This window comes from Vipera ursinii (assembly GCF_947247035.1).
Source record: "Vipera ursinii genome assembly, chromosome: 5".
In the NCBI taxonomy this organism is placed as follows: Eukaryota; Metazoa; Chordata; class Lepidosauria; order Squamata; family Viperidae; genus Vipera; species Vipera ursinii.
In genome coordinates this window covers 53,605,313-53,677,401 of record NC_139518.1, presented here as the reverse complement: position 1 = coordinate 53,677,401, position 72,089 = coordinate 53,605,313, and the positions used below count along the sequence as shown (strand labels likewise).

The window sequence follows — 72,089 nt, the reverse complement described above, 5'->3', positions numbered from 1 at the left end:
GCTATTGCCACAAAAGGCTCTAGGAAGGTGTACTAGAAACTGACCCAATACTCCTGATGGGTAATGTGCAAAAAGAGAAATAGTTGTAATCAGCCTGCTCAATATAACACATTCTTGGTAACTAAAACTGTATGTCATAAACACTAGATATTTTGTTTGATATAATAGTTCCCTCCTAAAGAATTGATAAATTATTCCAGTGCCATAGATCTGAATGAATGAAATGCATTGTTAAGACGTATCTAAAGGTCCGCTGAAGGAAAAAAAGTACTGTATGTCCCGTTTTTCTTGGTTGGCCAGTCAAGTCCAAATCGAACTGAAAATAAGAATATAAGAAATGAGACTACTGGGGTGATTTTGGAATTGTCTATAAATTGCCCAAGCACAGTGTTCTCAATTTTTTTCAGACTAGAAAGACACATGCTCTTTTAATCCAAATTTAACTAACCACTTCTAATTTACACACACATATGCAAGCATCTGTGCATGCCTGCAGGGGAACAAACATACTCATACACGTGTTTTATGCAGAAATCTGTAATTTTTAAAATAGTTTATTTATTTATTTAATAGATTTATATGATGGCCCAACTCATTCTCAGTGATACAGCTTACAACAATAAAAAACCAATATAAAAACAATAAAAAAAACCAGTAACCTCCACCCCACTCCCACTTTGGCTGAGAAATAGTTAAGGATCAGAATTTATAGGCATTGGTAATGTTTGTAATTATTTCCATTGACTGCTGTGTGTTTAGCACTGTTATAGATTTGTCCGTGTGAGTGGAAGTAAAGAGGGGTAACATAATCTGGAAAATTTTACAAGTTTACTCTTGTTTTACCTCCACTTCACATCAGAAGCTACCCTTGCAGTGGCGTAGCGTGGGGGGTGCAGGGGGGGCCGGCTGCACCGGGCGCAACATCTGGGGGGGCGCCCATTAAGCTCGCCGGAGGGGGACGATTCCGCTTCGCCGAGGGTCGGTGGTAGTGGGGGGACGGCAGCCGGTCAAGCCCGGCAACGCGTCCGATCCCGCCGCCGGCACCGGCACCTCTCCGTCTGCCGACGCCCCATTGGGATCAGGCCAAGGCGCGTTGGGACGGGGCAAAGAGAAGAGCAGCGCCGCTGCCGCCCTTTCCGTGCTGGATTCGCACCCGGGGCCAAAAAACAAAAACAAAAAACAAAGGCGCCAAGGAGGGCCTGCTCAGCGGCGCTTCGGAAGGCCCGAGTGGGCTCTGCCGCTTCGTCTCCGCGATCGCGTGCGAAGCCAAGCTGGGGATGGAGGCAGCCGGCAAAGGCTCGGCTTACGAGCCTCGCGGAAGATCAGCTACCCACTCGCGGGAGGGGCGGAGCGGGACACCGCAGTGTCCACGTGGCTCCGCGCCGTGGTTAATCCCCGCTGCACCTGCGGCTGCCATGGCGGGGGAAAAGGAACGGCAGGTTAAGTTTTCGAGGGACGAGTTACTCGCCTTTTTTTTATTTCCCTCCACCCCACCCCACCCCACCCCGCTCGCTTCTTTTTCCCCAGGGAATCTGAAGCTACTTTGCGCACATCAAAAGCCTTGAGTATTTGCGGCTGAACTCTGAAAATCGCTGACCCGAAGGCAGCCCTCTCAAAGCACCAATCCAAATGGAAGCGGGGGGGGCAGAGATTCATTCGCCCCGACCCACCTTTATTCAGGGAGGCGTGCATCACACGCCAATTTTTTTTATTTAGGGTTTTGATGAACACACGACAAGGGGAGCAATAGTCGTCCCTGGCATTCCTTTAAGCCAGTGGTGTAGCGTGGGGGGGTGCAGGGTGGGCCAGGCGCAACATCTGGAGGGGCGCATTAGATGCATTTTATTTTAATTACATCAGTATTTTCATAACAAACAATACATGTGCTTAGGGGGGTAAGGGTTTCTTTAACTAATCTAGTGGAAGAGACTCGAGTGTTAAAATCCACGGGTTAGGGGGCGCAAATTACTTGCCTTGCCCCGGGTGCTGACAACCCACGCTACGCCACTGTGCCCTTGGAAAAGCTGACAGAAGATAACTGATCTTCAGTTTCTATAAATTAATACCAGCTCTGGAACTAAAAGTCCTTCACTTTCCATTTTCCTCATGTTGGTATCCTTGACATTTATTACGGTAGTTCCAAACCAAGTAGCCCTCTCAAGATTGTTTTGGTGCCACACCATCTGTTCCATTTCTTCTGACTTTAATTTGGGGCCTGCAGAACTGCCTAAAACATTTTCAGTACAATATTGTAGGTCAAAGAAAATAGGTTTACATTACCAAAAGCAATTATCATGCATGGCTAAAGGGTAGCCAAATGGAAACATTGCAAATAGTTGGGAGCATGTAGAAAATCTGAATGCAGAAGAAGAACTCTTAATAAGATGGGCCATCATGCTGAGATTTTTTAAAAAGAAAAACAGGTTCATAAAGTGACAATAATTTTTAAACTCACATGTAAACTCAGTTCTTTTTGCATTGGAAAGTTTCCCTGCTGCTGTAAAAGGAATTATGAATCATCGCTGTTCCACAAATCAGCTTCAAAATCATTAGGTCAAATTTTGGTGACTAATCAACAATCTAATTTATTGCATTGTTTCAGTAAAACATCATTTTCTTAAAGCTTTATTTTTTGGGGAGGCAGAGGGATATAATTTCTCTGGATAAGCTAAGAAGGAATCAATCACATTATTAGTGAAATGTTGACCTTGAACATGTGTCAGTATATGCTTATAAAGGCAAATGCATTTAAAAAATGTGTATTGTCCTATTTTATATCACTGTGGCATTTACAATATTGTGTGGTGAAAAAAATATTTGTAAGGTTCAACAAATGTGTAGATAGTCCTTGACTTACGACCACAGTAGAGCCCAAGATTTCTGTTGTTAAATGAGACATTTCTTAAGTGACTTGGTCCCATTTTACAACCTTCCTTGCCACTGCAGTTGTTAAAGTAGCGACTCAGTTGTTAAGTGAATCTGGCTTCCCCATTGATTTGCTTGTCAGATGGTCGCAAAAGCTGATCACATGACCCCGGGACACTGCAACTGTCATAATATGAGTCAAATTTCCAAGCATCCAAATTTTGATCACATGACCATGGGCATGCTGCAATGACCATAAGTGTGAAAAATGGTCATGAGTTATTTTTTTCAGTGCTGTTGTAATTTTGAACGGTCACTAAATTAACTGTTGTAAATTGAGGATTACCTGTAATTGTAAGGTTCATTTGTTATCCTTCTTCACGTTACCATTAAGTCTGTATGTGTGTATACATATATAAATATCCCAGAAGGAAATGGCTACTAAATCCCATATTACACCCCTCCTGCGTGAGCTGGATTGGCTACCGGTTGCCCTCCGGGTGAAATTTAAGGTGCTGGTACTTACCTTTAAAGCCCTACATGGCTTAGGCCCGGGATACTTGCAGGACCATCTGCTGCCGGGAACGAATTCCCATCGCCCAGTACGCTCACACAGAGAAGGCCTCCTCAGGGTACCGTCAGCTAGGCAATGTCGGCTGGCGACCCCCAGGGGGAGGGCCTTCTCTGTGGGAGCGCCAGTCCTATGGAATCAGCTCCCCCCTGAACTTCGGATGGCCCAAAATCTCCAGTCCTTTCGCCGCGGCCTCAAAACACTCCTTTTCCACCTGGCTGACCTGGACTGACAGGCATTTTAATTATATTTACAATTTTTAATTTATTTTAAATTTTAAATTTTAATTTATTGCACAGATGATTTTAATTTTATTCTTATCTTAATTTCTGTACTTATTATATGTTTTGTTGTTAGCCGCCCTGAGTCCTTCGGGAGATAGGGCGGGATATAAATCCCATAAATAAATAAATAAATAAATAAATAAATAAATAAATAAATAAATAAATAAATAAATAAATAAATCCTGGAATTAGTTTAATTATTTTACATCCTATTTTACATCAAAAAGGGCCAGCACTGTAGTTAGTGAAAAGAGTATTAAGTAGAAAGCAAGACTATCTCATAAGATTTATGTCTTTATTTATTCTGCATCTGTACATGTAGCAAAGCAGGCTTCATTCTCTTACTACATCTACAGACATCTGTAGAATGTCAACCCACTACATTATCTAGAATATCCCATATCATATTAAGGAAGGGTGGACTGTGTAGTTATACTGTAATAATCCCATCGAACATTTCATGGATAAAATCACTAGGTAATAACTGATCTACCTCCAGTACAGGATACTTTAGAGCAGGGGTGTCAAACTCAATTTCATTGAGGGCCGCATCAGCATTGCGGTTGCCCTCAGGGGGCCAGGTGGGTATGGCCAGGGTGGGCGTGGCCTACTGGGTGGGCGTGGTCTACTGGGTGGGCGTGGCTAGAGTGTGTATGGCCTACTGGGTGGGAGTGGCCAGCTCTATATCGTTCCTATCAAGGGGGCCTATGGGGGCCTGGGCAGGAGTGGGACAGATCTGGGGGTCTCTGGCAGAAGGAGGGTCTCTGGGCCAGGGTCAAGGCAGTGGGGGCCGTTCCCCCACTGTTTCCAGGATGGCTTCGCGGGCCGCATGAAACCACTTTGCGGGCCGGATCTGGCCCCCGGGCCTTGTGTTTGACATGTCTGCTTTAGAGGATATGGAGCAATGGAGCTCATATCAATCTGCATTCAGGTCTGGAAAATATATAAGCCACATTGGTCATTCTAAAGGATAACCTGTGGAAAGACTTGGATGATGGAATCATGATTACCCTTAATTGTTAAGTGTCAACCACAATACCCCTCTATGAAGGTTAGGAATTGGAGGTGCTGTTCTGCTATGATTCTTACCTGAATGATGAGTCAGTAGTAGTCTCAGGAAGAGAGGATTGGTCCCTGGTCATTCCATTCTGGAATACTCAAAGGCTTTTTTTATTATTATTATTCTGGTTAGTTATTTTCATGTAGCCACTGGGACAGATTATTGACAGTTTGGGATGAGTTATCAGCCACATACAGATGATGCCCCTTATATATATCAGCTGGCCCACTGAAAATGCAGACATCTGTATGCCTACTTGGCAGTCTTGGTACGCTATATTATATTACTGCTGCAAGAAATATATTGATTACCAATATGCTTCCGAGTGTAATTCAAAATGTTTGTCACTACAAGAGCTTGGGCCTCAGCCCGTCATTGAAACATTCTGCCCACCCAGTCTAGATGACTAGGCCATGTTGAGAAATCCTTTTTATCAAAAAGTCCAACAGGAAGTGACTCGAAGTGAGTATTCGTTACGGGAGCTGCCCTCCTTTGGCATAGTTTGCGTCCAAGGCAAGGGGAGCTCCCATTCTCAATGTGTTCTGTAAAAACATGGAGAATGATTACTATGGAACTACTTACAAGGACACTACATTATTAATTTTGGATGACAGACGAAGCTTAATCAGAATTGACAGTGAGTATATCAACGTGGTGAGTATTTTCTGCCTTTTAGGATCAACCATCAACAGTTAAGGGACCAGCAGTCAAGAAATTTGCTGCAGACTAGCAGAAATGCCTTGAAAAAGGTATTCAAATGCCATGATGTGTCTATAACTGTAAAGATCAGAACTGTGCAAGCCACAATAATACTTCTGACACTCTATGGGAATGAATATTGGACTTGAAGAATCAAGTTAGGAAGAATACTAGTGCTTTTCAACTTTGGTGTTAGAGAAGACTCCTGAAAATACTATCCATAGCCAAGAAAACAAACAAATTGATCATTGAACAAATCAACCTGAGGCACAAATTATTCTACTTTGGACACAAAGTAGAAAACCCAGCTTTCTGGATATGGATATAATGCTGAAAAGGCGAAAAGAAAGAAAGAAAATGGATGACCAGCAGCATGGTGGATGGATTCAGTTATAGTGGTACCGAGTGCACCATTTGAGAACCTGAAAAAACAGCTTAGGGTAGACCATCATGGAGAAAATCTACGTGGTTGCTAGGGATAGAAAATGACTGCTTAATGTCCTAATTAATACCTCCTGAAATAAAGAACCTTAAAAAAAATCAGATGGAGACCATGCAGGAGAGTATTTTGTGTGTAAATTTTAGTACGCTTTTTCCTTTCCCGTACTTCAAGTGGCTAAGAATTCTTTTACTAGGTCTAGATACGGTCATGTTTAAGGCCTGTCAAAGAATTAAACTGCTCATATTTAGTTAGTCTGCAATAAATTGTTTGGGAATCAATAGCCTGAAACTGAAAAGTTAAATTGAAATTCACTGTACACAAATTTTTATTTTTATTTTATTTTAATTCCATTTATATCCCACCCTTCTCCGAAGACTCAGGGCGGCTTACAAGCTTAGCAGTAGCCTTCATTCTATGTATATGCCTGCTTATTAGGGCTTTCACACACACACCCAGCGGCATTATTACAAAGTCAGCTTAATTGCCCCCAACAATCTGGGTCCTCATTTTACCTACCTGGGAAGGATGGAAGGCTGAGTCAACCTTGAGCCTGGTGGGATGCGAACCTGCACTAATTGCAGGCAGCTGGTGTTACTTAAGGAGGCATTAGCCCACTGCTCCACCAAGGCTCTTTTAATCTATTAATCTATTAAATTAATCTATTATTAATGCCATTCATTTTATTTCTATTGTAATTGCATCTTAAAAGCTTGCTTCTTTAAACTGAGTGGCATAAATTGTCATTAAATAAATATATTTTACCAGACCCCAATTGTATTGCTTTCTTTTTATTGAATAGTGTGATATTATAATGGGAAGGCAAATTGGATAGATATAAAATGGGTATGATCTGGTGTGCTGCTACTACATATTTTAATAATAACTACAAATTGATCTTCTCCTGTAATTCTTTATCCAAAACATTTACTGCATACAGAATCCTTCTACAGAATGGACTGCTGTGATGATTTTCCCAGGTGTAGCTATGCTATTTTTTTATCAACAATTAATGGATCAAGAGCTGAGCACACACCAGCTTAAAGGGAACCTTGGTGGCTGAATGGCAGGGTCAGGTCATGAACATCATGATCTGACCCTGTCATGATATATTAGGCACTCTTAGAGCAAACCACAACTTTGCCTACTTAAATTTATGTAACATCATATTTTGAGCTGGAAGGTGTGGGGCAATGCTGCAGCCAATATTTAGAGCAATGTTTTTCAAGCTTGGCAACTTTAATATGCCTGGACTTCCAAGTCCCAGAATTCTCCATCCATCCATCCATCCATCCATCCATCCATCCATCCATCCATCCAGTAATACTAGTATGATCTGGTGTGCTGCTACTAAATATTTTAATAATAACTACAAATTGATCATCTCCTGTAATTCTTTATCCAAAACATTTACTGCATACAGAATCCTTCTAAAGAATGGACTGCTGCGATGATTTTCCCAGGTGTAGCTATGCTATTTTTTATCAACAATTAATGGATCAAGAGCTGAGCACACACCAGCTTAAAGGAAACCTTGGTGGCTGAATGGCAGGGTCAGGTCATGAACATCATGATCTGACCGTGTCATGATATATTAGGCACTCTTAGAGCAAACCACAACTTTGCCTACATAAATTTATGTAACATCATATTTTGAGCTGGAATGTGTGGGGCAATGCTGCAGCCAATATTTAGAGCAATGTTTTTCAAGCTTGGCAACTTTAATATGCCTGGACTTCCAAGTCCCAGAATTCTCCATCCATCCATCCATCCATCCATCCATCCATCCATCCATCCATCCAGTAATACTAGTATAATATGTATTGTATAAAATATGGCAGTTAGGCTGCTAATCAATGGTAGTGCATTATGATTAGTATGCCCATGTTAAGATTTGCATTGCTTGCTGATAGCTTATTGCATACAATTTAAAATGTTTATGTTGGCATCTTAGGGCCTGAGAAACATATCCCCTGCTACAAAACTAGCCCAGGTACTTGGATCATTAGGAAATGTTCTGTGGGAGATGTTCCTGCTGCCAGCTATGGTTTATTTTCAGGATATCTAATGCTATTTTGGCACCCAGTCTCCAGTATTAAGAAAATGATAAATATCTTTTTCCAAACTTTATCTTAATTGGCTTTAAGAATGGTTATTTTAATCTTGATTTGGATTGTATTGATTTTATTGTTTTCTCTCTTTTTTGTAATAAGCTTTTTATTGTTTTTTCCCCCTCTACATATATATGTTAATTTTTCAATCAGCGTGTGGTCTGGGTTCGTAAAACGCTAATACATAATCAAATCCTACTCTTTGGTTCTCTCCTCTAGCCATTTGTAAAATAAATTCCAGCTTTGGTAATATTCTGTTTCTTCTTTGTCTTTCAGTCTTATAGTTAATCTATCCATCTCAGCGCATTCCAATATTTTTTAAATTACTTCTTCCTCTGAAGGTATTAGTTCATTCTTCCAACATTGCGCATAGCTTATTCTTGCTGCTGTTGTAATATGTAGAACCAAATATAAGTTTTGCTTATTAATCTTTTCTGGTACTATACCTAATAAAAAATTCAGGATTAAATACTACATGTTCTCCTAATATTTTTTCTAACCAAGCATGTATTTTTTCCCAATAGGCCTTTACTTTGTCACATGTCCACCAAATATGATAATACGTACCTAAATTATGTTTACATTTCCAACATTTACCTGACACATTTTTAAACATTTTTGCTAATCTTGCTGGTGGCTGATTTTATTGTTTTCTTTTATATTTAGTTGGATTGCTATGAATCATCTTTAGTGCTTATATAAGATGGGCTGTACATTTAATATAAATAAATCTAATGGAAAATAAGAAACATTACAGGAAGCCTTGGCTATGAGTTACACATTTTAAAATGATTTGGTTTTCATACAGGAACAGATTTTAAACTAACCAGCCAAAAATAGTTATGCAAATTAAAAACTCATGAAATATTTTTGTTTGGTGAAGTGAGATAGAAATGAATAATGGGAAGAAATGAATAATCTTTATATTGCACTGGCATATAAAACACTAGCTCCAAGAACAGCATATCCCTGTCCATCAATTTAGCAAATTGATTCTATTTTGTACTGCCCTAGAAATTATAACTTATAAATAATATTCTGTATTTCATGCAGTTTCAAATTCTCTGCCTGTGAAATTCTCCTTGAGAATTTTTAGGTTCAGGACAAAGATATACATAACCAGCCACTTTGCATTGGAAACACTGTCCTTCAGAAAAAGGGCATGAAGATAAAATGATTAACAAATGACAACACTGGAAAAAAATACAGTTGCTTAAGTATAGTGAACATCACTCAAATCTATTATGATAGATCTGTCTTTTATGTTTACCTCGGTAAATAGTTACCACTGCCAGATTTACTTTTTTTCTTTTAAATTTGTTTTAGAGCTTTTTGAAATTTATTCTAAATGATATTGAAATACAAAGCACATGGATATTTCTCCACTGATTTCTAATTCCATATTACATCACTTCAGAGTGATGTATGCAGTCTGGTTGTTTTTCCTAAGGTCATCCAGTATTTGTGTGGGCATGCCACGATTTTAACCCATGATTTTAGAATTCCAAGGTATAGCTTGAAATTAAATGCATATCTTCAAAATGGAAGTACCTATCCATGATAACTGAATTAGGACTATAATCCTTTACATTTAGTAGACATTTCTGGTTAAGAATGCTTAACAGTGCAAGAATAAAAATTAATTGGATTGCACACTGATGCCAAATTTGCAATGTAAAGTTTAAAAGTGGAGATTTTGTTGCCACACATTTCTTGATATAACAGACTACGGTAGCATTGTCTGATACAAACTGGACAATTTGATATAGGAATAGGTCCTGCAAGATGCAAAGTGCTTCCCAAACTGGTAATAGCTCCAGTCTATTTATATGTTATGAATGCCTCCAATATGAATCAAGCAAAAGGACTAAGAGCAAAAGAATCAAAGATGCAGTTTCAATTCAAACCATGGGCACGTCAACAAGACTGAATGGCTGTACATACCGGCATGTCAGGATATTCAGATTATTCCATCTCTTAATATCGGGGGCGAGTTATTACCCCCCGTAGATAAGGCTCGCAATCTGGGTGTCCTCTTAGATTCACAGCTCTCCTTAGAAGATCATATAGGAGCTGTGACTAGAGGAGCCTTCGCCCAGGTTCGTCTGGTGCGCCAGCTGCGACCCTATCTGGACCGGGATGCCTTGCGTACAGTCACCCATGCACTTGTGACCTCTCGTCTTGACTACTGCAATGCTCTTTACATGGGGCTGCCCTTGAGAACCACTCGGAAACTTCAGCTGGTGCAGAGTGCAGCTGCACGAGTGCTTTTGGGGGTCTCCCGATACTCCCATATTACACCTCTGCTCCGTGAGCTGCACTGGCTTCCAGTTGCCTTCCGGGTGAAATTCAAGGTGCTAGTGATGACATACAAAGCCCTACATGGTATGGGTCTGGATTACCTACGGGAGCACCTACTACCAGCGTCAACATCCCTCCGTCCTGTGCGCTCCCACAGAGAGGGCCTCCTCAGGGTGCCACCGGTCAGAGAATGTCGGCTGGTGACCCCCAGGGGGAGAGCATTCTCGGTGGGTGTGCCAATCCTTTGGAACCGCTTACCAGCTGAAATCCAGATGGCCCCCGACCTTCGCTCCTTCTGGCGTGATCTAAAAACTTATCTATTCCAACAAGCCGGCCTGGCCTGATGGATTTGGGTTTTAAAATTTTCTCACTTTATTGCTTTATTGTATTCTTACTTTATTGCTCTGTACACCGCCCTGAGTCCTCCGGGAGAAGGGCGGTACATAAAACAACCAAAAAACAAACAAACAAACAAACAAATAAATAGTTAGGGGAAAAAACTGTGGAAGAAAAATAAAAGCAGCCTCTGGAGAGGTTTCCAGCAGTGATTTTTCAGCAGAAGAACCCACAGATATGCAGCGAGATAATGATGCAGAACTAAAGGATCTGAACATGTTGGATAAAGTGAAATGGAATAAACTTAAGAAAAAGGATAACTTCCACAGAAATTGAACAGTTCCAAGAACAAATGTTTGATCTGTGTGAAGGAATTCATGCCAGTGATTTTGCTATTCTTGGGGAAGGTCTCTTTAGAAAATTTAGAATGAGCTTTGTATACAACTCATATGTATAAACTACAGAAAGCATGATGATTATCTTTATTTACAAAGACAACAGGTTTTAAACAAACATATAAGAATAGAATGAAGATCTAAGTTTAGATAAAATACGTATTTGATAAAACACCACCAAAAATATGAAGTAACAGATAATAACAATAAGAACAACAACAATAATAAAGTTGGAAGGGTCTTGGAGGTTATCTAGTCCAGCCCCCTGCTCAGGCAGGAAACCTAATACCATTTCAAATGGCTGTCCAATCTCTTCTTAAAGACTTCCAGTGTTGGAGCATTCACCACTTCTGTAGGCAGGTTGTTCTACTGATTAATTGTTCTGTCAGGAAAATTCTCCTTAGTTCTAAGTTGCTTCTCTCCTTTATTAGTTTCCATTGGTTGCTTCTTGTCCTGCCTTCAGGTGCTTTGGAGAATAGCTTGACTCCCTCTTCTTTGTGGCAGCCCGAGATATTGGAACACTGCTATTACGTCACCCCTCGTCCTTCTCTTCATTAAATTAGACATACCCAATTCCAGCAACCGTTCCTTGTAAGTGTTAGCCTCCAGTCCCCTAATCAAAGGCAACTGAGCAAAATTTGATTACCGTATATACTTGAGTATAAGCCGAATTTTTCAGCCCACTTTTTGGGCTGAAAAATTCCACTTCGGCTTATACTCCAGTCAACAAAAAAAAACTTACCAAGGACTTGTGCGCGGCCGAGGCTTTGGTGCTTCCGGGATTGCGCGCACCTCTCCCAAGCCACCGCCATCCGGAGACCTGCCGAAGTTTGGGGAGGTTTGGGGAGGTGCGCGCGCACCTCCCCAAACCTCCCCAAACGTCAGCAGTTCTCCGGATCTCCGTGACCTGCCTGCCTGCTTCTTTCCGCAGCGGAAAGAAGCAGGCAGGCAGGTCACGGAGATCCGGAGACCTGCCGATGTTTGGGGAGGTGCCCAAACCTCCCCAAACGTCAGCAGGTCTCCGGATCTCCGTGACCTGCCTGCCTGCTTCTTTCCGCAGCGGAAAGAAGCAGGCAGGCAAGGCACGGAGATCCAGAGACCTGCCGACGTTTGGGGAGGTTTGGGGAGGAGATCCGGAGACCTGCCGACGTTTGGGGAGGTGCCCAAACCTCCCCAAACGTCAGCAGGTCTCCGGATCTCCGTGCCTTGCCTGCCTGCTTCTTTCCGCAGCGGAAAGAAGCAGGCAGGCAAGGCACGGAGATCCGGAGACCTGCCGACGTTTGGGGAGGTGCCCAAACCTCCCCAAACGTCAGCAGGTCTCCGGATCTCCTCCCCAAACCTCCCCAAACGTCGGCAGGTCTCCGGATCTCCGTGCCTTGCCTGCCTGCTTCTTTCCGCTGCGGAAAGAAGCAGGCAGGCAAGGCACGGAGATCCGGAGACCTGCCGACGTTTGGGGAGGTTTGGGGAGGTGCCCAAACCTCCCCAAACGTCAGCAGGTCTCCGGATCTCCGTGACCTGCCTGCCTGCTTCTTTCCGCTGCGGAAAGAAGCAGGCAGGCAGGGCACGGAGATCCGGAGACCTGCTGACGTTTGGGGAGGTTTGGGGAGGTGCGCGCGCACCTCCCCAAATCTCCCCAAACTTCGGCAGGTCTCCATACGGCGGCGGCTTGGGAGAGGTGCGCGCGATCCTGGAAGCACCGAAGCCTCGGCCGCGCGCAAGTCCTCGGTAAGCTCCGGGCGGTCACTTGCTTCGCGTCTCCTGAGGGAAGGGGGGGCGACTGGAGCGGGCGTGTTTCCTCGCCTGCTGGGCGCCGCGATTTGCCCGGGGAACGTGCGGGCCCCGAATGGCAGCGTAGAGCGAGGAAGCGGACAGCCAGGGCTTCCCCGAGAGCCGCGGCCACACAGGGTATTCCTGTGTATTCAGGCTTGCAAAATGGCGGATCGAGCCTCTGCTGGCGGCGGAGGCTTGCAGAACGGTGGATCGGCTTATACTCAAGTCATGAACTTTTTCCAGTTTTTGGGGGTGAAAATGGGGGTCTCGGCTTATACTCGAGTCGGCTTATACTCAAGTATATACGGTACCTTTTGGGAAGCTAGGAAAGAGCTGCTATTTAAAAGGGAGTATTTTCTTCTGAAATATCATGGTAAGTGCAGTAGAATGATCATGAAGTCTGTGAAATCTATGAACATGTTAACTGAATAATTATCCTATAAAAAAGAACATGCACTTTGATCTGCTTAGAGATTATTGTCAAAGATCCATTGCTATAGTTCCAGCAAGCCCTTTTTGAGGCCAAGTGGATATTTTGGGTCAAATCTATGTGCACTAATATGTAGTTATCCTGTAAGATCAAGGAAGCTACAGTTTCCAGTAAAGACTAAGACTAATGTAAACCAGAATTTGAGGTGCCCGAGATTCATGTAAGCCCTTGAGTCCAGTTACTAGATATGAGGAAAAAAAGGGAGATTATTCCTGGATTCACAACATCATAATGAGAATTGCCTGTAACAGTTTTATAAACTAGCCTATAATTTAGAAACAAATGATTCTGAAATATCTAAGAAAGTAGGCTAAGTTACTGAAAACATTGTGCATCCAGATTAAGTACACTAACCTAGTAGACAAAGACCATGTCTTACAAGTAAAAATAATTACCGGATCCAAATACTTATGTATCATTTATTCAGTTTTATAAAGTGAAGAATAGAAGAGAGAGCAAGTGACAAAATGTAGTTTCACCTTTGCTTTCTCATTATTTTGATGCACAATTTATTCACTTCTAATTCTGGCATAACAAAAACATTGAAAGAAACCACCTAAACTCTGTATACATAGTATTCATTAAAAAGCTTTGTCTTTGAATATGTGTTTAAAGTTTTCCTATCTTGGACCTGAGCCTATATTATCCTGTCTTGGAAAAGTTTCCAAGATAACATCATTAAACATTTAAAAGATTTCCAAGCTGCTTTGTCAGTGTCTAAATACAGATGTTATAACAATAATATATATATAGTGTGTTGACATCAAATATAAAATCTAACTTTAACTTTTAAAGGTTATCATGTAGTAACTTCCATTCTGCTCGACAGTCAGTGAAACATTTTAAAATGAATTCAAAGCATAGGTTAAATCAACATCTTTATCCTCAGTCTGGTGGGAATGGAGAAAGACTATTAATTTCCTTACCTAAAAGAGTGGAAGAGTGCAAAATAAGTTTTTTTTTAAAAAGTCAGTGATTGATAATGTATGAGTTCCTGGTTTTTATCCAAGGTGACATTAAAAATAATCTTAAAGAGCATTATTTGAAGAGATGCCATTGATTACTTGGATGTTATATTATACTGGAATTTTTCTTTTTAACTGTATAAAACATCTACATGTATGAGGGGAAAACACTGGAGAATATTGATGCTGGCATCAAAGTAAACTGTGTTTGAATCAACAATTTAAGATATGCTGATGATACAGTTCTACTTGCCAACAGCTCCTCATCAACAGAGTCACAGAAATATCTGAAAGATACGGCTTGAAGCTTAACACCTCAAAAACCAAGATCATCGTCATCAGCAAACAACCCATTAATTTACCACCAATAAATTCAGAAGGAATATTTTTTATTTTATTTATTTATTTTTATTTTAATTCCATTTATATCCCGCCCTTCTCCAAAGACTCAGGGCGGCTTACAAGCTTAGCAGTAGCCTTCATTCTATGTATATGCCTGCTTATTAGGGCTTTCACACACACACCCCAAGCGGCATTATTACAAAGTCAGCTTAATTGCCCCCAACAATCTGGGTCCTCATTTTACCTACCTCGGAAGGATGGAAGGCTGAGTCAACCTTGAGCCTGGTGGGATGCGAACCTGCACTAATTGCAGGCAGCTGGTGTTACTTAAGGAGGCATTAGCCCACTGCTCCACCAAGGCTCTTTTTGCTCCACCAAGGCTCCACCAAGAATACCATTAGAAAAAGTTGAAAGGATCACGCACCTCGGTTCTAACTTACATGAAAGCTGGGACATGACAATTGAAGTAAAGACAAGGATAGAGAAAGCTTGAACAGCTTTCTTCAAAATGAAAAAGGTCTTCTGCAGTCATGACATAAGCCTAAGATTGAAAATCAGGCTTGTCAGATGTTATACTTTTTCTGTCCTGCTCTATGGAGAAGGCCATCTGAAGAGACCAGAAGCATTTGAAATGTGGATTTACAGGCGGCTGTTGCGTATAAGCTGGGTTGACAAGATCAGAAATGAGGAGGTTATAAGCCACTTGGGAAAGCCAAGGGAAATCATCAAAACAATTAAAAAAACGAAAGTTAGAATATTTTGGACATGTGATGTGACACCCAGAAAAATACGGCATATTCCATTTAATCCTCCAGGGAAGGATTGAAGGCAAACGAGGTCCAGGCAGAAGAAAAACATCATGGCTTCAAAATCTAAGGCACTGATTTGGACAAAACTCAGCAGCACTTTTTTGTGTGGCTGCTGATAAAAACAGGATCGCCAACATAATCACCAACATCTGATAACAGATATGTCACAAGAAGAAGAGGGGAATAAATCTTTCAAAAAACAAAGAATAAGACCATGCCTATTTCTTTATCCCATGCACAAATGCACTTAAAAGTGTTCTTAAAATAGTTTGCATGATAGGGCAGATTGCTGGTGAAATATTAAATTCTAGATAATGTTGATGAGAATAGTATTTTTTTGGAAAGTGATCTGTTTTGTATCTTTTCCTTATGCTGATAAATATTATTTATACCATACCCCACATACCATACCACATACCACACCATACCCTACACCCCGAATACCATTCTCTCCTTCAAAACAAGTCTTGACAAGCAGTTTAAGGTTGTAGATAATTTAAAAAAAAACTAATTATTTCAGACTTTTAATTTTTCAGATTTTATTAAAAATGCTATATCAAATCACTTAGCTTTTGCATAGAAGTTGTATAAGTCATTAACAAATATATGTAGAATGAGCTGTTTAAATATCATTTATATTAAAAAAAAGTAATTTAGTTTCTGTTAAAAACTATTTTTCACCGCCTATTTTACTTTTCATTATTTTGCTTTTATTTGAAACAAAAGATTGATGTTTTATTTATAAAGTGTATAAGGCCATCTTTCTTATGCATAAAAATTCTATGTGACTCACAGTAATATTTAATACAACATAAATAAAACCAACCATTCCCCACACCACCATATAGTCGAAGCACAAGGCTGCAATATGTCACAAACCTACATTTGCTGGGCTCACTTCTATCCTAGCCCAAAGTCTGAATGAAGAGTAGGGGCAGGCTGTTCCAAAGGGTCAGGGCAGCTACTGGAAAAGCGTGTCTTAGAGGTCCACCAGAAGTAACATTTAAGGAAAGGGATCTAGACCGACCATGTTATCTGATCTGGCAGGATGGACAGAAACCTTGAGGTGGTCCTGCAGCCATTTAAGGCTGGAAAGTAGTAACCAACATTGAATTGCACCTAGAAAACAAGTAAAAGCTAGTACAGCTTGCACAGCAATGGTTGAACACAGGCAAACCTTGAAGCACACACTGCTGCATGCTGGACCAGTTGTAACTTTGGGGTTATCTTCAAGGCCAGGCCCATGTAGAGCACACTGCAGTAATCCAACAGATAGGTGATCAAGACATGAGTGACAGTGAGCAAGGCCTCCTGGTCCAGAAAACACGTGATGACAAATGTTTATATACTGTAACACAGGGAAAAAAATCAAACAAATACCAATTTCCAACATTAAGATTGTGCTCCGAAGATAGAAATTGATCTTTTCTATATTTAGCTTTGTTTTGTTTATTCACAGTGATCCCAATCCTTTAGTCTTTATTGCTTATACAATAAGTTAATGAGGAACTAAGATTTAGATACATGTTCATGATTTCTCACATTTCATTTATGCAAACATATATTTTTGCAAGTTTGCTTTAAGTTCAAACATGAAGTAACATATATAATAATACAAAAGTTCAGTTAGCTTTGTGACAAAAATTAGAAGTAAATAAGACTATACATGGTTTTCTGCTTTGCTGTGCTTAAAATTAAAATGTATACATGAGCTCAATTGGAGCTATGTTTTTTTGGTTTACATTTGCTATATGGAAAGGCTGGTTGAATGAGATTCCTTTCATCATGCAGGCATTACTGTCCTTACTACAGTAATAGAGGCACACATTGATTGACAATAAAGCTTCAGATGCCAGGCAGCTAGTGGGTAACTGAAATGGGATTATAGGCTGTTCAAATAAGTCTGCAATTGTCCCAGATCTATGTGGATCACAAAGTAACCATTCATTACCTAGAAAAGAAAAGGTGTTCTATTACAATTTGATGATTTTATCTATTGATAAAACATTATTATTATGGCTTGTACTCAGTGCTTTTTTTGTAAAAGAAAAAGGTGCCGGAACTCACACATGTCATACAACCCACCTTGCCTATCCTACAAGGTTCCATCCAAAAAAGGTGCCGGAACTCCGTTCTGAGCGTTCTATGACAAAAAAAGCCCTGCTTGTACTAAAATAACTATGGAAGAATTAGTAGAAGACTTTCACAGGGCAAAATCAGATTAATGCAAGAACTAAATCACAATATAGGAAATGCAAACTGAAGTATATAATTATCCAAGTGCTCTAAAGTTTTATAGAAAAGTATATGTAAATGAAAGAACTCAGTATTTATGTACAGGTCATGTTTTTTTACTTAACCCTTTTCTATTACCCTAGAAGGAGCCTCTTTGTGAATGAGATAAACATTTCACTAGTTTAACCAGCTCCATTATTTCCAGTTGAGTAAAGGATTATAGTGAAATGTAGGCCATATAAATTATTATAATAAAATGTGATTTAATAATTATGGGTGGCTCAGTGGGTTAGGACGCTGAGCTTGTCGATCAGAAGGTCGGCAGTTTGGCGGGTCGAATCCCGAGTGCCGCGTAACAGTGAGCGCCTGTTACTAGTCCCAGCTTCTGCCAACCTAGCAGTTCGAAAGCACGTAAAAATGCAAGTAGAAAAATAGGGACCACTATGGTGGGAAGGTAACAGCGTTCCATGCGCCTTTGGCGTCTAGTCATGCCGGCCACATGACCACAGAGACGTCCTCGGACAAGCGCTGGCTCTTCGGCTTTGAAACGGAGATGAGCACCGGCCCCTAGAGTTGGAAACGACTAGCACACATGTGCGGGGGAACCTTTACCTTTACCTTTATTTAATTTGAAATTGCTATTAGAAACTCAGGAATAGGTTTAAATAAAAACTCTGTAAAATAATAAGGATATATCTGCTCTACCATCTAAATCAATGTAGCATATATCCCCTATAAACAGAAACATGGACTCATTTACCTTCTGCAGTAAAAAACCAGGAGCTAGGTGCTTCTTCAGTCAGGTTAGTATTTGGAGGCAACTTGAGCATCAGCACAAACTGAAGTGCTTGGCCTGGACTTACAGTCAACGAAGGTAGCTGAAAATGTGGAGCCGATTTAGGGAGCTTTGGTAGTTCTGCTTGATCACTCATTTTAATACTCCCTCTATTTATAGAATCTACTGTGTCAACATGCTGAAGAGGAAGCTATCAAAGGAATAGAAAGCATGTAAATTTTTGAGATATAATTTCATATTCTAAAGCAGACATGTCAAACACAAGTCCCGGGGGCCAGATCTGGCCCGCGAAGTGGTTTCATGTGGCCCCCGAAGCCATCCTGGAAACAGTGAGGAAACGGCCCCCACTGCCTTGGCCCTGGCCCAGAGACCCTCCTCCTGCCAGGGACCCTCAGATCTGTCCCACTCCTGCCCAGGCCCCCATAGGCACCCTTGATGCAAACGATGTAGAGCTGGCCACGCCCACCCAGTAGGCCAGACACACTCCAGCCACGCCCACCCAGTAAGCCACGCCCACCCTGGCCATACCCACCCAGCCCTTGAGGGCAACCACAATGCTGATACGGCCCTCAATGAAATTGAGTTTGACACCTCTGTTCTAAAGTTTGAAAAAACAAATGTCATTTTCAGACTGATTGAGATGGATTTCCAGGGCAAGTATTGCAAACTCAATTACAGCAAAGACCAAGGAATTGATGCATAGGCTGGTTCCGTGGAACCTTTACAGATAAAGAAAGGAAGGGAGATCCCCCACAGGTGTTCCAAATGGCTGTTCCTCGTGAGGCAATGCAGGACAGTGGTGATGGTTGTGATCTGATCCTCCCCACTATGGTGATACATTTTAGACCCCTGTTGATAAGTCTCCAATTCCTGAAGGCCTTCTTGGTATGAATGATGAAAAAAAAAGCTTCCCCCCACTTTCCTCACATTTTTAAATGAATATATTTTGTGTTGAATAAAATTTACTGTATGTATGTATATTAGTTTATGCTGTTGTAATATAGAATTTTATTATGTACTCATTTATGTTTTTATTGTAAATTGCTTCAAGATGCTTTGGCACTGCAAGCCCTATTCAAATACATTTAAGTAAATTTCTTTTAAAAATTGATTTCAATACAAAACTCATTAAATTCAATGCTGGTTAGTCCAGATCACATGAACAGGAAATTGTGGTGTTATAAATATTAAGCTTATACAGAACGATAATGTACATCCAACTCCTTTTGAACAGGTGGGGCTGTTGCCTTTTATTGTCACTTGAATTAATTTGCTCAATTCTTGTAAAACAGAATTTAAATCAAGTATAAACACTCCTTTTTTGTGGGAAGGAGAACAAACTCCCTACATACACAGTGGTATTATATTCAAAACTGGATGCCTAATGTATCACGGGATGCAGAAGAAACTCCCTATTGAAAAGAAGTATGCCTGGAATTAGGCTGTTTATTTGTTCAGTAAGCATTATGATCATTCCCTCTACTTTTGCAAATTCAAATTTTAAATTGTCTGAATAACTGTATAGAAACATACAAAAGTAAAACAATTTGTGTTATTTATGGTTTATTACAATGAAAGGTTATTAATTTTTACAACTGCTCCTCTCCCAATATCACCAAGACATGGTATTTCTCTCAAGTTGTGAAAACTGTGGATTTCCAATTTAATAACTGAATGAATATATTTTGTCAATTAATTTTATATGATGAATTGTAAAAAATGTTTGATTAAAAAAAATTACTTGAGTTTATTGAGAAAGCAGCAGACATATCCTTTGACAAATACATTTCTTTAAGTAATTATACATTCCTTTAAGTAACTTTGCAATGTGTGTTAAGACAAAAGCAAGATCTGAAGACAAGTATAGAATTAATTGTACTTCTACTTTTGAAGTAAAAGGAACAGAATGGTTTGCTCACACTATGTTAAAATAACCTTTAAAATTATTTTTTACATACATACATGCACATACACTTTGCCCATGTATCTTTATAAACCAGGCATGTCAAATTCACGATGTCACATGATGTTGCACGACTTCTTGGGACTTTTTCCCCATTGCCGGCAATGAGGTGGGTGCGGTTTTGGCATGATGCCTCTGGCCCATGGGCCAACAGTTTGACATGCCTGATATAAAGTTTTCAACACATTCAAAGCTATAAAGGAAAATCTGATCCTGATTTATTTTCTTCAGGGTATAACACTAATCTGCCCAATCTGGCCTTCATTGTTGATGTTGCAGATATAGATACAAGATAGACAATACTTGATCAGTGGGAATCTTTGTAAGAAGGACCTGAGTGTCCTGGTAAACCACAGATTAAGCATCTGCCAAAACAGCCAGTACAATCTTGACCTATATCTCCAGAGGCATAAGTGTTAGATCATAGGAGTGATTGTTACACTCCATGTTGCACTGGTGAGACTGCACTAGAATATTATGTTCCATTTTGGGCTACCAAATTATAAGAAAGATGCTGACAAATTGGATAGTGTGAGCTAACAACTAAAAGAGGACGATAGGGTTGGAGTCCAAATACTATGAACAACTAGTCCAGACTGCAGTGCAATAGGCCCTCATAACATTTGTGCCTCACAAGCACTGGTTAAAATCAAGTAGCGCCTAAACTAAAATTATTAAATTATTAAAAAACTGGGAATGTTTGTTCTGAAAAAAGCCAATAGCTGTCTTTTCAATACTTGAAAGTGTGTCATAGAAGAGAATATGGATTTATTCTTCAAACCACTGAATAGTACAATAAGAATGAGACGGAGATCCAAACACAAATAAGAAGGAATTTCTTTGCTGTGAGAATTCAAATAAAGATTGCAGAGCCATTTGCTTGAGATGGTATGAAAATTCCTGCCTGGCCAAATAGTAGGACTAGAGGATGTCCAAGAGTCTTTCCAACAATAGGAGTCTATGATAAAACAGACTCTGAGTATGATATTGTAGCTTCTAATTTCAGATGATAAATAAAAGAATATTTTATCATTTTTTTATTCTTTTATAAATCAAATGTGTGATTTTATGACATTTTAATGCGTAACTATTTGTTTATGAATTTATTATATTGACAATTTTATTGTCTGGCCTGAGTACAGCAAAGGGAAATAATGTTGTTCATGATAATGAAGTACTTTTGTTTCTAAATGCCATGAAAGGTGGCTTCCATGACAGGGCCAAAGCTACAGAAGCAACACTGTAGAACAGGGGTGTCAAACTCAATTTCATTGAGGGCCGCATCAGCATTGCGGTTGCCCTCAGGGGGCCGGGTGGGTATGGCCTACTGTGTAGGCATGGCTAGAGTGCGTATGGCCTACTGGGTGGGCATGGCCAGCTCTACATCGTTCGCATCAAGGGTGCCTATGGGGGCCTGGGCAGGAGTGGGACAGATCTGGGGGTCTCTGGCAGAAGGAGGGTCTCTGGGCCAGGGCCAAGGCAGTGAGGGCCGTTCCCTCACTGTTTGCAGGATGGCTTCACGGGCCACATGAAACCACTTCGCGGGCCGGATCTGGCCCCCGGGCCTTGTGTTTGACATGTCTGCTGTAGAACATTCTTTGAAGTACACTGGGAATATGCAGTGCTGTAATACTTTCTGAACACCATACAAGCAAGTCTTAGAGGTGGTATTGATAATATGACCTGAAATAGTCATATCTACTGAATAACATTGTCTGCTCCACCCCTTCTCATTTTTTTCTAATGGTCTATTTCAGCTCCAGAGGTTCTTAATTTAGTAAAGATGTGATCCAAGGAACTTTTTTTAATAAGTCCAGACTGATTTTAATAAGTCCAAATATTTACTTCATTTGTCTCCAAATGATTCAATAATATGGACCTTATTTCCAGTTTATGGGAAAATGGACTGAAGAAACACATGGTTCTTAAAGCAGCTCATTACAGCAAGATGAGATTAAATCATATCCCCAATATCTATGTCAAAATGTGTTCTGAAGGCTGAGGTTCTTCTATCTCAGCTTATTCTAATGGCGCTAGTGTCCTTTCTAACCTCTTAAAACAGATGGAACATTTATTTTAAGCTTAACAGGATATCCTTAATACAAAAGCAATTCTGTTTGCCAGGCCATTATAAACATGGCAATAATGCATGTATAATGCAATAAAGGTAGTAGAATTAAATTTAGCTCTAATTATTTATCTCAAATAGAAAGATCTATCCATACTTTTTTATATAGTAACTTACCAGTGAAACAGTACGGGTTTCTAAATCTATCACTTTAATTTGATGATTGTTGGTATCTGCAATATAAAGGAATCGCCCTCCATCTTCAACACATAGGCCTCCTGGTTCATTAAAAGTTGATGTGGTAATGCTGGAACCAATTACATTGCTTGCTTCTCCTGTACCTGCTAAAGTGGCACAATTCTTCATTTTGGGATCTACAAATTTAATCTAAAACAAAACAAACAAGACACCTTGTAGAACATGTTGAACTATTTCTTGAATTTTATGAAGAATGTCCTAATAAAACATATTCCTATTCCTATTTAAAATGACAATAAAGAAGTTATATTGCTAGGTTGATCTAGAAATTTACAATTTAAAAAGAACATATAAGAACAAAGATTGATGAATATCAAAATAATTATCAATGGCAATGCAGTGATATTAGCCTTAGTACTGCTTCATGACAAATTAATAACAGCTCCCACTTTTTTTGTACAAACATAATCACCACACTATTCTGTTTTGGGGTAAGTAACTTTATAATATACAGAAAAATAGTAAAAAGTAGTGAATAAAATAAAGGCACAGTACAATAAAAAATAAAAGGAAATTTAAACTCAGTTTTCACCAACAATATTCATTTACTGTTTTTAGTGGGCATATATTTAATCCTTTTTTAACTTTTGTAACTCTGTATTTTTTATTCTTGCCCTGTTCACCGCCCTGAGTCCTTCGGGAGAAGGGCGGTATATAAATAAAATTATTATTATTATTATTATTATTATTATTATTATTATTATTATTATTATTATTATTATTATTATTATTATCCTGTTTAGCATATTCCTGTTCTTAAAAACCACGCTAATTTCCATATCCATGCACTGATTCATACATTGCTTCAGTATTTTACTTTTAAATATTTCTATTACTTATCATTTAAGTTCTACTTTAAATATCCTGCTATATGAACTTACTCTACTATAGAAAATGTCATAGCATTACTATATCTTAGAAATTGTTTAGAGTTTAAGGTGTTTTATTGTCCTTTCCAGATAATGTATTTCCTTTCCTTCCTATCTCATGGCTTCTGATGCTTTATCCTTTTATTCTTTTGATGAAGCTGATTGTTTTTTTCAAGGTCAGTGATCACAGTAAAGATCGTCAACCAACTATCAATCATATATGCTTTTGTTTTTTAATGATAGGCAAGATAGGCTGTGGGAGATGGAGATGAAGAGATGCTATCTAGGAAACCATCAGATAAGAGAGTGCATAGCCCACAGCTGGACAATGGAGGGTAAGAGGTTTAGAAGAGATCCTCCCTAGTTTCTTGCCTGCAAAGGAAGATCTGTACTTTCACGCTTGTAAGATTCTGTTAAGGTGGCCTTACAAGTAGAATTGCCTCATCAAGTAGTGTTTCCTGTCTGGTCTACCTGGTAAGGCTGATATAATCCTCTCTTTTTAAGGATTCCATCAATTCTATTCAAAAATAATTTTCTCAGTTTCATCCTTCCTCTTAACTATTGTTTTTCTGTCATATATATTTTGAGATTCCAATAAAGGAGAATATTTGCAGTTCCGGGCTAAAATGAAGGATTTTTTTTCCTTGCAGACATCTCATTGCCCAAATTAGGTAACATTATTAGTCCTAGTGCTGATGATGTTACCTAGTTTGGATAATGAAATGTCTGCAAGAAAAGAACTAAGGTCAGAGAGCTCTAAGGACCCTTCAGTTCTGAGACTGCATCACATCAGTTTAACATGTTCCTTTGGTGGAAGTCTCATTTCTATGGTCAATCCACACTGATTCAGCACCTATACATTAACTATCTTATCCTTTCTTGTTTTACCACACATGCTTCTTAAGTAACCCATTCCCATTGCATTCAGCGTTTATTTCTTCTCATACCAAACTCTCACTTCTGTATTATAAAGTAGGCAGAAGAACATCCTTATGTACAGCCTTTTTGCTTATTTTGGATAAACATATATTTCTTTTGAAAGATCACATATTATCCTCTTTTTTTCTAGCATTATTTTGACATCTTAAAGTATCTCCATCTATTTCCATAAATTTAATATACATTTTAGCAAGGAACACGAATTCATCAACTTGCTGTAATGTTTATGGATTAGATTCATAAACATGACTAGTATAAAATTTACAAAGCGGGGATTAAATCATATAGTAACGGTGACTTTAACCTCTAAGGGTAGGAGCTAGGTTTAGGAGGCTAGATTTTTGCAAGTCAGAAAATGGTGGCTATTTCAACAATCAGCAGCTGCCAAGATCCAAGGCTGCAAAAAACAAGGTTGCAGGAAAGGTGGAAAAAAGAAACACAGACATTAACCATTGTGGTATAAGAACAGTCTTCGTCTCAAGCTGATCAACTATTTATAGTCATTCCATCCTAGTACGCAATAAAGATTCTTGTCTAGCTCTGTTGTGCTGTGTGTCTGGCTAGGCTTTAGTAAGTTGAATCATGGGGGCCTGACACTAACCTTTTTCAGTTTGTTGGAGAAAGAATGAAAGAAATATTTTTATCATTTTGACTCCATGTTTACCTGATATTGAGTAATTGCTAGAACTCATTTGTTCAATTTTAATCTAAGAAACTCTCCTGAGGTACTTTATACAAGTTCAAAACTTGCCTAAAATATAATTTGAAATATGAAACATAAAAAACAACTGCAATAATACATGCAAATATACAAAGAGATGTACCTTTGTGTTCCGCAATACAGGTAGTCCTCAAGTGACAATTATAATTAAGTCCAAAATTTATGATGCTAAGTGAAACATTTATTGGGTTTTGCCCCATTTTACGACTTTTCTTGCCACAGTTAACTGAATCATTGCATTTGTAAAGTTATTAACATGCTTGTTAAGTGAATCTAATTTTCCATTGACCTTGCTTGTCAGGACACAAGCCCAGGACACTGCAACTGTCATAAATATGAACCAGTTGCCAAGGATCTGAATGTTGATCCTGTGACCACGGGGATGCTACAATGGTCATGTGAAAAATGATGACGTCACGTTTTTTTTAGTGCTGTTGTAACTCTGAACGGTCACTAAGTGAACTGTTGTAAGTTGAGGACTACCTGCACAAAATTTTGTGTTACTGAACAATCAACTAGATTTTGTAGTGAAAACGGAGCCTGTAACCTCACCTTATGATTATAGGAATCTGCAACATAAAGGAGACTTCTTTTCTTGTCCCAAGTTAGTCCTAATGGGTGCTGTAGTTTTGCATTCATCCCAGCTCCATCAACATCACCAAAAGCAAATAAATTCTTTTAAAAAATATTTGGAAAGTAACATGATGATTGAATTACATTTTTAAAATTAAAGTTAGCAATAATGAGTATGACTTGCTAAAACATTAACTTGAATTCAAAGTAGATTCATAAAAAACATTTTTATTGACAAGAAGTGATAATTTGGCATTAATCTCAGAACTAACGTATGTATCACTATTGGGTTATCACTCTAACCATGAAAAGTGTTACTGTTTTGGACCGGAAGGCTGTGCACTGTGTGGTGAGGATGGCAGAAAAGATTACTGGAAATTCATTTTGTTCTATCCGGGACATAGGACATAAGTGCTGCTTGACCAGGTCTGCAGTATTGTCAGATTCTACATATCTCTCCATGACTGGTTTTCCTTTTTAGCTACTGGGAGGCTTTGTGGTATCCGAAGCAGAACCACCAGATTCTGTAATAGCTTTGCACCATATAGTATCAACCTTGTGAACTCTCACGACAGACTCTTTTTTCCTCTATGTATTCAAAATCGACTGTGATTTACATACACACACACACAGACACACTTACGTTTTGGTGTTATTTTTGTATAATTTGGCATTATTTGATGCTGCTATTATATTATTTTTTTCGAGACCAGTGCATAGGAATTTTATTTTAATGTTTATCATTGTGTATACAGGAAAATGAAAATAAAGGTATTTCAACTCACTTCAATTCAAAATTTGTCTCCTGCCATTTCATAGTATCAGTTCAGATATCTAAAATAAGAATTCTTACATAGACTGAATTCTGTTTCAAAGGTTTGTTTTGTTGATCTTAAAATTTGGAATATTCCTTAGCTATCTATAAATGGTAATGTATCTGTTTTTATGCAACAGAATTATAAAAGTGGGGAACTCTTTCAATACCTGTGTTTTTTATTGATGACCCTTAATCATGGTTTTCTGTTTTTTAAATTATTGTGATTAGTTTGTAAGGTTTTTATATTCATAATAATAATGATGATGACGATGATGATGATGGAAGGGACCTTGAAAGTCATCTAGTCCTACCACCTGCTCAGACAGCCCTATGTGTTTCCATTGGATTGTTTTTACCTGTTATGAGCTGCCCAGAATCTTTTAGATAAGATGGGCATCCAATCAAATCAAAACAAATAAAATCAATCAAATCTCAAAGAAATAATGAGAGAGAATTAGTAAGTGATGCAATGACATAAGGTTATGTATTAAACACTCTGATGAAGCATTCAGACTGGCCTTTTGGTTCATCTTCATGATTACAAAACATTGAGACCATTTTTTTGATTAAGTTTATTTTTTTTACTTATGCCTGCCTTTTTATTTAAAAATGTTAACGGCTATTTTAAAATATTGTGCTTCAAGCTATGAATGGCAAAATCCAACTTTTTGTTAACCATTAATAAGAGAAGATTGTTTATTATTTAATATAGCAACTATTTTTCCTAAAACAAAATTTGAAAACAAATCTTCATTGTCCCTTCTGGTTTCACAGCAGATATATCTGCTTGCTGGCATGAATCTGGTGATTATTAGCTGACTAATACAATTGTACTGAAAGTTAATCTTTTTTTAATGATCTCAATTAAATATTGTAATAACTAACAAATAAAATGTGACCAATTGGCATTTAAAATAAGTTTTCATCCATAGGGATCAGAGATGTTCTAATCTGGATGCATAAGATCAATGGGAAACAGAGAGAGATATAGATTTAGTTTACCATTGGATCTCTCTCGCCTCCTACCAGGTGTTTCACAGCGCCATCTTTTAGAGAAATTGTTCGCACAGTACTACTCTCACTATCTGCCACAAAAAGGCAACTCCAGGGATCTTCAGCAGCAACAGAGAGACCAGAAGGCTGAGCAAAGCCAGCTTTGTGGGGATATGCATTGTTTCGGTTTTCTTCGTTTCCACTTCCAGCAAATCGAAGACAAGTTCCTTTCTTTAAATCACTTTAAAAAAAGGAGGGGTGGTGAGATTTACATAGGCTCTACGTGCACTTGAACTTATAATTTGTACAATGTTACATTCATTTTTTTTCATGCTGTGATCAAAAATAAGCTTTCTTTTCCATATGTTTTAAACTATGAAACAATTCAAAACGTATTTTATGCAGAGTTCAGTGAGTATAATATAGGGAGAGAGAGAAAGAGAGGAAGATGGAAAGATGGGAGGAGGAGTAGGGAGAGATTTCTATAGTGTATGTAACGCTAATTTTTAAAAAAGTTATTTCTTTTATATCCTATTTTTCTCCAAGAACTCAGCTTACAAAATAGATTTAGTTCATTTTATCTCCATAATAGCAGCCCTTTCCTTGCAACCCTAATCAAGAAGACAACTTGATTACAGCAGTGATAGATGTACTGTTGGAAGATCTGAAGACACAGGTCAGGGCACAACATCCAGGATAATATGGTCCACATATGTGGTCATTAAGAGTTGACACCAAGTTGTTGGTGCATCGTCATCAATGAATCAATCAACCATTGTTTTAATGAAAACAGAATGTGCCCATTCAAATACTCATTATCCCAAATAGTTTGCATTTCTTCCTGAATATACTAAACTAAACTAAATCTAGACTGAGAAAGTATGTATAACAATATTTAGTAGGGCTGTACAATCAAATTATTATCACTTATTTCTAGGCGGCAAACAAATTAATAAATAAATAGCGTAAACAACTAATATGATCATAGGGTGCTGGCAAAGCAGTTTAATATTCTAACTTACCTTCCTTTAGGTAGTTTTCCACTTTCCAACAAGAGTGCCCAGATTTGATGTATACCTGCCATGGCAATCCAGAGAACACTATCTTCATGTGTTGCTGAAGCAATAAGAACACATAGTAAAAATGATAATAAATGATCTTTTGGTAGCAAATTGCTTCATTATTTATATATAAAAATAATTTCAAATTGCTCTGTAGACATGTTTTCATTTTCAATTTGGATAATTAACATGTTCAACGAATATAATTCCATTTTTATTATACTGTATAAAATGTATACCCACCAACAATTGTGCATGCATATTGCAATCTAAATTAATCTAGGCTTTAAATACTTGCTAGGTGCTTACGAAACTACTGCATTCTAAGTATTTTTGAAAAATAAAATCTACAGCAATCAATGCCATAAAATATGTACCATTTCCTAAAATAGGAAATGTTTATAATAACTGTGTAATAAATGATAGATCAGTGGTGACTCGACAGGAACTGAAGCTCGTTAACAATCTCAACTGATACGAAAGCTAGCAAAGGACTAATATTAATTTTAACTATGATCTGAAACATTTTGTGGCACTGGACTGCTTAACATTGTAGCAGTTTACAATAGTACATAATTGTATTTACTGTTCTTCTGAGGATCTAATTCAGCAAAGGATTCTATACTGGAAAAATAAAAACGTTTTATTTCTACCTCGTTGATTCAGAATTTTGTGGAAATCTCAGAAAAAATTAAGGATCACTTTGAGCTCCAAGATGGGTTGCAAATAAATCTGTTATCAACATCATCATAATCAAACATCAACATCTACCTATCCTAGGTCCTTGAGAATTATTCACTATATAGATAAAAATGTCAAGTCCAGTCCAGTTTGACTGCAACAAATAACAACAACTACAACAACAACAACAACAACAGAGTTAGCATGGGGACATAGAAAAGAATAAAAAAATAGCAAAATTTGATTTCATCTAGTACCGTAGGGTATCTCCAGTGGAGGAAGTTGTTTGTTATGAGGAGAAAACTCCAACTCTACAAAAGTGGTTTAATGAGAAATGTACTTCGGTCTCTTCTTGTTTAAACAAAGATGGTTATCAAGAAACTGTTAATATCAATAAATAAAAGCAAAAAGAGGAAGATATGGCAAGGAGAGCCTTGACCAATTTTGACTGGTAATTGTTTATGCCCCTACCTGAACAAGGATGACTTGGGCACAATAATTCATACTTTCATTACTAACTGGTTGGATTACTGCACAGTTAGACTGCACTTAAGGACTGTCCTGTTTAGCAACCATTCAAAGTTACAATAATCTTGAAAAAGTAACTTTATGATCAGTGCTTGTGTTTAGAACTATTCATATGATCAACTTTCAGACACTTTGCAACTGGTGGGCATTTACAACTGTTGAAGTGTCCCATGGTCAAGTGATCACCATTTGCACTCTACACTGGCTTTCAAAGAGTCAATGGAGACGCTGGCAGTAAAACTGCAAGTTGCTATCTCATTATGTCTCGCTTAATGCATCACTATGACTCATTTAACAACCGAATGGAAGTTTTGCTTAGCAATCACATTACTTAGCAACAAAACTGCTGATCCCAATTATGGTCCCTAAATGAGGACTACCTGTAATGACCACCACATAATGCAGCTCTTGGATTCAACCCAGAAGCTTCAGCTGGGGCAAAATGCAGTGGATAGATTATTAATACTGGAATTCCATTTTAATAGAATCATATACGTAAGTACTAATATCATTGTAAAGAGTACCCAAATCAAAGAGCTAGTGAGGCCTATATTATGAAGTATTAGGTTATACTAGACACTTCCTTGAATTAGTTCAATCCAGTAAGAAGGTCATGAGAAGGCCTGCTTAGACTTCTCACTCTTGAGATGAGAGGTAAAGATCAACAGACATTCTCTGCTGTTTCTCCTGTATTTCAGAACATCTTGCTTCCAGAGGTTTGTGAAGACCCTCCCTCTAGGCATTTTATGAAGGTGTTAAAGTACAATTCCACCTTGTTTTTAACTACTATAAATAATTCTCAATTTATGGCCACAATTGGGACCAGAAATTCCATAGCTAAAAAGTTGTTAAAGGAGTCACTCCTGATTTTATCTTTTTGCCATAGTCATTAAGTGAATAACCATGGTCATTAATTGAATCATGTAGCTGTTAAGTGAACCTGGCTTCTCCCAGTGACTTTGCTTGTTCGAAGCTCAATTGGTAATCATGTGATCTTAGGATGCTGTAACCATCAAAAATACTTCCTGGTTGCCCAATGCTTGAATTTTGAACATGTGACTACAGAGATGCTGTGATAGTTATTAAGTGTGAAGACCAGTCATAAAATCACCTTTTTCAGTGCATTGTAACTTTGAACAGTCATTAAAGAAATGATTACTGAACATGGTTGCTATCTTGATGATTTCTATAACTGTATGCTTTTGTTTTGATTCAGAAATCCTTGGTGTCCTGCAGTACATTTCAGCAACTTAAGTTTTTGATTATATCTTATCAATTCCAAAAAATTCCAAAAAGATAAAAAACAACTTTGATCAGAAATGGCCTACTCTATTGAGGTGGCCAAGTTTGTGTTTTTAAAATCAGAATAAAGTATATTTCTAAGCAGAAAGCTAGTCCTTAGAAATACAATTTCCTATTTGCTTTTCCCATGTGATGAGTACAGCAAAGGAAAGGAAAGCAATCATTCTAATTTCTTTTGTGGAAATAGCCTTAATTTCCAAAGGCTTTGTTGTCCAATAAAAGCAACAAGATTAGGAGTGTGGATGGGAAATGATACTGTATTGACGCAATACCATTGTGTGCGTGACTTGAATCTTTTAAGAGTTGATAGGTTTCCCTTGTTCGTCCTAAATTATTATAGAGGAAAATATGTATTAATTATATAACACCACACATATGAGCTTCTAAGTTTCCTTTTGGAATTTATTTACACTGTACAATTAATAGCTCTGAAAAACCTTTATGACCTCAGTGCTTCCCAAGGGATTCATCATTTCCTGAAAAATAATAATTCCTTTTCTGGGAAAATATTTTAATACATTTAATAGATATAGCAAAAAGTAGAGCGCATCCTGGTGGACACTATTACGAACTGGTACTTGGTCATATAGCTAAAAACTATAATGAAAAGTCCTTACTATGATACAAACATTGTGGATTTTCAAGTTAGCTGGTGAATTTTTGTCATTAACAGAGGCATTCCTTAAAGACAAAACAAAATACATGAACTAATCAATAATGAAATAATAAAATGGCGATTCAAACAGAAATGCCATTATCATCCAATCCAGCCTCCAACACATCACATATCATGACTCAAAGCTCAAGGAAAGAGCCATATCCTGAAAGGCTTTCTGAAACCTATCAGAAAAGTCAGGGTTACCTTTGTGGTCATAAGAACTATCACTGAAAATGCATGGCTGCTGGAAAGACCTGGAATATACCTTCCCTCTCAGAATATGTGGGACAGGCAGATACCATAGGGAGAAGGCAATCCTATAAGTCAGAGGTCCTCAACCTTTGGGGCACGAGGGACCAGTTCCATGGAGAGAGGTGTTCCCACGGACTGGAAGGTGCATGGTTTTGTATGCTGCCTGCATCCCACAGATGGGGCTTTGCTTGTCTGTGCGGACCAGCTGCTGACATGTTGCGGCCCGGTACCAGTCCATGGACAAGGGGTTGGGGACCCCTGCTATAAGTAACCCAGTTGTGTGCCATGTAAGGCTTTTAAAGATGATATATAGTCCTCAATTAACAACTGTGTGGTCCTGAAGTTACAACAGCAAATAGGACTGCTGGGCTTGCCATTGCTACTTGATGAGGTCATGTGGTGTCACACTTTATGAACGCATCGTTTATCAATAGAAATTAGACTCCGAATTGCCATTATAACCTGAGAATTATGAAATGGTACCGTCAGAGAAGAAAAAAATAAATATTGCTACTGGATTCCTCTGGGTATTCAAAGGAAGTGGCAGTGTATGTCCCTTTCAGAAATATTATTGCATAATCCCAGTTAAGGAAGTAGGAACCTGCTGTATTTTTTAAAATTCTTCACAAAATATATTACCATACCTAGCTTGTAATGAGCTTTTCTTACCGTTCTAAAACCAATTACAGTTTGCAATAATATTACCACATTATCTGCAGAATAAGAGCCAGTTTGGTATAATGGAAAAGGCATCATTAGAAACTGTGAGACTGTGAGCCTTAGGCACAAAACCAATTGGGTGATTTGGGGCAGTCATTTTCTCTGAGTCCTAAGAAGGAAGCAATGGCACTTGTGAAAAACCTTGCCAAGAACAGACAGCAAGAACTGAATATATGGAATATAATATATACTGGTCCACTGGCCAATGTTGGTTGCTAGAAGTCTTCCTACTTTAAATAATACTAATACATTAGCTTGAACAATCATTGACCTAAGATATATCTATATTAAACTCCTTAATGGTTTGTACTGTATCTGATGGTTTCTACTATGGAACATCTTCATTATCAAGCTATCATATTTTTAAATAAAAATGAGAAACTCATGCCAATAAACCATTGTTATAAGCAATCATAAAAGATTCTACAATAATATCTATTTATTTTTGGAGAATAAGAAGCAGAAAATTATAGAAAGTAAAGAAGCATTTATTAGGAAAGCACAAGAAGAAGCAAACTTTTTGTGGTGGCTGAACAGCTTTTTTATCTAAGAAGCAAAAGGGCCAAATAATGATTAACAAATGAAGCTGCAGCTTTGGAAATTTTACAGAACAATATATTCCTCAATTCTGAGCCCAATCTATTTTAACAATATAATTGCTTGTACAACTTGAGTAAACAATAGATTCAATGTGTTCACGAGCCTCAACAAGACAATGAAAGAATGTTTTCTCAAAATTAACTATCTCATATTCTGGAAAAATAAAAATTTTGCAATGGTAGCCTTCAGGTTGATTAGACAAGTTCTCACTGAAATCTCAAACCTGGCTTTGAACTCTTATCACATCAAACTATTATATATAACGGAATGTGTCAAAATGTCTTGATATGCCAAAACCATAAAATGCCTTTTATTCGGGACCTAGCTTGCCCCATTGCAAATAACTGTACCATGCCATAGATTAATAACTCAATACTGTAATGTCTAATAATCTATGTCTGTAAATAAGATAGAGCCACCAATACCTTAGTCCTAAATAATAATCTCCATAATGATTTAGGTTTATCTGCTGTTCAAACACATATGAAAAAAATGAAATCTACTTCATTTCTACTTCAAACAAACAAACCACATTACGGCAGAGCATTATTTGTGAGTGAAGCACATGATCTTTTTATTGAAAATTATACATTAAAAAACTGAGCCAAAACTTTCTAGAAATTATTTTGATGGGTGGATTGGAGAAATTCATTTTATTACGCAATTTTGAAAATTGGAAAATTAAGAAGAGAATTTAAAGAATTTAAGAATTTAAACATGAAATTTCCTGTGGAATTTGTTTAGAATCCAGAATATATTTAATTTATTATATAATAAATAGTGTGTATAAATATGTTATGCATCATTTAAATTTTGAAAACCATATGCCACTGATAATCTTTTTATTTTAGCAATGTCAATACCAAAGATATAACTTTTAATATATCAAATAATAATAAAATAACCATTTTCATTTAACTGCAGTATTTAATTATAGAAAGACCATAAAAAACACAGGCACAAGAAAATTGATGTTAATCCATCCATTTATAATGTTTTAAAATGCATGGGAAAGAAGAGTCAAATCCTAAAAGATATTGTCAAATAGCAGGGTCTGCCAAAACTGCTGAGGAAATGACTTTTGTCTGTTCTTTAAGTCATTTTTCAGTTTACACAGAATAAACCCTCGATAAACAATCAGCCTAAACCTGAGTTTTAAAAATTATAATTTTATTTTCCTTCAAAACCTCACTCTAAAGCTGCAGAAGTGCAGAGTTGCAGAATCAGGCATATTATGCATCAAAGTCCATGAACGTGAAGAGTGATGCTTTCAATCACAAACTGTCTTTTAAAGACACTTATCTACATTAAAGACAAATGTACATTAATTTTTTACAAAGCATTTAAATACTGTCATATGTTGTGTATTATATACACTTGCCCCTTTACCAGGATGTTTCCTCATATACAGTATGCATATATGCTGCATATTTCAATATTGTTTACTTAAAATCCTGCATGTTTTGTAGCATTATAGTAACTTTTGCTAGCTATGCACACAAAAGCTTGAATCATAGCTACACTTATAGATCGTAACACCAAGGTCTTAGATCTGTGTCTTTCAGAAAGAATGCAGCTATCAAGAACACTTCACACTTCAACCAAAAATGCGTTTAGCACTGCTTGATTTCAATAGCACTGAATAAAAATAGATGAGAATGGAAAGAACATCCTCTGCATGTACATGTTGAAAACCCCATGGTCCTTAATAAAGTGGTAAGATGCCAATGCTATTCAAAAGCACTAAAGCTGGAATATTTATTATTTTAAAAATTAAAATATAAGTATTATTAAATTCAGAAAAATATTAAACTGTATACTATATACGTTTAAATTGTCTTTGTTGTTACAAAATGAATGCATGTTCCTAAGAAAAATATGCTTGTCTTAATGTCTTAAATGAATATACACATGTTGTGATGTCCTAATATAATTGGAGGTAGACTTTTGGCCTTATGACCATGTACTTTATAGTTTGTACTACCATTTTGTTTAATCTTACTGAAAAATGCAATGTAAATATATATATTTGTTTGACCACAATTCTGCCAATCAGGTTTTACATATTTACTATTGAAAAGAGCTGTTTTCTATATACAATACTTCCAAATCCAGAAAACACCCTCCTAAAAGTTTCCTTGATTTTGGAACAGCGACTATCAATATACTTAGTCTACTATGTTTCTTCCTTAACTAAAAATACAAATTAAAAATATATTTTTTCTAAATTTAATATGCATAATCACATTTAATTTATCACTTGTTAAAACTTAGTTTTTTTCATAACATGAAAATCTACAGGTAAATTTTATGTTACCTAAAACAACTATAAAAGGATAGAAGAGGATATCTATGGAGGTTTTCAGTCATCCAGGTCATAGTTATATCTGAAAGATGCTTTTTCACGAGGCAACTGTCTGAAGAGCTGAAGAAGCTTCTTGGATGACAAGCAAAACGTCTTCAAAGAAATACAAGAAAAAGATGCCTGGTGAAAAAGCATCTTTGAGACAGAAGATTTACTTCTCTAATAAAATAGTTTGTAAGGAAGATATGTAAGTTATTTACTCACTACTTACATACACTTAACCACATTGTTGAAAATTAGATTAAAATATTAATTAGGGAAATTAGTTTTTGTAATTATACAAATAGTTATGAAAATAATTTAGTTCCCATTTATTTATTCTCTGTACTTCTAAACAGCCCCAATACAGTTCTTTTGACAATAGAACAATTAAATATATGAAAATATGAAAACATAGAAAAATATTACTATTGTAACCTGTATTTCTTAAAACTAATAACTAAAAAGACTCTTGATCATACTGGTAAATATATAAACCATACATGCAATAAGCACAAGATTATTACAGGGGAAGTTGGATGGAAGTATGAGAATAAATAAAGATATTTTGTAAAGTGTTGCCTTTTTTCCTAGACTCCTTAAAGAAACACTGTTCATTGTGTCTATTTTTGTAGTGTGATTTAGCAGCTATAAATCATACTGGGTTTTATTCTTAAATAAGTAAATAAACATTCCTAAATGTTTTGAAAAAAAATTATAAATATAAAGCATTTAACAGCATTTTATTCTTTAGGATTAAGTTCTATTAAATAAAATAGGTCTGTAACCTTTCTCAAACTTTTCTCCCCTTTCACTTATATATCTGATAAAAAAATATTTTGCATTAATATACATGAATCAAATGAGTAGTAAACCATTTTAGAACAGTAATCTTAAACAGCAACCCTCATGACTATACTTTATTAGTATTAAAACCTGAAAAAATATTCCACATTTTTAACTTTATAATAAATGTAGCAAAATTACTTTAGAATCCAATCTGAATTCGTTACTGGGACCAAAGGTTCTTCCAAGCTTTTGGACTCGTGTTGGAGCCCATCTTCGGGGAACTTCTCAATCTCCAGGATGTGTGCACTGGGCTGTTCTATGTGTAGTATTTATGTTAGCCTGTGTGATACAAAGATCGTCTGGAGGTAAGAGAAATTACTAATGTAATTTACCAGATTCCCTGCATGGATTGCCCCTGTGACTATGTAGGACAGACGGGGAGAAAGGTAACCATCAAATCACAAGCATATGAGTGAGCGATTAGATAAGAAGAACTCACTGGTAGCCTTACATTGCTATGAACAAGGACATGCATTCAATTTCACAGCTACTAAGATTGTTGGCTAAGCAGGAACAAAAATAGCCAAAGAAATGATTGAAGCCTGGGAAACAAGCCTCTTGTCTGTCAACAGAAGTGCTGATTTACCACCAGTTTACCAGGTACTTAGAAGCTGAGACCCCAGCAGCACAAGGAAACAACAATGAATGACTTAATAGCCGGCCATTAACACCCCAATCAATAACTAAAAGCCATATAAACAACTAGGGTACCATATAAATACTATGCATAGAACAGCCTATTGCACACATCCTGGAGATTGACAAGTTCCCTGAAGATGGGCTCCAATGTGAGTCCAAAAGCTGGGAAGAACAAACCTCTGGTCCCGGTGACCAACTCAGATTGGATCCTGCAACGTTATCCAGGGACATGTATATTTGCCTTCATTCGGAAAATTATTTCACTACAAGATACAAAATTCTATTTTCCATACGCAGGTTTTATATCTGGGCGAATAACTGAACACATGAATAAAAAAGAATTGCAATTACCTTCAACATATACAAATTATTGTAAATGCTGATCAGTCATAATCTTTTGTGCTCATGAGATAAGGGAAGGGATAAGTAGAAGAGACAAATTAGATAACTGGCAATGGCATTAAGACTACAATCTTTGAAAAAGCATCATAAGTAAAAAGTAAATAAAAACATCATAAAAATACCTAAGCTTCCCAAAGTTATATCCCATGGTGAACTAATAGGCTGCTCATCTCCTTTGGCTCCTCCTTCCTTATCAGTGCCTTGTATTCCAACTCCTGCAACAGTGCTCACTAACTCCAACCGCAGGTCAATCTAGAATCAATTGTTGATTTATTTTAATAAAAGAGAATATGTGTAACTCAGGGTTGATCTGTGGAAATCCTGGCACTCCCTGAGCTTGGTTGTTACTAATTACAAACAAACAAGCTCATAGAGCACCAAGGATTCACATTTATTTTTGCAGTAAACTTTTAGAATGGCACATCTTTTTATACTGTTAACCGTTTTTAGCAAAATATATTTAGTACTGTAATATTTATTTTGAATATACTACAATTGTGCAAACAGGGAGAGCTTGCTTGTGCCCTGCTTTATAGTTAGCTACCCGAGTATCACATATCTTTAATTCTGAAATATTTTGTATCTTTGGTGAAGACTTTATATCTGTCTGCTAGGGATAACAATAGTTTTCTTCAGTTACAACATTGGTTTTGTTCATTAATTGGAATAAAATTTATCTTGCTAATTCACTATCTATACGACTAATCCACAATATAAATTAATGACAAAAAAAGTTAATGTAAAAAAAAGGGAGAGCAGTATAAGTTTTTTTTATTTTTTTATTTTTTTATTACATTTATATCCCGCCCTTCTCCGAAGACTCAGGGCGGCTTACAAGCTTAGCAGTAGCCTTCATTCTATGTATATGCCTGCTTATTAGGGCTTTCACACACACCCCAAGCGGCATTATTACAAAGTCAGCTTAATTGCCCCCAACAATCTGGGTCCTCATTTTACCTACCTCGGAAGGATGGAAGGCTGAGTCAACCTTGAGCCTGGTGGGATGCGAACCTGCACTAATTGCAGGCAGCTGGTGTTACTTAAGGAGGCATTAGCCCACTGCTCCACCAAGGCTCTGTGAAATGAAATAAATGAAAACCTGTTTTTTTTAATCTTAACTCTAAGACTAGTGAGTAGACATGGCAACCATTTCAGGTCTTACAACTCAATAGCAAATACTAACATGGAAAGTTTGGATGTTATTACTAACACTACATGACAATTAGGATGCTTTCATATATGCAGGATCTAAGTTGGTGGGAGATGATTATTAGCACCAAAATACCAATATTTTGCGATGCTAATGAACTAAGGTTTGATATGCAAATGTTTACCAAATGGTTTCTAATGACCTTGTTTAACAACTGCCTCAGACAGTAACTGTTCAGTTATGACAGTGATAAAAAAGTAACTTTGTGACCAATGTCTTCATCTATGAACAAAAATATATGAAAAAGAGACTTTGCAGCATCCATGATGTGTTTGTCATTAAAAGTGGCTCAGATGTGTTGTCCTATGCCTGACCTGTTTTCTTTCCCCATCCCACCTCTTCGAAGAGATTGCCTAAAAATGCTCCTTCTTCTTATGTTGTTTTTCTCTGCAGTGCAGCTCTTTCCTGAAAGGTGTTAACTGCAAATTAATAAACTCAGCTCTGTTACCTTAATTAGTTGATTAGAACCCTCCTGCTGCCTGTCTCTAACAAGAATGTAATCAATTTCACAATGAAGGCTTTTTGGCTCCTAAGCAGCTCACAGCTGCAAGTGTGCAGCAGGCGCTTACTCACTAATAATTTTTTCCTCTCCACTGAATGTAAATGTAAACATTAATTTCCTTCTTGCTAATTATTCTAGCATTGGAAGAATATTCCAAAGGGTGGAGGAATGGAAAAAACCCCCGATTAGATTTGCCATTTTACTCAGCTTCTTTGTGTGTGAACATTGTTCACTATTGGGACTTACCCCATCGTTTGGAGCCATATCCGTCTGATGCCGTAAAGCAGGGGTGTCAAACTCAATTTCATTGAGGGCCGCATCAGCATTGCGGTTGCCCTCAGGGGGCCGGGTGGGTATGGTCAGGGTGGGCGTGGCCTACTGGGTGGGCGTGGCTAGAGTGCATATGGCCTACTGGGTGGGCATGGCCAGCTCTACATCGTTCCCATCAAGGGTGCCTATGGGGGCCTGGACAGGAGTGGGACAGATCTGAGGTTCTCTGGCAGAAGGAGGGTCTCTGGGCCAGGGCTAAGGCAGTGTGGGCCGTTCCCTCACTGTTTCCAGGATGGCTTCGCGGGCCACATGAAACCACTTCGTGGGCCGGATCCGGCCCCCGGGCCTTGTGTTTGACATGTCTGCCGTAAAGCAACAGAAAGCTGGAGTAATATCATAAGCACAGTTGCAGTCATGTGATTTTTCATTTAGTGAGCACTTTGTGTAATGGACAAGCTGTTTATCCCAACTGCAATTGCTAAATGAGGATTACTTGCATTTGATAAATTGCTTTAAAAGTTTATAGAAAAAGAAAAAAATAATACTTTTTTTTCTATATACTTGGAATATTTTTAGGAATACTTTAGGAATATTTAGGAATACTACTGCTGATCACATTGCTTAGCCCTTGAATAATTGTGTCAGCATTGTTTTCTATTATTTAAAAAATCAAGGTAAGGACCAGGTTAGGGCCAGATTGTCTATGTTGTTGCTAAATTGGTACTGACATGATAGAACATAATGAATCAATTTACCTTTCTAATTAGATGGTTTTCTGTATCTGCTACATAAATAATATTGTCCTTTATGGCAACTCCTTGTGGAGAATTGAATGATGCTTCTGAAAAATTTCCATCATTTCTTCCTCTGTTTAATCCTTGAGCAAAAATAACATCAAACAAGAGTATAACTTTTGCTAGAGGTCGACAATGGATACACAGTCATGTCACATATAGGATGCAAAGGATTTTATATTATATTAATAAAAATAGCAGTACAGCTGTGGGTCTAATCAAATCAAATTTAATAAATGTATTTAATATGTTTCCACAGAAAACTGTGGAGATTGTCTTACAAAAGTAGAATGTTTAAATTTATACAATGCCTGGTAATATAATCTGTTAATCTTTAAACATTAATAGACAAACACATTCATTGTATCTACAATAATTTCCTTTAAAGATTCGGCTTTCAAAACAAGGAATTGTATAAATGCAATGCAAAATGGAATGGAATGCCTAGGAAAACATGCAGCTAGCTCTGTGCTAGAAGAAGTAATTGAATTTCATAGATTCTACTGTTCATATTATTTGCAGTATACCAGCTTCAAGTCTGAAAAACGAGGTATCATTTCCATGATTTTGTGGGGTTATTAGACCTCAGAATTAGACAATCATTTATTTGGAGCTCAATCCATATACATTCAAAGAAGCACTTTGTAGGACTGGAAACAAATTTTAAAATAGTTTATTATGCAATATTAAAGAGTTGTAGAAGACAGAATTCAGGATTTGCCTTGGGAGGTGTCAAGATGAAATGCAAGGTTTTAAAATAATTATTTTATTTCAATCATTAATCAACAGAACAAAACAATAAAGTGTAAAATTTTAAAATATATTTAGATGACCCTTACCTCCAATGATGTGCAGAATGTGACCATTTTTTTTCACAACTAAAATCCTATGATGTCCAGTATCTGCTATTACCAATGTATTTTCAGAACTATCTACTGCAATTTTCCCAGGGAACAGCAAAGGTGAAGAAGACAAAGAGTCTCTATACAGCTGTGTTCTAATTCTATTACTATTAATTTGTCCTTGTTCCTTGTAGTATTTTAAGGCTATAGTTGTAAATAGAAATAGTTTGTCCTTGTGCCCTTCGCCAACCAGACTGAACAAGATATTGCCACGAGGTCCAACAATGACCAAGGTTGGCCAGCAGGACACTTCTAGCTCATGCCAGAGGCTTGCATTAACATCATTTACCACAGGATGAGTGATGTTATATCTAAGAACAGCACTTTTGATGTTATCCAAAACTTTTTCGTTTGGAAATTTTGCTGAGTGAACACCTATAATAAGGACACCATCTGAAAGCATAGATAAGAAACAAACAATGAGATTTATGGCATTAACAATGAAACATTTAAACATCATACATACAAAGCCACATTCAATAAACCTAGTTGGAATGCTGTTCTGTTCTGGGATAAGCTAAATAGTTATACTATGCATGTGGTCTTCAGCAAGAGTGAACATGTAGAACTTCACTGTAAAAATATATAAGACTGTTAATGCCAAGGTATAAAATGTGGTAGATCAAAATGGATCAAAATGCAGTTCTTCCCTGTTGGACTGACTCCTCTAATTCTAATAGATAACTCTTTCTCACCCTCCAAACAAGGTGATATACCATAAGCTGACTTCGTATTGGTTATCTCTACTACAGTATTCTTAATATGTTATAATCAAAGTAAGCAATTAATTATTCAAAGAATAAGGGACATGGAATTCCAGATGGAAGTTAATAGGCTATTCCATCATAACAGAATTTAAAGCGAGACTCAACATATTTACATCTGCATTTGTATAAGACAGGTACAGTAAAATCCCTGTAGCTAAATAAGCGTATTTGCCCATGTGGGGATGGTGACTGTAATTTTCTCATTATTACATTGTAAATTGTATAGGATCAACATATATTTGTACATGGAAAGGCAAAACTGTCCATTTTTTCATAGAAGAATATGAAAATGTTCTTTAAAATACTTTAGAATATTTAGGAGAGGCAAGTACCACTTTGATATTTTCATATGAACTGTCAAGAAAGGCATCCAATACTTTAGAATAAATTTCTTGAGTTAAATTGACTTATAACACCATTTTATCCAGCTCAATGCTGTCTATCTTGAAGGCAATGAAAACTTTAAGTTTCATACAAAGGTTTTTTCTACTCATACTCAGGAATTAAACATGGTGTTTTTGCATGTAAAACAAAGAGCTTACCAATGGTATTAACAGAGGTTGGTGGTGTCAAAAGAGTGAGATGAAAGCATTCTCTTCAAAGTGCTTCCTTTGTTGTATATTTTGATGTTGCATACACATACCAAGGAATAGGGCCGTAACTTTGATGCCTCAGCTGCCACTCTGCCCCACCCTGCCTCTCAAACCCATTGCTCTATTACTGAGCTATCACTTTTCCCTTCATCACAGAAACAGTACTGTAGTGATGTTCTGTGAGATGAACAATGAAATCTATAGAGACAGATTTTTGTAATGGAAACAAAAGACAAATTGACTTAGCCAAGATTTAGCACCTATAATTGTTTTGGTTCTGTTTAATTATAATTCTGGTTTTTTAAAATCATTATTTTTATTATTGCTAGCTGCCTCGAACAATTTGGAAGAAAAACCTGGATGTTCCTCTAACAAACAAATGTTGTCAAAGCATTGAAAGTTCTTTGAAGTGTTTTGTTAGTCGGAACCATGACATCTGTATCTTTTCCTGGTTTTTCTTTAAATATGTAACAGCACTTAGGGTCGGATTGCCCCCCCTCCCCCGGCATATTCTGCAGGTAATACAGAAGAGATAAAGAACTGTGTCGTAACAGATTTCTAAAATTCATAATAAAGCATTAAAATGAGAAAGCCCAAACCTACCGCATCAAAATCAAGAAAGGAAGCAGCCTCAATCAGGAAAAAGCAACGAATAAAACTTGGAGTCTGGCTTAAACACTGAACATATTATAACACACCTTTATGGTGATTAACACACTGGACAGCTTATGCAATCAACTTCAAAATGACCCCCTACTGTACTTTTTTAAATTAAATTTTGCAAACCAGAAGACTGAATAGCAAAACTGGACAATTCAGCACGACGTCTGAGGCTATGGTTCTTTGTCTTGTCTCTCAAGGTTATTTTCGCAGCCCACTTTACAAGACAGGATAAGACAGATACAGAGAGGAACTATTATAATGCCCTTCTGAGAAAAAGAAGTTACAAAAATCTTGTTCATCTTTCTATTATGCAGAGTTGACACAATATCACCATAAATAGCTTTGTGTTCTGTTAAGAGACAGAATCCTAGATCAAAAGAACTGAGGAAATGATAGGTCTGATTTCAGTATCCTTTCCCACATACTTAAGTGACTTTTATATTGTATTTAATTTAATTTATTACCCAGTAGAACAAATGCTTTTAATAGTTTATTTGGTTTGAATTCAATTGCATTTTTCTGCTATAAAAATGATCTGATAAAGAGAGCATCAAGGGTACTGCAATAAGTAATAAAACATTCATTCAATATCTTTACATTTAAGTTCAAAAAGCTATACAAGGATTTAATAGGAATAAGGATAATGTTGCACTCTGCTTATCATTTTGAAGACATGCAGAAGTCTGCAAGAGTTTCTAAATTATTCTTCCTTCCTCTCCCTATTTTAAGAATTGAAGATAAGTAGCATAATTAATGCAGAGACTGGACTCCTAGAACTGCTACTATCTGTACTGTATAAGTAGAATTTAGTCTTACTGCACAAGTGAGAGTTGTTATTATATTAGTTTCCTTTTGCTTGTTGTTAGTTGTGAAGTCGTATCCGACCCATTGCGCCCACATGGACAACGTTCCTCCAGGCCTTCCTGTCCTCTACCATCTTCTGGAGTCCATTTAAGCTCACGCCTACTGCTTCAGTGACTCCATCCAGCCACCTCATTCTCTGTCGTCCCCTTCTTCTATTGCCCTCAATCTTTCCCAGCATTAGGCTCTTCTCCAGTGAGTCCTTCCTTCTCATTAGGTGGCCAAAATATTTGAGTTTTAGCTTCAGGATCTGGCCTTCTAAAGAGCAGTCAGGATTGATTCAACTGGTGCAGAATGCAGCCGTGCGAGTTGTGTTGGGAGTCTCCCGATACTCCCATGTTACACCTTTGTTCCGCGAGCTGCATTGGCTGCCGGTTGCCCTCCGGGTGAGATTCAAGGTGCTGGTAATGACCTACAAAGCCCTACACGGCATGGGTCCAGATTACCTACGGCAGCACCTGCGGCCGGCGTCGACTTCCCTCTGTCCAGTGCGCTCCCACAGAGAGGGCCTCCTCAGGGTGCCTCCGATCAGAGAATGTCGACTGGTGGCCCCCAGGGGCAGGGCGTTCTCTGTGGGCACGCCAGACCTGTGGAACCGCTTGCTGGTTGAGCTCCGGATTGCCCCTGACCTTCGCTCCTTCCGGCGGGATCTAAAAACCTATTTATTTGAGCAAGCTGGCCTGGTCTGATGGGTTTGGGGTTGGGTTTTAATATGGTTTTAACTATTGTATATATCAGGCATAAATCATTTAATTGTTTTTAACTTTTGTACTTTGTTTTTTAATGTTTATTGCCCTGTACACCGCCCTGAGTCCTTCGGGAGAAGGGTGGTATAAAAATTTAATAAATATATAAATATAAATATATATCTCCTCTAGGACTGACCGGTTTGATCGCCTTGCAGTCCAAGGGACTTGCAGGAGTCTTCTCCAGCACCATAGTTCAAAGGCTTCAATTCTTTGGCGCTCAGCCTTTCTTATGGTCCAACTTTCACAACCATACATTGCAAGTGGGAAGACCACAGCCTTGACTATACGCACTTTTGTTGGCAGGGTGATGATGTCCTTGCTTTTTAGTGTGCTGTCTAGATTTGCCATGGCTTTCCTCCCTAGGAGCAAGCATCTTTTAATGTCTTGGCTGCAGTCCCTGTCTGCGGTGATCTTGGAGCCCAGGAAAATAAAATCTGTCACTACCCCCATTTCTTCCCCATCTATTTGCCAGGAATTGAGAGGGCCGGATGCCATGATCTTGGTTTTCTTAATGTTTAGTTTCAACCCAACTTTTGCACTCTCCTTCTTCACTCGTAACATGAGGCTCTTTAGTTTCTCTTCACTTTCTGCCATTAGAGTGGTATCATCTGCATATCTTAGGTTGTTGATATTTCTCCTGGCAATTTCAATTCCAACTTTTGATTCATCTAGCCCTGCCTTTCTCATGATGTGCTCTGCATATAAGTTAAACAGGCAGGGTGACAGTATACAGCCTTGCTGGACTCCTTTCCCAATTTTGAACCAATCCTTTTGCTAAAAATAGCCAAAATTGATGCTATTTGATTATGAGTACATATGCACTGAAATGAAGAAATAATAGCAATAGCACTTAAGACTTATATATTGCTTCATAAATATTTACAGCCCTCTGTTAAGAGGTTTACAGAGTCAGCATATTGTCTCCAACAATCTGGCTCCTCATTTTATCAACCTTGGAAGGACGAAAGGCTGAGTCAACCATGAGCAGGTCAGAATTGAACTGCTGGCAGTCGGCAGTTAGCCTGAAATACTGCATTGTAATCACTGCACCACCATAATAACATAATAACAATGACACTAAATTTATCAATTAAAATCTGCAACAGAAATGGCAATATCACAAAACACCAAATTTTATCATTTCTATGAAGAAGAATGCAACAGAAAACACAGCATGACATTAATCAATATGCAATACATTCATGTCTTAAACTGCTACCATATTAATATAATTTTGCTACTGAAATGTAATCTGTTAGATCTATCCCTTTTTTTCCTGCTCGTAATTTCATCTGAAAGGTAAGGAAAACTTCACAATTGTTTTAATGCATAGTGAAGCAATAGACCAAAAAAGAGAATGAAGGAAAAATCATGTAGTGTGTTCTGATTTTGTATAGGCAATAATCCAGACACTAACAAGTTGTATTTAGGCAAATCAATTTGAGTAAAATAATATGTTTTCTATTTAAAAAGAAAAGTAAGCTATACTTTAAGACAATTTCATTGACAACAGAGAGAAAAGAGTAAAATACTGCGCAGTAAAATTCTAGGATCAAGCTAGATTTAAAACTGCATTGAAAAAGAACTGGCTCTATCCCAAAGTATTTCTGTCAAGAAGCATTTCTTCATACAGCAGTCCAACAGGTCATTTCCAGACTATCAATGTGATAAGAATGTGCATTAGGTTTTAAAATAACCTTGTGAATACCATTATGAACACAGAAATAGCCCTAGCAAGGATAAGACAGGAAAGCATTAGACAAATGTTGTTGGTATTAATTCCTGTGGATTTGATGCATATATCAATATAGACTTACAGGTTTTAGGTATGCATAATAGTTAAAAAATATGCACTAACGTTGACAATGCCATGAAACAATTCTTTGCATTTTTTAATCATCTTCTATAATATTGGTATTGAATTTGAAAAGAACTATATTTGGAGAAACAATGTGTCATTTTGTAAAATGTGTACTTCAGGGCATTGCAATTTGTGCTTGTTCTCTTAAGACATTTTTCAAACTTTCTGCAATAACAAAGTGCTAGATAATAGTAGAATAGTAGAATGCACAAGCCACCCAATGAAATTTCCATGTACTGCCTAATTTTTCATCTTTAAAAGGAAAGGATTTTTTTTTGCAAATAGAATACTATTATGTTTATGTATAGTTCCCATCTTCATTGTTAAAGGATTTAGAAAGGAAGGAAAGATAAATTTTCACTAGCTGATTGTTGGTACATGAAGGAAGATAAGGTTGAGGCATCAAGCTGGCTCCAGCTCATGAATGTGGAGTGTAGTAAAATGAGAGGCAGAGCCTAAAGAAGGGAATCAGCCTAGAGTTGTTTTGTTCCCACTGTCAAAGTCCAACCCCTCTTGAAATCTGTTATCGATCTTTGAACAAAGTATTGACTGGTTAATACCTTTATCAGAGTACTTCTCCTCTAAATCATGAAGATCAGGCAAAATATGGATGCAATTGATGCAGCAGTAGGTGAAGAAATCTAATACCACTACTTTTCCACAAAGATGTTTGTGTAAAGAAAGCGAACCTTCGGTATTCAGCCATTGTAAATCTGAAATCAAAGCTCTAATTAATACATTGTTTTAAGACATTAAAATAATTAAACATATTCTGAAATAACAATTGATGATCATATTTCTTTTTTAAAAAAACCATGATTTCCAACACAAAAATATTCTTAATATTCAAAACCTGTAATTCTTCATAACTCTCAGTTAATCTAAAAATATACTGTTTATCATTCTGTCCATTTACTAGATAACAAAGGATAAAATAAAACTATTCAATTTAATGTTAAAATAGTATAATTTTTTGAAGTGAAACAAGAATCCACTTACAAAGTTTATAATTACCAAATTTCTAATTATAAAGCATAGCAGAGATGACATATGTTACAACAATATCAATGTTTTGTTTTCCTATCTGCTTCATCAACTATTATTCAGTATTTGAGATTAGGCACAGAATCATTAGCACCTTTGTTGAAACAACAAAAGAAGTCTCAAGCGTTTTCAAAAACATTTTTTTGAAATACATGCAATAAGCTCTTTTCAATACAAAGGAAATACACTGAAATGATTTTAATGTTTAGGGGGAAAATTGAGGAGTGAATTACAAAACAATATATGAAAGAAGAGTAAATGATTGAGATGAAGGGGGAGACTTAAAAAAAGGTGTCTTTATGGAGTTGATGCATTATTCAGAGAAATATAGTAGAAAAATTTAAAGCACAGGTAATGTGTAAAGCAATAAAACAGAAGCAAGGATGGTCTGTGAGTAGAAATTTTTATGCAAATAGTAAATTACATCTCCTTTGCGTGACCCTTTCCTACTGCTGAAACTATTGCTTTGCTCTCAATGTGTAGAAGATCAAACAGCTAACTCTCTTGAAATTTCCTTTCTCTCCAATCTCTCCATCCGGTAATGGGGGTGGGGAGAAAAAAACAAAGCAATTTCTGTAGGCAATCTCTCCTTTGCTTGACCCTTTCCTGCTGCAGGTGCAATTACATTACTCTTGATATATAGAAAATCAAACATCTTACACGTAATTCTTAATTTATGACAGCCATTATGATTGCCTTTACTAAGTGATGTGATCAAAAAGTGGAACATTACATGACTGCATTGCTTACTGATGGCAATTCAGGCAGTTGCAGTTGTCATAATATCAAAACATCAAAACTAGCTTACCCCCTGACTTTGCTTGTGAGAAACCAGACCAAATGTAAGTGTAAGCTGCTTGCCAACACCCAAATTTTTTTCACATGACTGCAGGGTGCTGCCACAGCTGCAACTTTGAGGAACGGTCATAAGTCTCTTCATTCAGTACCGTCAAAATTTCAAACAGTCATTGAATGCATGGTCATAACTTGAGCACTACTTGTACTCTCTTAAAATCTCTTCCTCTCTAATCTCTCCTTTCTGGGGAAGGGGACAAGGATGGGCCAGGCAAAGAATAAATTTTCTACACAAATTGCTTTGTTTCTGCCTCTTCTTGCAGAGTGAAGAGATTAAAGAGATTTCAAGAGAGTACTATAATCTGTTTCCATAATGCACCTGTAGGTCTCAGAGTGATGGTGCGATTGCATTGATTTCACTATGTATAAAAGCAAACACTTTACTCTCTTGAAATCTCTTTCTCTCCTATCTCTGCTTGGTGTGTGTGTGTCAAAAGTGATTTCTGTAAGAAATCTCTCCTTTACCTGACCTTTACCCCATCCAAGAAGAGCAGAGAGATTGGAGAGGAAGAGAATAGGTATCTGAAATGGTATAGGGTTTCCTATGGTATAGGGTTGGACTAGATGACCTCCAAGGTCCCTCCCAACTATTATTATTATTATTATTATTATTATTATTATTATTATTATTATTATTATTATTATTAATTTATTTATTTTATTTAGTTACATTTATATACCGCCCTTTCCCTAAGGACTCAGGGCGGTTTACAGGGAATTAAAAAATCCACCATACAAAAGTTAAAAAACCAAATTAAAAAATATTAAATTGACCCTGTACACTTAAAACCCCAATTAAAAATTTCTCCTCAGCCTGGGCCCGAGAGCTCAAAGAGCCAGGTCTTCAGGCCCCGGCGGAATGATAGGAGGTCGGGGGCAGTTCTCAGCTCCACTGGCAGCTGGTTCCAGAGGGCAGGCGCTCCCACTGAGAAGGCCCTATCCCTGGGTGTCACCCGCCGGCAATCTCTTACCGGCGGAACCCTGAGCAGACCCTCCCTGTGGGAGCGCACTGGGCGAAGGGCGTTTGATGCCGGCAGCAGGTGTTCCCTCAAATAGCCCGGACCCAGGCCATGTAGGGCTTTATAGGTAATTATTATTGCCAGTGGGCTAATGCCTCCTTAAGTAACACCAGCTGCCTGCAATTAGTGCAGGTCCGCATCCCACCAGGCTCAAGGTTGACTCAGCCTTCCATCCTTCCGAGGTAGGTAAAATGAGGACCCAGATTGTTGGGGGCAATAAGCTGACTTTGTAATAATGCCGCTTGGGGGTGTGTGTGAAAGCCCTAACAAGCAGGCATATACATAGAATGAAGGCTACTGCTAAGCTTGTAAGCCGCCCTGAGTCTTCGGAGAAGGGCGGGATATAAATGGAATTAAAATAAAAAATAAAAAAATAAGATTACAAGAGAGAAAGTTGTTTGCTCACACACACACATTTGAAGCAATTTAGAAATAACATCCCCCCCCTCACCTGCAGAGCTTAGAAATTAAAAAGAAAGGGATATCAAAGAATATGATGTCTGTGAGCCCTTGGCTCCCAGCCCAGGCTGCTAACTTGATCGCATTGCTTTTTATGTGCACAAGACACTAAACAGGTACTCAATATTCCAAAGGGTGGGGGAATGGTTAGGAGGCAACAAAAGACAAAGGTGTAAAACTCAGTAGTCTTTTCTCTTTCCAGCCCATAAAACATAGTTTGTCAAATCATCTATGGCAGAGGTCCTCAGCCTTTTGGGCACCAGGGACTGGTTCCACGAAGGGAGGTTTTTCCGCAGACCAGAGGGGGCATGGTTTTGTGTGCTGCTTGCATCTCGCAGATGGGGCTTTGATGGTTTGTGCGGACTGGTTGTTGGCATACTGCAGCCCAGTACTGGTCCACGGACCGGGGGTTTAGGACCTCTGATCTATGGCATAGATCAGTAGTTCTCAACCTGTGGTCTGCAGACCCCTGGAGGGGGGCATGCAATGTCATCACATAGGGTCTGTGAAGACTTGAAGAAATTTATGATTTAACTCTTGGTTAAATCTTGGGGGTCAAGCCATGGTCTGTGGCCAAAAAAGGTATTTAAAAGGGGTCCGTAGTGAAGAAAAGGTTGAGAACCACTAGGATGGATGATATGATAAAAGGGTCACATACATGGATCCTACATGTAAAATGTTAAATTTATTTGATCACATTTTTCTTTTTTTGTACAGTTTTTTCTTTTTGTTGTTGTTGCTAGTGTTGAATGTATATTTGTTTTGTTTCAGTTTGTTTTTTCTGTTTTGTATTTTACTTTTTATGATAAAACAATATATAAAAACATTTTATTAATCATTTGTATGATGAAACTGAGAGAATGCTTATGATACAAATTGTGTATAAGACCACCAGTGCTGTAGAAGAAGAAAAAAACTGAAATTCAAAACAGTAGTCATAGGCTGCCAAAATAGGCTTAAAAATAACTCAACGAAAATTAATAAGAGAACAAGCTAATACACTATATGAAGGAAACATACACCAAACGCCAAAGTACAATTTTGAGGCCTTGTGTAAAAGTATAGCAATGGTAGATCATTACAAAGCAAATATGAGCCAATGGTGAGATATGACTGAATTAAAAAAAAAGCATATACAATTTCAGACTACACCAACAGACGACGTTTCCAAATTGTGGTAAATAACACTTTTATGCTGCTTAGTAAACATAATTCTGAAGGATCCATGTTACTCTCTGAGTTGGTTGCTTTCTTGTAGACATTTCATTACCCAAACTAGATAACATCATCAGTGCTAGTAAGAAATAGGGTTTGCTTTTTATTTATATTCTACAGTGGCTAAGATGGTAGAGGACAGGAAGGCCTGGAGGAACATTGTCCAAAGGGTCGCGATGGGTCGGACACGACTTCGCAGCTAACAACAACAGTCAGTGGCTTGCTCTGTCAAGTGTTGGTGGGGTTGGTCTTAGAGGTTCTTTGGTTGAGCTGTTTACTGTTGCTTGGATACTATTTACTTCTTGATTGTTGGGACCATTCCTTACTAGCACTGATGTTACCTAATTTGGGTAATGAAAGGTCTGCAAGAAAACAACCAAGCTGCTCAGCTGCCCTCCTTTCAACCCTGACCTACGAATATTCTCCTTTGACAAACACAACTCTTTAAAAAGGATTCAGAGAAATCAGAATGAGAGCAACCAGAAGATCAGGGGATATGACGCCGACTACAAAACATGCTTTTTAAAAATCATAATAAACTCGCCCCGGAGGAGAGCAAAGCTATAAGTTGACAAACCGGGAGCAAACTAAAGACTGGGAAAAGTTCGACGGCTCCCGCCAAAGAGATCAAACACCAGTGGACGCCGTGAGTCCTTCGGGAGAAGGGCGGTATAGAAATCAAATTATTAAATTAAATTAAATTAAATTTAAAAGCTCTGGCTCACCTGCTCCAAACTCGGGAACTTTCAAATCCCGCTCCCATCCGTCCACCTTCTTCACGTGCTGATACACCAAGTTCTCCTTCTCCTGAAGCGTGTTCGCATCCTCCAGCGCGTAGTCCAGCTGGCTCTGCAAAGGCGAAAGACCGGGCAAGCCGCCCGTCATCGCCGCCATCGCTCTCCCCTCCCTACCCTGCAGAGGACACAAGAAAGCGGGCGTGATTTTTACCACCCTTCCCTTTGGCTCCCGGCACTTTCCAAACTCAAGTCTGTCCAGCCATGTTGCAAAACCAAACCAAACCAAACCAAACCCCCCACACCCTGAATGTTTATATCCTGTCGCCCTCGTGCCAAACAAAACTTTGGACCAAAGATGGGTTATTACTCCCTTTCCAAAAACAACGCTTTCCAAAAAGTACAAGAAATCGCATATTCGACAACAGATACCCAGCGGTCTGTGGGGGGGGGGGTTGTTTCACTTTCGCAGATTCGCCAGAAACAAATCTGAATCTGCTGGCTAAATAAGTGTAGGAATGTTTTTCTGTTTCTGAAAGATATTAAAACAGTATTTATTTTTTTAAAAAAAAATATTTTGGCGAAAAGGCAGGGGTGGGGGTTATTTGTGGTGAAAGTGCGGAACTTATCGGAACGATACAGGAGAAGGAAGGGAAAGGGCCGCCAAGGAGGAATGAGATCGGTGGCGGCGGCGGCTGAGAGATTTGGGAAGGGGGCTGCTTCATAAGTGGAAGAAACCTGCTGAGGTAACGTGGGTGCCGTTGTTGCTCTGATTTCGGGGAGGATAGCTCTTCTTGGATGGAGAGGCCATTCATTTCTATGCCAGTATAGTCCAAAAGTCATGACCATGCACCGATTACCGAAATGTGACCCATCTAATCCTTGAGACTGAAATTTTGCCCACATATCCTGGGGTCAAAACTAAACAGACTAAACTAATGACTTATGGGAACACACCGCAGGGAATGCAGTGCGATTTAGTTACAAGTTAAGATTTGCAGGGAACTCCGAGAAACTTGGGAGACGGCCGCCCTTGCTCTAGTATGGCTTGGTAAGCAGTCGCCAAAGACATGTCCTCACACCAGAATCTGGATCAAAGAGATTGAGCAGGAAAGTAGTGTTTGCCCGTGCAAAAATGTAAGTTTCTTCCATATAAATCATGTGATCAGTATGGAGGCAGAGCTGGAGACAGGTCAGCACTGCAGGAATTTAGCTGCTCCACTGCAGGACTAACCACTGCCCTTCCAGCCACAGGGATTGTTACATCTCTTTTCCCTGCTGGAGAGCAGAGAGATTTATTTGGCAGTGAACTGATTCTTTTCTCCACGCACTGATCTTACTAAGGCTTTATTAGTATCACTTTATAAAGCCTTAGTAAGACCACACCCAGAATACTGCATCCAGTTTTGGTCACCAGATTACAAAAAAGATGCTGAGACTTTGGAAAAAGTGCAAAGAAGAGCAAGTAAGATGATTAAAAGTCTGGAGACTAAAACATATGAAGAACGGTTGCTGGATTTGGGTTTGGCTAGTGTAGAGAAAAGAAAGAGTAAGGGGAACATGATAGCAGTATTCCAGTATTTAAGAGGTTGTTGCAAAGAGAAGGGCGTCAACTTATTTACCAAAGCACCTGTAGGCAGGACAAGAAACAATGGATGGAAACTAATCAAGGAGAGAAGCAACCTGAAATTGAGAAAATTCCTAACAGGATAATTAACCATGGAACAGCTTGCCATCCGAAGTTGTAGGTGCTTCATCACTAGAGGTTTTTAAGAAAAGACTGGACAGTCACTTGTCTGGAATGGTATTCGGTCTCCTGCTTGAGCAGGGGGTTTCCATTGTAACATCTGACATCTTCCACAATGGCAACTGGATGTGCCAGTGCAGGGATTCCTATGGCGAAGCATGAAAGAGGCAAGCAGCAGAAAAGGGGAAGATTTCACTCCTTTCCTGCATCTTATTTCCCCAGCACAACAGAGGAAACTTTTCCCTTGCAGCAACATGTCCAGCCTTGTTTTCAAGGCAAGACAAGGCAGAACCGTTGGGATATCAGCTGTTTTCCACTTTCTTTCTGCCTTTAAGGGAGGGGAAGAGCCCTTGGTGTTCTCCCCAGCACGAGGAAGTTTTTCAAAGCAAAGATACTGTAGACCAGGTGTGTCAAACTGCCGGCCCGCGGGCCAGATGTGTCACGCTGAAACCGCACCCACCCCATTGCTGGTAATGGCACAACAGTCACGATACCTTGCGTGACATCACGTGACATCGCAAGTTTGACATGTCTGCTGTAGGTATTAACATTTATGACATGGCTTGTATTGAGAATATGGAGAGAAAGCAGAGAAGAGGGAAAATACTGTTTTGCTTTTCTGAGACCAACCCTTAAAGCTTAAAGTGTGCTTGGAGATATTATCTGTTGGAAGATGTTATAAAATGAAGTAACAATGCAGTTTTTATTGAAAAGCAGTTGAAATTTAGCTACTGTTTTTCAGTTTGGAGAATCAATAGGAAACATGATTCTTTGTGATTTTAGAATATTTAGAATATTTTTTAAATGAACTGTTGAAGGAATTTTGTTTTATTTTTATTATTTGTATTTCAGGACCACAGAGGAAGAAGAGAAGTCAGTGGAACACTTCTAAGTTTTTCTAGTCAAATTTCTCAAAAATAAGACAGTTAAAAACTGGCCTCATAGCTAGAATTGTAGATTCTTATCTAAGTGCACTTTAATATTTGAAATGTCAATCATTGCACTTGAACGTTAAACTGTATCTGCTTTTGTAACATTTATATGAAAGGAACAGCATGATGTTTAATATGGCAATTGATACTTGTATAGTAAAATAATACAACTGAATTAAAGGAAGTATTTTTCCTAAAGAAGGTATTTCCTTCATAGATGGATTGTCATGTCTGAAGATGACCTTTTGGAGAAAGACATTTGGAAATATAAATCTATTAGGAAGCAAAAGCCCACAAGCCAACATTCAGAAGTAATTGCTACCAAAGTACAAAAAGCAACGATTGAAAATGGTAAATCACAAAGAAATGACAATAGAAATGGTGGGAAACCACCCAAAGGAAAAGGTGTCCCTAAGAAGAAAAAGCAAAGTCCAAGACAAAGAGGTAACCAGACCCCCTTAAAGCCAGGGGTTTCCATTGATGATCCTATTGAACCATCACAGGAAGGTCTGTCAACAACTTTGGCAAAAGAAACAAAAATCTGCGAGAGGCAAAACACTGCAAAAGCTAGACCAATTTTCGAAGGGTACTGCCCAAGTTGCCAAATGCCATTTTCTTTATTGTTGATACAGACACCTCAGTGGCATGTTACAGAATGTTTGGATGCCTCAGGGACTGCGGAGAAAGGTACAGTTTTAATGGGAAGCAAGGACTCTTCTGCTTTAATTTTGAAAACAGACTATGTTCCTTTAAGAATTGTAAATAATACATTCTTGTCTTGCAATTCAGTATCTGAAAAACATTAATTAGCTAGTTTTCAGTCTTTTGATTAACCAGAGGCTGGGGCTAAGAAATGGCAACCGTATATTCAAACAAATCTTGCTAGTCTTTGAATTAATTCTAAAAACAAGCTAGATTTTTGAAAATGTAATTAAACTATATAGTTTTAAGGCATGAATTAAAAAAACTACCAAATTTTAAAGAACGAAATCCTGTACAAGAGATCTGGTGAGTAAAGAAAGGCTATGATGCAATTATTATTGTTTTTTAAAGAGAATAGCTTACCAAATTAAAAATAATTGCAGATAATTTTCAGTAAAATAAAACTATTTGGTTCCAACTGCCTTATTTGAATTTGAAAACTTTCATTTAACACCCCCTCCCCTCCCCTAGCCTATTGAAGTTTATTAGCAAAGACTGGCTAAACATGATGTTTGTATCTGGTCAAGTAATTCAGAAAAAGTAAACATACCTATACTGAACTCTTTTTGCTACAAACCGTGTTATGTTTCTGTCAGACATTGTATTAGAAGTTTTGCACTCTAATATATAAATTCAATTTGAGGAAATAAAGGTACAATATAAAAAGTTGTCTGCATTAGCCATGTTTTTTTAAAGTATAACTTTCAGGATTTTAATGTTTTTTCAGTAAATCTTGTTTTTGCATTCATGCTATATTCAAAACATTTTCCTAATACTTTTTTTCCTCTTTTGTTAGAATGTCCTGACGGCATTTTGTGCTCTTCAATCATTCCTTCTCATTACAAATGCTATAGCCATTTCCAACTTGCAGCAAGCAGAGCACAGGAATCTATCTTTGCATCCTCCTTATCTAGTGCAGAAAATAATTCCCTTACACCTGGTGCTGCTTTACATAATGAATTCAGTTGTAGAGCATTACAAGATGTGAAGGTTCTTCAGCATATGGAAAAATCAAAACAGTTTCTTCTGTCACCACAGTTGAGTTCAACGACTATGGATTCCATAAATATAACCAACATCATGTCTTCATCTTTGGGAAATATTAACGAATCTGAACATACAATACAGCATATAGATGAAACAAAGCAATCTGAACGCTTTAATCCTTTTTCTGAAGAAATTGAAAGAACTGAGAAGTTAAACAGTCAACTTTGCTCTTTTCAACAGAATACCTCTCTCTCAGATGCTGATATGAATGATAGTGACATTTCCTATTCCCCACTTTATACTGATGAAAATGCAGAATTAGATGAGGCAGAGACGGAAGAAGTGGAGAGAAAGGTAGGGAGAACATGTAAAAAAATTCTATTTGATACCAGAAATTTGGAAAGCCAAAGTAGAATTGTTGGAAGCTTATCTAATAGATCACAGCAGATACAATTTCAACATAAGAGTGTTAAAATGATGCAAGCTGGAACAAAGATCAACGAATCCTCTAAACTTTTACCAGCAAGTGTGAATGGAATATCTAAGGCTCTCCCACAAGAAAGCGTGCATAATAGCATTGACTGTTCAGCAAGGTTTCTTGATCAGACGAAATGTCCCATGGGAGATTTCAATTCAAGAGAAACTAAGGATAAGCTTGACTGGCTTAAAGTGAACACTTCTCATTTTAATGCAGATGACTGTGCGCAGGGCAATTCTAATGATAGTTACTGGTTTTCTGCAGATTCTGCTATTAAGGATCTCACGCTTTCTTCAAAATCTGAAAAAGAGCCTCTGCAATCATTCCAGTTAGGTCAAAGTGAAGTAGTAGGAAAGTTCAATAACTTAGATGTTAAAGCTAGGACTATTATTAACACATGCGGAAATAGAGCACTTCAGAACAATTGGTGTTCAATGAAAGAAAAAAAGGAAATAGTTTGTAAGAGTACAGCTATGCCTCTTTTACCCAGCACAGGGTCTCAAACAGAGTCGGTTCCCGCTACAAACACTAAGATCCAAATCACTCCTCCCAAACGCCTAAAACAAATGGACATTGGTGTTTTCTTTGGGTTGCAACCTAAAGCAAAAAGCGAGACTACCCCAAAGAAAAATGTTTCTGAAGAAAGGGGGATTGTGAATCCATCAGCTGCAAATGGGAGCAAGCTCGTATGTCAAAAGAGGAAGGCTGAAGGATCAATAGGAGATTCTGATACAATCACAAAAAGTTCAAGCATTAAGTATGACACCAGAGCAGATAATATTTCTGGTGGTCAGAGAAGATATAAAAAAAGACACAGAGAGTCATATCCTGGTGAAGATGGAAAAAAAAAGCAGTGTCCTTTTTATAAGAAGATACCAGGTAGTGCTCTATTTATTTTGTAAGAAAACAATTTAGGGTTGTTGGGGTTTATTTTTATTTTATTTATTTATTTTATTTTAATTCCATTTATATCCCGCCCTTCTCCGAAGACTCAGGGCGGCTTACAAGCTTAGCAGTAGTCTTCATTCTATGTATATGCCTGCTTATTAGGGCTTTCACACACACCCCAAGCGGCATTATTACAAAGTCAGCTTAATTGCCCCCAACAATCTGGGTCCTCATTTTACCTACCTCGGAAGGATGGAAGGCTGAGTCAACCTTGAGCCTGGTGGGATGCGAACCTGCACTAATTGCAGGCAGCTGGTGTTACTTAAGGAGGCATTAGCCCACTGCTCCACCAAGGCTCTCTTTATTCCCTTGCGTTGTTAGTTTCTCCTAAAGAATGTGAAAATACTCTTTCAATATATAAGTAAAATAACATGTTTTTTACTCAAAGCCCTGAAGTTGTTCTTTATTTAGCTCTCCAATGAAATGATCTTGTACAAAAGTATTCACAAGTAAATTACCGTATATACTTGAGTATAAGCCGAATTTTTCAGCCCACTTTTTGGGCTGAAAAATTCCACTTCGGCTTATACTCCAGTCAACAAAAAAAACTTACCGAGGACTTGTGCGCGGCCGAGGCTTTGGTGCTTCCAGGATTGCACGCACCTCTCCCAAGCCACCGCCGTCCGGAGACCTGCCGAAGTTTGGGGAGGTTTGGGGAGGTGCGCGCGCACCTCCCCAAACCTCCCCAAACGTCGGCAGGTCTCCGGATCTCCATGCCTTGCCTGCCTGCTTCTTTCCGCAGCGGAAAGAAGCAGGCAGGCAAGGCACGGAGATCCGGAGACCTGCCGACGTTTGGGGAGGTTTGGGGAGGTGCCCAAACCTCCCCAAACGTCAGCAGGTCTCCGGATCTCCTCCCCAAACCTCCCCAAACGTCGGCAGGTCTCCGGATCTCCGTGCCTTGCCTGCCTGCTTCTTTCCGCTGCGGAAAGAAGCAGGCAGGCAAGGCACAGAGATCCGGAGACCTGCCGACGTTTGGGGAGGTGCCCAAACCTCCCCAAACGTCAGCAGGTCTCCGGATCTCCTCCCCAAACGTCGGCAGGTCTCCGGATCTCCGTGCCTTGCCTGCCTGCTTCTTTCTGCTGCGGAAAGAAGCAGGCAGGCAAGGCACGGAGGTCCGGAGACCTGCCGACGTTTGGGGAGGTTTGGGGAGGTGCCCAAACCTCCCCAAACGTCAGCAGGTCTCCGGATCTCCTCCCCAAACCTCCCCAAACGTCGGCAGGTCTCCGGATCTCCGTGCCTTGCCTGCCTGCTTCTTTCCGCTGCGGAAAGAAGCAGGCAGGCAAGGCACAGAGATCCGGAGACCTGCCGACGTTTGGGGAGGTGCCCAAACCTCCCCAAACGTCAGCAGGTCTCCGGATCTCCGTGACCTGCCTGCCTGCTTCTTTCCGCTGCAGAAAGAAGCAGGCAGGCAAGGCACAGAGATCCGGAGACCTGCCGACGTTTGGGGAGGTGCCCAAACCTCCCCAAACGTCAGCAGGTCTCCGGATCTCCGTGACCTGCCTGCCTGCTTCTTTCCGCTGCAGAAAGAAGCAGGCAGGCAGGGCACGGAGATCCGGAGACCTGCTGACATTTGGGGAGGTTTGGGGAGGTGCGCGCGCACCTCCCCAAATCTCCCCAAACTTCGGCAGGTCTCCAGACGGCGGCGGCTTGGGAGAGGTGCGCGCGATCCTGGAAGCACCGAAGCCGGGCGGTCACTTGCTTCGCGTCTCCTGAGGGAAGGGGGGGCGACTGGAGCGGGCGTGTTTCCTCGCCTGCTGGGCGCCGCGATTTGCCCGGGGAACGCGCGGGCCCCGAATGGCAGCGTGGAGCGAGGAAGCGGACAGCCAGGGCTTCCCCGAGAGCCGCGGCCACACGGTATTCCTGTGTATTCAGGCTTGCAAAATGGCGGATCGAGCCTCTGCTGGCGGCGGAGGCTTGCAGAACGGTGGATCGGCTTATACTCGAGTCACGAACTTTTTCCAGTTTTTGGGGGTGAAAATGGGGGTCTCGGCTTATACTCGAGTCGGCTTATACTCAAGTATATACGGGAATTATTCATTGTTAGGGTACTTCGCAATCTATTCATTAAAATATGATCATTATAAATCTTACTTGTAAAGAAATATGTAACTAAACAGTAGAAAGGAACAATTATTATATTTTTGGCAGACAGGTCTAAAATTACAGAAAAATGTTTAAAGATATAGGAAGATATTTAAGTTGTGCTAGCATCAGTGAAATTTATTAAGGCTGCAATCCTGCACGTAGTTTGGAGTGAGTTCCACTAAATTCAGTGAAGGTTGCTTCTGAGACAACAAGCATGAGACTATGGTGTAAGTTCTTTGATTATTTATTTCTAGTAATTATAGCTTTAAAGAAAGCATTTCCATGTTTTTGGCTGTTCAGATAAGTATAATTACAATTTTCTGAATGCCCATTAAGTGTATTAGGTAACCCTCCTTTTTTTTTCTTCACTAAAACTTAAGGAAACAAACATGGTTAGTACTACTTTTATGAGTGTAAACTCAAGAAAGAATCCTCAGGTAACTAAAGATTTAACATTTATTCTGGAATGAGCTTTTGTGATTAACACAGAAATGTGAATGTTGATGCATTGGCACTTAGTTCACAAAAGCTTATGCCCTAATGAGTCTTTAAGAGGATTCTATTATTCTAATTGTACTAGTCAGCTTTGGCAGTTGCATTAAGTAAAAAAAAATGACTGTTTTTTATTAATTTGTTTCAGGCACAGGTTTTGTAGTAGATGCATTCCAGTATGGAAAGATTGAAGATTGCAGTGCTTATTTCCTTACCCACTTCCATTCTGATCATTATGGTGGCCTAACTAAAAAGTTTACATTTCCAATATACTGCAATAAGGTATGCCTGTTGTGGATTCATTAGTGACATACAAAACAAGTAAAATACATCTTGTATATGCATATAATAATAATCCTATGGAATTTTGGAACTAATTCCAATTAATTTTGAAATTTATCAAACATAACTAACAATTCTAAACCATATCAATTTAATTATGGATTGCATAAGTGTATTAGTTTTGTGTTATTCCTTGTAAAGTTATTACTGCCACTGCTAAATTACTATACTTTTTTCTCCATCTGACCAATGCTTTGTACTTCAGGATCTGAATATAATAATGAAGTAGAGACTCCAAGTGTGGAAACTATTATCTGTCTTCAGTCCCTATAGACTGCAACTAAATGCAAATTATATGTTCAATAACTACTTTCCCCTTTTTTTCCTTCTCTCGTGTGTTCATTTACCATCTTGCCTAATTAAGACATTGTAATTAGGTCCAAATGAAAATGGTGCATCAGGTGTAAGTAGCTGCAAAACATTTTTTGTATTTTAGATAACTGGAAACCTGGTAAAGAATAAACTGGGAGTGCAAGAACAATATGTCCATATCCTGCCAATGGATAGAGAATGTATAATAGATGGCATCAAAGTAGTGTTGGTTGATGCTAATCAGTAAGTATTTTTGATAAATGTACTGTAAATTAAAATTATATGACTAATTTATGTTAATTTTATTTTGGATTTGAATTCAAAATGCGTTTTTTCCTTCCCTTTCTCTCTTCCACTCTGCTCATTCTTCTGGCAGTTGTCCTGGTGCTGCAATGATTCTTTTCTGTCTTCCAAATGGGACTGTAATATTGCATACAGGCGACTTTAGGGCAGATCCTTCTATGGAACGCTGTCCTTTCCTAAATGGTTGGAGAGTTCATACTGTTTACTTGGACACAACGTAAGTTTTTGCTTAAACATTTAGAATATTGGAAAAGGGGGAAAGCACTTTTTAAACTACCAAAATGTGCCAGGGTAGAATCATGGAATTGGAAGGGATTATCAAAGTTATCTAGACCAAACTCCTGCTCACTACGAGGTTATGTCTAACATACAACCATCTCCCTCTTGAGTAAAAACCTCATGTAGCAGTCTGTTCTGCTAGTCAGAGCATTCTTCATGTCTAGCCTGAACATCTAGCCTTTGGCACTGGACCTTTCTATTGTGGGATAATAGAATACAAGTCCATGTTTTCTTCTGTGTGACAATCCTTGAGATAACAACAACAACCACAATAATAATAAGTTGGATGGGACCTTGAGGTTTTCTAGTCCAACCCCGTCTTAGGCAGGAAACCCTATACCATTTCAGACAAACGGTTGTCTAGTCTCTTCTTAAAAACTTCCAGTGTTGGAGCATTCACCACTTCTGGAGGCAGGTTGTTCCACTGATTAATTGTTCTAACTGTCAGGAAATGTCTCCTTAGTTCTATGTTGTTGTTGATGATGATTGTTTAAGATCCCTTTGACATTGCAAGTCAAATTTCCGCTGAGCTAATCAGTACCAATAGGATTGAGTGATAAGGTTTAAAATTAAGAAAATATCCTCAATGAGCTTACCTTACATTTTCATTAGACTATATTGTGTTTAATAGTATTGTACCGGAGCATATGGTTGCTTTGTTAAGAAAAAAAAGATCTTTACGATCTTTATTTCCTAAATCTGCATGATTGGTCACCATACAGATAAGTTCTGCTCATCTCCCTCTAATCACAGGGAGTGAGGTATAAGGAACAATTGTTACTTGTCTATGTATTTTTCATTCATCCTGAGATGTGAGCTTTATTATCTCTCTATTCATTTTAGATTACAAAATACAGGGCCATAATTCTGTAGGATAACAAAATATAGAGGTTTATACTCTTGATATTCCTGGATCATCGTATGATTAGTTTTCGTCCTTCTAATTGTTTGCAGTGTTCCTAACTTTTTTTTTGCTGCAGATTACGTCACTGAAAGCAGTATCATCCTGCTTTGTCAATTATATAAAGAAATACCTTTCATTTCTTATGCATAAATCAATCGCGTCCTACTAATTGAGACAACAGCATATTTTTGTCAACAGATGTGGCAAAAAAAGAGACATTGAACGAATTATGGACTGATTTAAATTTTTCACTTTTGAGTTTGATACTTTTCACTGAATTATACTTGAGATACTGTACATCTGTTCCTGTAAATAGAACAAACATAAATTATTGACTAAAGGTGTCGCTTCCTTTTTTCCATCAAAGCTGAATTTTCTAACACGTATTTTATTACTGTTTCTTAGGTATTGTAGTCCTGAATATACTTTTCCTTCCCAGCAAGAAGTGATTCAGTTTGCTGTCAATACTGCATTTGAACGAGTGACTTTAAATCCACGAACATTAGTTGTTTGTGGAACATATTCTGTTGGAAAAGAAAAAGTCTTTCTAGGTAAGGGAGGGACTCTTCTGGTAAAAGCAACAGAGATACTATATTCTAGATATTTGAGCTAAACCTAATACTCAGCACAATCTAATTCGATGTTTCTACTGCTAATGTTACTTTCACAAAAATATCACAGCTCTAAAATAGTTAAAACCATGTCTTACTGGACTCCTTGGCAAATAGTTCAGAGACAAGTCAGTGTGTGTCATGAACGATTGGTGATGCCCCATTTTAGTAATGCTATAGTTTACAAAAGCTTTGGAGATATTAATAGCGTTGTAAATGTAAGGGATTTTTTCAACTTTTAACTCAGCTTCTTGGTATGTGGGATAACTTTCCAAATGCAATGTAATTTATTTCAATGCTAAGTTGGAAAGTGTTGAAACACGCATGTCGGCCTTCCAAAAAATGATTATCTGGACCCAAATGAATCTTTTATCCACTTTTGGAACTCTTCATAGTCTATCATATTACTATTTTTAAGCTGGCAAGCAGATACAAATGCTTATTGTTAAACAAGAAAAAATAAATTTGAATGTTTTTTTTAAAAATACTTTAATGAAAAATTTGGTTTCTTTGTTAAAAATAACATAAATGGTACCAGCTTCTATCTGAACCTTTCACTTATATTTGAACTATTTTTTCTTAAAAACATGAAGGTGAATCCTGAAACCTCAATATGAAAAAAAAAACCCTGATTTTGTTTCATAGTTTGTGTATTGCCCATTTTCAAAGAATTAGATGGACTGGCAGGCAAGAAGAGAAGATTGTCAGACTGGAGGAAGATTTTACTAGATTAGTCAAATTCCCTGTGAATCCTCTATATCTCTATTGTATTGTTTTTATGAGTAATCAGCAGATGTATTCAAAACAAACATAGGCAAATACTACTTTTAGGGAATAATCCATGAAAGAAATACAAAAAGTGACCTTACATTTTTTTCCCAATTCCATTTTCATGGTGTTACTCCTGCAGCTATCGCTGAAGTTCTGGGCTCGAAAGTAAGCATGTCTCAAGAGAAATACAAAACACTTCAGTGCTTAGAATCGGCAATGATAAATTCCCTCATCACTTTGAACTGGAATAATACTTTCCTGCATCTTCTGCCCATGATGCAGATTAATTTTAAGGTAAGATTGAAAGCCGAATCCCAGAGTAAGAAAAGTCACAGTCTTCTACTTAAGATATTAATTCTTCCTTATAATTACAGTAAATAAGATCCAGTTGTAAATTAATAGCTGAAAGCATAATTTATACGATCTACATAATATCTATGTAATAAAGCTTTAAGTAAGCAAGTAAGATGGCATTTGTCCAAAGACTTTGGGGTCAATGTAATTATTTCTTCTATTATTATGTATGCTGTTACTATGTTCATTTTGGTTCTTTTGCTTCCAAGGAATTTCATATCTTCCAGAAGCTAAATTGTGAATTTATTTAAAGCAAAGTTTTCACTATATCATTAGATTTATATAAAATATACCATTAATAACTTTCAGAAGCTTGGTGGTTGCAAGATCCCAGCTGATGATCTTTTAATTGATTATGCCAGTTTATTATTAGGTTATTATTTTTTATCTTTCCCAAATCTGCTACACTGAAAATACTGTTTTGCTATATCTATAATGGAAGATACAATTTTACATTATTGTCATAGGCCCTGCAGCAGCCCAGAATGGAAATGGTTAAAGCAAAAGAAAGGCTCCCAGTTGCTTTTTGTTCTACATCCCAGCAACATGTTAGATGCAAAACGTAATTTGGGGAAAAAGAAAAAAAATGATTTATTATGTTTTGCTGTTTAACTTTTGTCATGGTTTAAGAAGTTGCATAGAACGTCTTACTTTTATCATGTAAATCTAAAGCAAACCAAGACTCTGTTCTGAAACAGTGTATCCCTCAGATATTTGCAATTTGATATCTTTTTTTGGTATCCTTTTGCCCTCTGATTGAGAAACGTCCTGTTGCCTTTAAAACAAATATCAGTGGAATCTGTGACCTCTAGATTGGAAGTGTTGAACTTCAGCTCTCATAATCTCTAAACAGATGGCTGTTGGACATAAAGATTGAGAATTTTGAGGCTTAAAAGTCAAATATATTTACAAAGCACCAGAGTGGGAAGGCTGCTATAGACAAACAACATTAATTCCATTACCATACTGTACTGAAGTTTTTAAAAAAATGTAGTTAAGAATATATCTTTTTTAAAGAACTAAGATATGTCTCTATTGAAGCTACTTTCAGAGACTAAAAATAAAAAGATGGGTTAAATTAAAAAGCCATCTTTGTGTTTTTAAGATTGTTACAAAAGAAGTTTGATTTATATCACTTGCATCTAAAATATTTCGATAGTTAATATGCATTGATTCTTGTCTTTTCCACTTTGGTATTTTCCTGATATTTGTTCCCAGAATTCTCAACCAGCCTGAGAATTATAATCTACCTCATCTGGAGTATATCAGATTGGTTGAAATTGGAATTAATGAAATGGCAACAGTTTAGGGATGTGGAAAATTTGGCAGTTCAGGAACAGAACACTCTGGAGAACTCTAGAATGTTCCGCTTTCTGTCTGAACCATGCTGTTTCGAGAGCAGTATCTGGAAGATGGAAGGAGGCTAAAAAAGTATGGGGTGAAGCAGAAGGAGAACAGAAAGTTTTGGAGTTCTCCAAAATGTTACAAAATCACATTTTGTATACTCCCATAAAACTTTAGGGTTTCAGGGGTCTTTACAAATGCTTTCTAGCGATGCCAATGTTTAAGTTGTGAATCTTACATTCAGAACATTTATTTAATTGTACAATAATTTTCCCAATGTATCAAAGAACACATAGTATGTTGAGATCTATTGAATATCTGACTTGGATTATTTGTGGCAATATACTCCAAAATTCTCCATTTATTTGGAATATTTTTCCAAAATTTCTTTGAGTTTAATGATTTTCAGATTATTTTGAGTAGTCCTATATCTATTAACTCTGCTTTTTTGGAGTTGGGGGAATCCATATGTTTTCTATTGCTAAGCAAGACAGTTAAGTGACTTTTGCTCCATTTTGTGACTTTTCTTGCCATAGTTGTTAAGTCAATCACTGCAGTTACATCCCAATTCTTAAGTGAATCTGGTTGCTCCATTGACTTTACCTTCAGAAGGTCACAAAAGGTGATCATATGAACCTGGGACACTGCAACCATTATAAACATATGCCAGTTGCCAAGTATCCAAATTTTGATCGTGTGACTTTGGGGTGCTGCAATGATCATAAGTGTGAAAAATGATCCTAAGTCACTTTTTTTAATGCTATTGTAACTTTGAATGGTCACTAAACAAATAGTTGTAAATCAACAACTACCTGTACTTTTTTTCCATTTCAGTAGTTTCATGTGGAATGAATAATTATAGTCAATTAAATTTTTTCCCAAAAAAGTATTTGTCACAGAAGCATTTTTAGGATTGAATCATTTTACATATGTTTATTCCGAAGGCTCAGTAGTCTCACTAATTTAAGTGGTAAAATCAAAGTTAAATATATTGCAGTTTGAACAGTTTAATCATGTAGAGTTTGTTCTTTATAAGTTAAAACAGACATGTCAAACTCGCGACGTCATGTGACATCATGCAACGTATCGGAGCTTTTTCCTCATTGCGGGCAATGGGGTGGGCGCAGTTTCATCGTGAAGCGTCCAGCCACAGGACGGCTGTTTGACACCCCTGAGTTAAAGTGTATGGATAAGCATGGCATAAAACAGTAATAAAACTACAGGTAGTCCTCTACTTACAATCACAATTGAAGCCAGAATCTCGGACATTGAACAAAATAGTAATTAAGCTATACATTGTGTGACTGCTTTGCTTAATGATCACAAGCTGAGCACTCCAGTTATGGTTGTTAAGTAGAAGGAGATAAAGAAATGTGGGGTGCCTTGGGGAAAGGAGACCCTGGGAAGCTCTGTTAAGGAGTGACAATCTTCCCTGCTGAAATTCAAACCAGATTTTTAGGCTCTGTGAAGAAAAAAAATTCTTTCTGAGGCCATTTTGTCTTCCAACACTCATTAAACAACCAATCTTGACTTGAAGACTACCTTTAAACATTGCAGCTAAATAGCAAATGTATTGCTTTGTATTTGCTTAATAAATATTTCGAATAGCAGTGAAGTCTCTGTACTAAATACCATAATCTGGTTTCCTTTTTATCCTTCTTTATGGATATTGCTGTTTTAATAGTATTTACTGGTCAATTAGTGTCACTGTAGGTTTTTTTTATTGCTGCATATTTTTTTGCAACTTGTTTCACCATTTTCAAACTGTCTTAATAATTGAACTAATAATAGGAAAGTCCTGAATTAATATTCTGACCCTTTATCATAAATTTCCTCCAAATGGTAACTGAGAATAAATAGATAAAACTGACCATTATTTGGAATTTATGTGCATAGCAGGGATGCTGAAAATTTATAAAATTTATAAAATTATAAAATTTATAAAACTGTAATAACCTTTTCTTGTAAATATTTTTATCTCTGCATATTAACAAAATCCACAACATGTGTTGCCATTATCTAATAATCTGTTATCTAAAAACTATTTTCAGTTGAAATAACCAGGTATTATTTTTTGTCTATAGAATTTGCAGAATCATTTGAATAAGTTCTCTGAGCAATTTGATCATATTTTGGCTTTTAAGCCCACCGGGTGGACATATTCAGATGGATGTTGTTCTTTGACTGATATCCAACCTCAGACAAGAGGAAATATCACTATATATGGTAACATAATTTCAAATTATTAATATGCTTAATTATCTTCTCTCAGGTTTTCCATTACAGGTTGGAACCAAATAAGCCATGAGCTATCCTAGAAGCTGGAGGGATACAAAATAAATAGCGGGTGTTGTATTTGACCTTTAAAAAGACAACTTACATTTGTCAGGCATTGTTGTAAAATGTTTAGAAGCCATATACATTTTTGGAAGGAAGAGCCCTTTTTTCTTTCCCAGCTATATGCTTGCATTCAGACTTTTGTAACCACCGTACCAACAGGCTGAAAAATAGCTTTTATCCGTGGGCTGTTAGGCTTTTAAATGGGACATAATCTTATGCAGAATTAACTTGGGAGGCCGGTGTGTGGTGTAGTTGGTTCACATAGTGTGGCGGGATGGAGGGTTTGTTGTCACTGTGTGTTGGGGGGGGAGAGCACGGGAGGAGGCTCAGCTAATCTCAATGTACACATGTTGTACTTTGACAATAAAGGTTTATTATTATTATTATTATTATTATTATTATTATTATTATTATTATTATTATTATTATTATTATTATTAGCTTGCATTCAGACTTTTGTAACAGGATTAAATGTATGCAATCCAGAACATCTCTTTACATTGATCAGAGACAGACCCATGTTACTTCTAATACATATTTTGATAATGGAGTAGATAGGCAAATGTTTTGAATGTTCTACATTAAATAACCAATAACCTTTCTTGAGGAAACAGTATTTCTTTCATGGCTTCACTATTTATGCTTTTGGCATTTTCAGTCATTCTCTTTCAGCATTTTGTAGGGGCATTAAGTTATTAAACCACAAATAATTTAATGGGAGCAGCTTAATGAATGAACAGTGAGGATAGAAGCTATGTAATTTTGTCCAGAATTTAGCTGGATACTCAGTATTTGAATTACATTGAAATTTAGTTAAAACATCAGTTTCAGGTTTTATAAAGCATGTTATGCTAAATGTCAGCTATTAATATTGACTATTGGTTTTTGTTGTTTTATATGCAGGGATTCCTTACAGTGAGCACAGCAGTTTCCTTGAAATGAAACGATTTATTCAGTGGCTGAAACCTCAGAAAATCATTCCTACTGTAAATGTAGGAAATTGGAAAGTTAGACATGAAATGGAAAGGTATTTCAGGGCCTGGAAGATGGAAGTTGCAGAATGGAATTAGGAAAGTAGGATTTTTATTACAATAATTATATGCCTTAACTTCTGATCAATTTTTCTGCATTGTTCTTTGACTCTGATTTACATAGAAACAAACATCTTCTATGTTAACAGAAGATGCTGTATTTCCAGAATGTACAGCATCCAGAAGAAATGAAAAATGAAATTAAGTAATATAAAGTTATTAATGTTTTTACATTTTTATTTATTGTACTTAAAACTAAATAAACAACCTGAAACATAATTCTAAATAAGTGTTTCAGTCTTTTAATAATTTACAAAGCAAGCATTAATATTTTCAAGATGCCATATTGCCTTTGGTCTCATATGTCTCCTGTTGAAGTACTGGTATAATGTTTTTATCTGTGTGTTGATCTAAATTTTGCCAGCTGGCATCAGTACCGTAGTTTCTGGCATATAAGACTACTTTTTAACCCATGAAAATCTTCTCAAAAGTCAGGGGTCGTCTTATACGCCAGGTGCTGAAAATTTAGGGACAGGGCTGGCTGGAAAACCTGGAGCGTATCTCCCATTTAGTCTGTGCAGGGAAAGCGGGACCAATTGGAGAAGAAGCTGCAGTCTGTGATTTTTTACAGGCTGGGGTCTGGGCGTCTTTCCTTCTAAAGTTGAAGAGCAGCTGTAGTATAACCCAACTTGAAAGGCAGGTGGGGAAGGCAGCAGCCAGAGCAGCAGCTTAGCTCTAAGGACACATTTGACTCAGGAATTGGGCGGGCTGGCTGGAAAACCTGGAGCGGATCTCCCATTTGGTCTTTTTTTTTTAAATCCCATTTATAGCCTGCCCTTCTCCGAAGACTCAGGGTGGCTTACAATTTAAAGCACAAATCAATGTGCTTAGCAATAGCCTTCATTCTGTGTATATGCCTGTTTATTAGGGCTTTCACACACCCCCAAGCAGCATTATTACAAAGTCAGCTTATTGCCCCCAACAATCTGGGTCCTCATTTTACCTACCTTGGAAGGATGAAAAGCTGAGTCAACCTTGAGCCTGGTGGGATGCGAACCTGCACTAATTGCAGGCAGCTGGTGTTATTTAAGGCTCTGCGCAGGGAAAGCTTTAGAGTGAATTAGGAAAAGTGAAAAAGTGAATTAGGAAAATAGGGAACGGTTGCTGGAATTGGGTATGTGTAGCTTAACGAAGAGAAGGGTGAGGGGTGACATGATAGCAGTGTTCCAATATCTCAGGGGCTGCCACAAAGCAGAGGGAGCCAAGCTATTCTCCAAAGCACCTGAAAGCAGGACAAGAAGCAGCGGATGGAAACTAGTCAAGGAGAGAAGCAACCTAGAACTAAGGAGAAACTTCCTGACAGTTAGAACAATTAACCAGTGGAACAACCTGCCTCCAGAAGTGGTGAATGCTCCAACACTGGAAGTTTTTAAGAAGAGACTGGACAGCCATTTGTCTGAGATGGCATAGGGTTTCCTGCCTTAGCAGGGGGTTGGACTAGATGACCTCCAAGGTCCCCTCCAACTACTTCTTCTTCTTCTTCTTCTTCTTCTTCTTCTTCTTCTTCTTCTTCTTCTTCTTCTTCTTCTTCTTCTTATTATTATTATTATTATTATTATTATTATTATTATTATTATTATTATTATTATTATTATTATTATTATTATAGTTTAATCCACTTGCACTGTTTTATGTTTACATGTTTGATGACAAACAGCCTTATGTTTATAAGTGACAGTTTTCCTACTAAGCACCTGCATGTCATAAGCATTTGAATTAAAATTACCATATTAAAATCAAATCTGATGTTTTTTAATTTTTATTTGGTTTGCATTGGAAGAGGGGTAGTCTTATACAGCGAGTATAGCCCAAACCCTATAATTTAACAGGAAATGTAGGGGGTCGTCTTATACGCCCAGTTGCCTTATACGCCGGAAAATACAGTAGTTGTATCATTCACATAATTACTAATAACTGATGTCTAATTCCTGTAAGGTTAATGGCCATCAACCTTTCTCAGTGCATACCAACACCAACTTTCATCTTTTAATCAATTTTAGTTCTCCTTTTCTGCAACTTTTTGATTTCTGGAGTAGGAGAATCTGATCACAGGACAGTATTAAATGCATTTATAAATAATACATATATTTATAAATGTGCACATTTTATTTTAAATCCCTTTCATAGGTTCTAACCATTGATCAGACAAAATGCACTATGCAAGATCCTTCTTATGAATCATTTCAATTTTTTTTCATTATTTTTAGTGTGAAGATAGAGAGACATCATTCTTACTTTTGCATTCAGAATTTAAGGAACCAGAATTTAGCTAATGCGTACAAAAACATAGATAAGCTGCTACCTTTTGGATCTACTTTTTAAGGTGGTTGAAATTTAATAAATGATTACCTCTTCTGCAATTCAGAAATTAATTCTCTCTCTGATAACAGGACTAATAATAATTGTTATTAGTAATAATAATTATTATATGCTGCCAAAATTACAATAATCCTGGGTGGGTTACAAATTGTTAAAGACTTAAAAACGGAACGATACAAAAAATACAAAAACAATATAAAATAAAAGAAAAATGATGAGACAATGAAACCAAATGGGAACAAAGAAAACAGAAATGGGTTTCAATGCATTCTTGTCAAAGAACTGGGTGAAGAACCACATCTTCAGGAACCTTTAAAATACATGGAATCATGAGAAATATTCCGGAGATTCCCATTTTGCCCACCCTAGAAGGTAGCTGCAATTAATTCCCCAAAATTAAATAAAATATCTTGTTAGAATTTAGCTGGAAACATTAACTAGCAGTATTTGGATCTTCTTTCTTTACTGTTTATACACTTCTCTTGGATATTTGTATTGGATAGACAGGATCCCACACTGCATTCTCCTCTGTATTGATCTAGTGC

At 37.7% G+C, this 72,089-nt stretch overlaps 2 protein-coding genes across 3 annotated transcripts; one reads left to right on the top strand and one right to left on the bottom strand.

The window, feature by feature from the left end:
- Positions 1-15,991: 15,991 nt before the first annotated feature.
- Positions 15,992-52,582, bottom strand: NHLRC2 (NHL repeat containing 2). Of its 2 annotated transcripts, XM_083364743.1 has the most exons (11): positions 52,195-52,396; positions 47,438-47,590; positions 41,321-41,776; positions 40,443-40,564; positions 37,828-37,957; positions 28,692-28,785; positions 27,679-27,910; positions 25,839-25,961; positions 22,677-22,886; positions 18,433-18,658; positions 15,992-17,388 (listed from the first exon to the last, which is right to left on the bottom strand). In XM_083364743.1, the coding sequence occupies exons 1-11, from the start codon at positions 52,361-52,363 to the stop codon at positions 17,132-17,134; spliced, it is 2,172 nt and encodes a 723-aa protein (XP_083220869.1). In that variant the 5' UTR covers positions 52,364-52,396; the 3' UTR covers positions 15,992-17,131. The 2 variants fall into 2 exon arrangements, with proteins under 2 accessions (XP_083220869.1, XP_083220868.1); XM_083364742.1 differs by lacking the exons at positions 37,828-37,957; positions 40,443-40,564 and having other exon boundaries at positions 52,195-52,582.
- Positions 52,583-52,844: 262 nt separating this feature from the next.
- On the top strand, positions 52,845-70,315 carry DCLRE1A (DNA cross-link repair 1A). Its single transcript, XM_083363558.1, has 10 exons — positions 52,845-52,949; positions 54,803-55,569; positions 56,381-57,928; positions 60,723-60,856; positions 61,353-61,471; positions 61,605-61,748; positions 63,120-63,265; positions 64,236-64,390; positions 67,879-68,020; positions 69,038-70,315. The coding sequence occupies exons 2-10, from the start codon at positions 55,110-55,112 to the stop codon at positions 69,202-69,204; spliced, it is 3,015 nt and encodes a 1,004-aa protein (XP_083219684.1). The 5' UTR covers positions 52,845-52,949; positions 54,803-55,109; the 3' UTR covers positions 69,205-70,315.
- The last annotated feature ends 1,774 nt before the right edge of the window (positions 70,316-72,089 follow it).

Coding starts and splice junctions, on each gene's coding strand:
- NHLRC2 (XM_083364743.1), bottom strand. CDS start 52,363: ATGGCGGCGATGACGGGCGGCTTGCCCGGTCTTTCGCCTTTGCAGAGC. Junction 28,786..37,827: donor TATAACTTTGGGAAGCTTAG/GTATTTTTATGA, acceptor TTATTGCTTCAG/CAACACATGAAGATAGTGTT. Junction 18,659..22,676: donor AAACCCGTACTGTTTCACTG/GTAAGTTACTAT, acceptor TTCCTTTGATAG/CTTCCTCTTCAGCATGTTGA.
- DCLRE1A (XM_083363558.1), top strand. CDS start 55,110: ATGTCTGAAGATGACCTTTTGGAGAAAGACATTTGGAAATATAAATCT. Junction 55,570..56,380: donor CTCAGGGACTGCGGAGAAAG/GTACAGTTTTAA, acceptor CTCTTTTGTTAG/AATGTCCTGACGGCATTTTG. Junction 64,391..67,878: donor TGATGCAGATTAATTTTAAG/GTAAGATTGAAA, acceptor TTTTGTCTATAG/AATTTGCAGAATCATTTGAA.